Source organism: Peromyscus eremicus, chromosome X (genome assembly GCF_949786415.1).
Source record: "Peromyscus eremicus chromosome X, PerEre_H2_v1, whole genome shotgun sequence".
NCBI classification, from domain to species: Eukaryota; Metazoa; Chordata; class Mammalia; order Rodentia; family Cricetidae; genus Peromyscus; species Peromyscus eremicus.
The window spans coordinates 83,627,963-83,700,051 of record NC_081439.1 but is presented as its reverse complement, the minus strand read 5'-3'; the positions used below and the strand labels follow the sequence as shown (position 1 = coordinate 83,700,051).

Sequence of the window (72,089 nt, the reverse complement as noted above, 5' to 3'; positions counted from 1 at the left end):
TGGAGAGTTCCTATTAATTATGAGAGCTTGGCCTTAGCTTAGGCTTGTTCCCAACTAGCTCTCAAAACTTAAATTAAACTGATTATATTAATCTGCATTCTGCCACATGAACCATCACCTCTCCTCCACACTGTTTGTCTGACTTCTGTGTCTCGCTGGCAAATTCTGACTCTCTTCTTCCCAGAGTTCCTATCTCTGGTGGGAAGTCCTGCCTATCCTCTCCTGCCTAGCTATTGGCTATTCAGTTCTTTATTAAGAGGGTGCCTTGAAAAAGACACATCTTCACAGTGTACAACAAGATTATCCAACAACACTGAAACCATAATATATAAGCAAAAGACCTGTAAGGTTTAAAACAATACCTAGACGATGCATTATTCGACTAAAAAACAAAACAAAACAAAACTCCATAAATACCATTGAGTTCATTTTGTATTAACCATCTACTGTTAGGCATAGAATCTGATCTTAAATCTGGTTTGTATATCCAGTGAGACTCTTGGAGAAAACTATTTTTTTCTTTTTGAGAAATTTAGAAATAGCTTCTGAGTTAGGGATGGGGGCTTGTGTCCACTTCTACAGACCCTGCACATATTGCCACAGTCTCTGTGAGTTCATAAGCGCATCATTCCTATTGTATCTAGAAGGCCTTGTTTCCTTGGAGTCTTCCATCCCCAGTGGCTCATAATCTTTCTGCCTCCTCTTTTGGAAAGTTCCCTATCCCCTGAGGGAAGGGAGTTGAAGGAGATAACCCATTTGGGACTGAGTGTTCCAAGCTAATAGCATTTCTTGAAATGCCTCCCTAACATTTCTTAAGAGATTTTCATTGTTCTTTTTCACACTTGCATCAGACACATTTGTATGGCTATTCCATACCATTTTTAATCTACCTCTGTGTGAGGTTTTTAATTGTTTATACCTTGAAATTATACATAGTGCTTCACTGAATATCCTTGGGGACACACACACACACATATATATTTAGAGAAGTAGATCTTTGTAAGATATTTAAAATTTTATTCCTTATTATTTCACTAATAATAGAACACAATCACTTTATAATTTTGCCTATATGTTACCAGAGACTAAGCTATAACTCTGTGTTATTTTAATATATTGCATACATCTAATTGTCATTAAATTTGGGCATTTATTATTTGTTTGGTCTGTTAGTTCATATCTTTTCTTCATTTTCATACCCTTTTGGGCCTTTGTTCCTCAGTTGGTGAGTTCTTTATATAGGAAGCAGGGTTTCCCCTTGTCTGGGATGTTTTACTGCTACGTCATTTTAGTCTGTAAGTTCTCTTTTGAAATGCTTGCATTTGATATTTTTAAATTCTTTGATTTTCATTTGGTCAGATCACTTATTGCTTCATTTCTTTACCTCTAGAATTTGAGTGACATTTAGAAATCTCTTCCTTATAGTAAGATTAAAGAAACCCTGTTGTGTGTTCTTCAAGAAGTTGTGTGATTCCACTTTTTGCTTAATTCTTTAACTCAATTTTTAGTTACTTTATACGTGGCATGTTTCATGGATCTACTTTAAGGTATTTTTTAATCAAGTCTCAATCTGTACATTGCATGTCTGTCTTTCCTTTAGTGGCTTCTCCATGTCACCTTTGGGGTTTTTATTTATTTTAATTATGTTTCATGTGTATGGTTTTTTTTCGTGCCTATATATCTGTGTAGCATGTTTGTACAGTTCCCTTCGTAGCCAAAAGAGGGCATTAGATCCCCTAGAAGTGGAGTTATGGATGGTTTCCAGGACTGGGAATTGAATCCATGTCCTCTGGGAGATCAGTCAGTGCTCTTAACTGCCACCCCATCTCTTCAGCCCTTCATTAAACACTGATGTCCATCCATGTTGGCTTCTATTTCTAAGCTTTCGGCTATTTGTCTGTTCTTATAGCAGTGATAAGACACTGTAATTACAGAAATTCTCTAGAAAGTTTTCAGTTTCTTGGTCTGGTGTCAGGAGTCCCTTCTCAAGTGTCTTCCTTCTCTCTTCTTAGCTATTCTTGTGTACTCTTTCACTTATGAACTTTACCATCAGACTGTCAAACTCAGTAAAATGTAGATACTTTTGAAATTGAAGTAAATTTATACATAGGGAAAACTTAGGAATAACTTTTTTAATGTTGAGTTTGTCAGGGAATAGTCAAATTTAAATAGCATTGCTCCACAACCCTTATAATAGAGTCTGGAGTCCTTATACAATCATATCAGGCACATCCACAAATAAATTTTGAAACAAAATACTGGAATATTCACAGATATTCCTAGGAACAGAACATGGTGACCTTGTAATAGAGCACAAACAGCAACTTCTTGAATACATTTCACTAACATTTGAAACAATGTGTGAAATCAGCTGCTTTGTTTCATGAGACTGCCCAGTCCCTTTCTTTCAAGACTGTTTGAGTTTTTCTTCACACAAAACAAAGTTCTTGACAGATAGGATGTACTTAAACTCTCTTACACCTTGAGCTACATCAGAAGACAATCATTTGAAGAACCTGGGACAAGTTTTTAGGACTGTGTGAAAGATGTGTTCCTGAGATTGAAATCCTGGAAGCCTCAAGGAAATGTTCCACTTCTTTGTTCTTAAGTGTGATAATTTTATCTTAGTCATCAAGTCATTTATCCAAGGACAATGCCATAATGTGTGTGAGATGCTGTAGCAAAGAACCGTATTAGGTAGGTGATGAGTAACATTAATTTTGTTTTCTTATGGTTTTAATGTTTTTGCTTGAAATTTTTCTTTATACGGCTTATTCATATTGTTTTCAAAGCTATCTAATTTAATCATACTATTTTCTGTTTATCAGTGTTGTGAAGGTCTTTTAGAGGGTTTGTTGTTGTTCCCGAAGTAGAAGAAAAACTTAGGAGCTTTCTGACTCTTTTATGTGTTACAAGATTCTTAACCCCCCTCATTTTGTTTCTTTTCCCACCATTAACAAATTTTCTTGAATGTTTCTCCTAACCACATCAATGTATTCTTCCCACAGTCTGTGTCTTTTAAGATTGCAGTTTTAAACTAACCTCCATATCACTTATTTGATACACCTTTGATATTCATTGTTTATAACACATACTCATAATACATCTTTTTTTTTTTTTTGGTTTTTCAAGACAAGGTTTTTCTGTGTAGCTTTGCACCTATTCCTGGAACTCGCTTTGGAGACCAGGCTGGCCTCGAACTCACAGAGATCCACCTGCCTCTGCCTCCCAAGTGCTGGGATTAAAGGCGTGTGCCACCAACGCCTGGCCCATAATACATCTTGATGAGACTCATTGTGATGTGTCCATACCAACCTCTAGCTTACATGAATCGTATCCAACTGTGCTTTACCACCCCAACCCTGGCACTGATCCCACAACCCAGAAGTCAGCATTCCATTATCACATTGACTGTCTCTTACTTTCCACATGTGAGACAACATACAGCTTTGAAGGGAACAATTCTGAAGTCTTTGCCCTAAACTGTACTGCATTCTTTTGATTTTATGTTTTCTTTTTCATCTTTAGGCTTACTTCATGACTAGATTTTCCGAATATGCTTAAGATCAACTTTAAGTTTTCTTAACCATCTTCCTTCATGTCTGTCTTGTGCAGTTTTGGTTTCTTTGTCTGCCACAAATACAGTGAGAGGAGTGAGACAAATCAAGGGCTGGAATGTCATTCTTTTTCTCTTTAATCACAATTAATTTGGTGTTTTAATATTTTCTATTGTACCACTTTTCTGTAGATTTAGCTTGTTCTTCATCATAGCTCATATACTATTGAAGGAAAAATACTGAGGTCATGTAGCTAAGTAACCAAAATTGTTTTCTGCTTTCTTACTACCTATTTCTTTTTTGGAGACAGGATTTCTTTGTGTACCTTTAGAGCCTATCCTGGATCTCGCTCTGCAGAACATGCTGGCTATGAAATCAGAGATCCACCTGCCCCTGCCTCCCGAATGCTGGGATTAAAGGCATATTTCATCACCACCCAGCCTACTACCCATTTCTAATGGTGTTTTATCACATACATACTTTATATACAAGGGAGGGGGAATAGTAATACACACACACACACACACACACACACACCTTTATACACTCACAAGTCACTTTCTAATCTGTGTCTATAGTAGATGTATCTAGTGTTGGCTATCTGGTTCATTTATTCTTTAAATTTCTACTTTGCTAGCACTGGTTGCAAAGAAGAGACTGGGGGTTTATTTCCCAGAGCTAAAAATATTTCTTCTTCTGATTCAGGTTCACAAAGATGGATACAAAGAACCCAAAGTCACTGTTGGATCTCGCTATACAGAGTCTGCTGAGAAATGAGTTTGTGGCAATCCAAGCTCTGGAGGATATGCCAAGACTCTTTTTTGTTCCACTGTTCATTGCTGCCTTCGAGGGTGGGCATAAGAATTTATTGAGTGAGATGGTGAAAGTGTGGCCCTATTACTGTCTCCACATTGGGTCATTAACTGTACAGGATCCTCAACATGAACTCCTGAAAGCCATGATTGAGAATCTTCCAGTGCGTCCTTCAAGGAACTCTGCTTCTAGGTAAGACTGTATAATAGAAACATGGAAAGACAGAGGCGGTTACACCACAGCCTGCTACTCTCCCAGAAGGAGTAACAAGTAAATGCTGAAGATTTATGGGTGAGGCTGTTGTCTGCAAACTTGGTAACACTTTAAAGATTGATTGTATTCAATGTTAATTATGAAATCGGTTACTGATTGTATTCAATGTTCATTTTGAAATCGGTTACAGAGGGTTCTATTGATGGTTTTACGTAACAGGTGTTACATAAGAGAAAGACAGGAGCTTTAAGACTGGAGGGGATTTAAGGTGTATAAAGGATTGGGGGAGGAGGCTGAATTTTCATGGGAAAGATTTGTTGATAGTACAAGGAGTGTCAGCTGTGGATAAAAGAATTAGTTCCTAGATGTCATCATTGATTCTACTCAGTTTCATTATCGTTGGCTATTTCTCAACTATTCTATCTCCTCTTACCCCAGCAGGAGACCTAAACTGAGGATCCTAGATTTAAGGCAAGACAACGACTGTAGGACCACATGCCATGAAGTCAGCATCAAGGAACCTTTCTGTTTTCATTCTTGTGCTTATTCTGACAGCTCTATCCTGAAAATAGAAGGGCAGCTTGGTTTTGTAAATCCAGAGTCCATGGTTCAGTTCCCCAGGCCTGTAGAGTTACTAGTGGATCTTTCCCTAGATGGCTCCTTAGTGGAAAAGGAATTTTTGGTTTTTCTTACAAGTAAAATTAGGGAGAGTTCAGGGTCTTTGCACATATGCTGTCGAGATTTGCAAGTTGATAAACTGTGTGACAGCAAATGCACACTGAGACTTCTTGATCTCAACTGTGTTGATCAGTTGTCAATTGATAAGGGTTCGCTGAGTGATATCACCAATGTCCTGTCTCAGATGGACCACCTAGAGAGCCTCAGTTTGTCTAAAGTCACTTTTAGATCTCTGAGTGGGAAAGTCTTTAAAAATTTCCTCGGTCACTTGCAACGTATGAACAACCTTAAGAAAGTCAGCTTGTCTTCATTCTGTCTCACGGGTCATCTGGACAGAGTGCTCAGGTAAGAGTTTGGGCCAGGGCCCTGGGTTTCCTGGAGAGCTTGTTGAGACAGGAAAGAAAACATTCTTGGGTATTCCTAATCTCCTGAACAGCTTTTATGCTTTCCACTTTTCACTTTTGGGAATTTGAAACTGGAGAAAGAATTACAAAAATTAAGCAGCCAGCAATGTACAGACAAGTGCAGAAATAAAAGGTGAAGAACACTAGCCTTCTAGATATGAAGAGGAGCAGGGATTGAGATGGGGGAAGATTTTTTACTATAGCATTGATCCACCTAATCTTAGATGCCCATAGTTCACAATGTCAGATCACTTTATTGATGTGTAATCCCCAAGGCATAGGCCATGAAAGTAGAGGTTGGTATTTAGGGACTGGCCAAAGGGAATTTTCAGTTGCCTGTTTTTTCTGATCCCTCCCCACTAAAAAGGTGAACTGAAATATAGAATGGATAATGTTGTAAGTATCAAGTGCTTTAAGGTTTTTTCTCTTAATATTTCTTGAAATTGTCTATTATAATACACTATATAGATTCTTAAGATTAAAAGAATTTGTATCTCATTGTTGAAAACAAAACTTTCAGCCGGATGTGGTGGCACGGGATTTTAATCTCAGCACTCAGTAGGCAAAGACAAGCAGACTCTGATTTTAAGACCAGTATAATCTCCATAGTGAGTTCCAGGACAGCCAGGACTACAGAGTATGATCCTGTCTAAAACAAATTATCAGAGTCACAAAACTATTAAGTGAACTAAAGCACACATTAACACATTAATACCCAATTATAATGCCTGTGAATAATAGTTTATTGTAGATATAAAGATATAGTTTTCCTCATTCAATCTTCATTTTTCAGAAGTTTTTTGTTCTTTTCTCCCTACAGAGTCCTGCCACCTCGTCTGAATTTCTTGTATCTGACATTCTGTGATCTTTCGCACAGAGACTTCAGATTTCTGGCCCAGAGCCCTCAGGTCTCCCGCCTAAAACTATTGAATCTTAGCAACAACCCAATGTATTGGGATGACTTTGAGCCTTTTCAAACTCTTCTGGTAAATCTCTCTGGTACTCTTCGGCATCTAGAGATAAATCATTGCCTTATAAATGATACTGCAATCTCTGTTCTTATCCCTGCTCTGATTCGTTGTACTCATCTCCGTGTTCTGTGCTTTGCTTCTAACCCCATCACAATGCCTATGCTTGTGACTATCATGAATAATTTAACACCCTTGAAGAATCTAAAATATGTGATTTATCCCATCCCTGTACATTGCTATGAACTATGGCATTTTCAGGGCAGTTTAGACCGAAGGAAGCTTGCTATTGTACAACTACAGTTGAAGGTGATGCTAGAGCTTGCAGAGAGAGCTGACATGAACTGGATCACTTACTTAGAATAAATATCACAGTCCAACACAGTTTCAACCCGATATGTACTATTTAAGTACTAAATGTTATTTCCTGGACACACACACACACACACACACACAACATATAAGATTCTTTACATTGTAGAAAATTACACTTAGGGAATATAGGTATGTAACTGATTCCTACACAGAATATTTAGAAAAGATGGAGGATTTTGAGAGTTCCTGCGTATCACTGGTCTACTATTGATACATTTCATTTTACCTACCAGAGTGATGTGTATTGCGTATAATACAGGATGATCAAGTCCTAGTTTGCTCTGTCTGTGCCCATACTGTTTGGTTCGCTTGTTGGTACATCACACACATCAGAACAGTGACAGACTTTCCTGCCTATAATTGTGAAAAGGTCAGTGATTTTTGAAGACAATGTTTTCATCCCCTAAGTTACTTCAGGCTGGTTTTGGTTGCTTTTGGAAATCCATGAGGATTTAATAGTGGGGCCAGGAAAGAAAGACAGCAGAGGCTTTGAGGTTTCAATAGAACCTTCAAGAACATAATTATAATATGTCCTTGATGTAGGCCTGCCCTAAAGTTTCCACTACTTCCCATGAAGTCCTCAGCTGGATATCCAGCCTTTGCCACATGAATTTTTAGGTGGGATTTAGGGTCCTTCCCATAATATTCCCCTTACTTCCTTTAGTTCTCTTACTCTACTCCCAATTCCTTTAATCCTGTCATTTCCTTAGCTGTATAAATCATTCCATGTATATATTGATTCTTTTTCCACTAGCTGTGCCCCATTTGGTATGATACATACTAGCCATGTGTGAGTACTGAGTCCAACTTATTTTATACTCCATAACATAACATAAATTCAGTTTGCATATCCTAGACTTTCTTAGAAATGATGTGTGTAAAGTCTATAGTTAATAATTTACACAGGGCTAAGGATATGCCTCAGTCGTCCAGTTGCTTACCACACAAGCCCGCCTGTGCTCAGTCTGAACCTAGCATTTGTGTAAAAAGCTGAGCATCCAAGTGCACACTTGTCACTCCAGTGTGAAAAGGTGGAGGAAGGAAGAGCCTTGGGGCCATGTGGCCAGACATTCTAGCAAATTAGGGATTCGAGGTTCAGTGAGAAATCCTGCCTCAGAAAATATGTGTAGGAGAAAAAAAAACATACTGACTTTTGGCGTGCATGTGAGCATGTGTGTGAGTGCATACACACACACACACACACACACACAGAGAGAGAGAGAGAGAGAGAGAGAGAGAGAGAGAGAGAGAGATGCAAGTACATGCACCTCCTCCCACACATGAACATGGTCTCTTAAAAATATCTTACTCGTATTGTTAATTTCTTGAAACGGCATACTGCATCAGAAAGACATGGTAAAGATAGAAGATTAGGATTTGTTCCTTCCATATGTTGAAATGCCAAAACTGCATTTCACTGACTGACTAACAAATAGTGTAGACTCTAAGTAATCACTTACACATAATGTTTTCTAACTGAAATAAATTAGTTTAAGCAATGGCTTAGATCTTTATATTGTTTTCTTTTTTAAGTGAGGTCATATTTGGTTTCAGTCTGACCACAGATAAAAGTAATTGAATTTTGTTTTTAGTAGTGATACTGGTATATATATGAAACTATATTTTACAGGCATTATTATAATAAGAATACTGGCAAGATAGTTAACATTTGTTTTTTATTAATTTTTTGGTGGTAACACTGTATTTCCAAGTTAGTAAGAAAAAGCATGTTAAAATATACTGAAATTAACGTGTAATATTTCTTTTGTGATACAACATTTCAAATTTGTTCATGTTTTCCATAATGCTTATATCATATAATGCACAAAATTTCAAAGACCTACTAATATGCCAGTGTAATGAGCGATTTACTTACATTGTTTCCAAGTTAAAAATTGTAGAGTTTTTGGCACTTTGTATTAAATAAAATATTAAAATTTGGTTTACCAGTTTCTTTGACCTTTCCTTTTTGTTTTTTTCCATATGGCTCTTACTATATATACTCTAAATAAGCTGGGATCTCGTGTTCTCAGAAGTATAGTCTGACCAGTGTTTTAACAGTGGCAGAATACTGGGGAAGAGGCAACTGGATCAATATTGGCATATTTTCTCTCTTTCCTCCATCCTTCCTTGGGTGCCATGTTTCTGTCAGAGACACTGCACCCTGAGGTGAAAACTAGACCCTACAATGAAGAGAGAATTTGGAACTCATTATTGTCATATTGACAATGTGAAGGATATTCTTGGAAATTCCTAGTGTAAGAAAGTGCTCTCGATACTTTGTTTTCAATAGATTTGAAAAATAACCAAAGGGAGTGTACTATGTTGCTTCTACATGGCTGTGGTAAAAACACTGTCCAAAAGCAACTGAGGGAGGAAAAGGTATGTTTGACTTACATGTCCCAATCTCAGTCCATCATTGGGGAAGTCGGGGCAGGAACTTGAACAGGAGCAGAGGCAGAAAAGTTGCTTAGTGGCTTTCTGTGACTTGCTGAGCTACCTGTTTTATACAACCCAGGACCAGTTGCCCAGGAGGCACTGTCCACACTGGTCTGGGCCCTACCTCATCAACCATTAATCAAGAAAATGCCCCAGAGACTTGCCTACAGGTCAGTCTGATGGAGACAGTCCTTCATCTATGGTTCCCTCTTCCTCCATGCCTTTAGTTTGTGTCAAGTTGACAAAAAAACTAACCAATGGAGTTGATCCTGTCAACTTGCCACACAAACCTAACTACTAAACTATACCCTTTCCTTGTTTATCCCCAATAGCTCATGTTATTATCATAATATAAAAGAGTATGATCTTAAAAATATCACAGCCTTTAATTTTTTCAGTACATTAACAGTCCAAGATCTCTTTAAAATCACAGTCTCTTAACTTGTGATTTCCTGTAAAATTAAAAATAAGTTTATGAAAATTCCATAATGAAACCTATTTTGTGGGATGATTTTGACCCTGCACCTTGCCTGGGCAGCACAGTAGATCTGACTCTGCTGACAGGGGCATTGGTGAGATGCCCCAAGAACATGAGCATGGGAGATCTAGCCCCACTCCTCATCTGCCATAAGATGGTAGGTGAGAGGCAGAGATGCCTTCCCCTCCACACTGCCCCTCACCACCTATGGCGGGAGGGAGAGCTGGCCCTGAGGTCATAAGAGCAGGAGAGCTGTCCCTGCCCCTCACCAGCTGTAACACTAGGGAGGGTGCCCCTGCACCTGCCTGGGTAATGCAGTAGAGCTGGCCCTGGTGGTGTAGGTGTGGGACAGCTGACCCTGGGGGCATGAAAGGGGAGAACTGGTCCTGCCCCTCACTCCTTCCTGCATAGGGTGAACTAGCTGGGGCAATGCCAGAGAGCTCACCCTGGTGGTGAGGACAGGGGAGAGCTGGCAGGCTGATAAACTCGGCAACCACCAAAGCCCAGAACCAGAGCTGTGACTTGGCCCATGCCAACATCCACCCATCTATAATCTGTTGGAGCACATGAAAGAGTCAGACCCGCAGATCCAAAGCTGCAGGATCTCCATGACACAGGGTGAGGATATCCAAGCAGAGCCCCATGAGGGCTCAGCATTGATAGTGTAGCAGAGGCCTTGAACTAGATCAATGACTCCTTGCAATGAACTCTTGCAAGTAAAGATATATGGACACAAGTATATACTGTGTGACTCACTGAATCACACTACAGGTTCCACCACAAGATTTTTTTTCTCCATTTTTCTTTCTCCTTTTCTTTTCTCTTAAATTTTGTTTTATTTTAGTGGGGATGGTTGCAAGGGCAGAGGGCAGATAAGAAGGCACAGAGATGAATGGGATGGAGATACATGTTGTGAAAGCCACAAAGAATAAACTAAAAGTTTTCTTAAAAATTACATTCTTACTATAAAAATACTGAGTTTTGTCAACACCAGGGAGCAACATTTGCAAGCAAATCCCAGGTGCAGTTTTTCCCTCACTGCAGAGAGGGCTCGGGATTATCGGTTTCAGTTAGATATCCTAGGAATGGATAAACATAAAGTGATCACATCCAGTGATTAAAATATTCATAACTCAGACTGATACCATCCTTTCAAGTTCCTAGTCTTGGTCTCACTTTCCAGACTACAGAGTAAGCTGTTCAGACTCTCAGAGGGAAAATCCTGACTCTGGCCACTAGGCAGCACCACAGCAGTTTCCTTTTGAGTTGTTTCCAGTTAAATATCTTAAATGTTCACTGTAACAGGGGTTCTGTGTGGCAAATCTCCACCCATGCACATTCGGACAGTTCTGTTTGCTGTTGACCCCAAATCTGCATTCCACTCAATGGTTCATCTTTTCCTGCCTCGGTGCAGATTGAGCTCTGTACACTGTAGAGATTTCTCTCCTGGAGTAAAGTGTGGGTTCTCCAACACGCCATCCCTTCACAGGCCTCTCCAAATTTGTCAGTTACTGGAGCCCCTTCCTCTGTCTTCTCTGCACACCGCTGCCATGTCTTAACCAGCATCTCCATCTGCTTCCACTCACTCCTGCCTTCTCTGGCACATGCTGGTGATTCCCACTGAACTCCAGAACTACCTGACGTTTTGTAATATGGACACTTGGAGTATATTAGTGTGTCTCTAGCATGTGCTCTGAACTGAAGCTGGGGTATTCTCCAATGATCTATTTGTTGAATCTTTGTTGTCAAGGCAACACTATTGGGAGAAGGTAAGACTTTTAATAAACAAGACTTTGTGGGAGACCCTATGTCATTGGGGTTGTACCTTCTGAAGAGATGGATAAAGGAAACCCAGGCCTGTCTCTTTGAGCCTGTGCTTCCTAACCATGAGAGGGCTGGTTTTGCTCTACCATACACTCAACCAAATGGTGCTGCCTTACAACAGGTCAAAAGCAAGAAAGTCAAACAGTCCAGGACTGGAGGTTTTAACATTACATGCAAAACTGTTTTTGCTATATAAGCCAATAGTCTAATATATTTGTTACTCTAATAGAAACCTGAAGTACATGGTCCTCCCTTACACCTATCAGGATTTTCAGAATAATTAATTTTTTACTTAGGTACATAAACTGATTTTTTTTTTAGACAGCATCTCCCTGTGCCCTCAATGGCCTGGAACATCTGTAGACACCAGGCTGGCCTTGAAGTCACAGATATCTGCTTGCTAATATATCATGAGTGTTGCAATCAAAAGTGTGCAGCACAATGCCTGGTTAAACCAGGTTTTTAAGGAATTACTTTATGTTCATTTTTGTGGTGCAGAAAATCTAAACCCTGTCTTTGTAAATGCTAGCCAGGCATAGTCTCTGCTAATGAGTTACACTGCCATCCCAGAATATTTCTGTTGTTGTTTGCTGTATCCATGCCAGACAAGAATTCTGCCAGTGAGTACATCCCCAGCTCCAAGATTTTTCTTTAGATCTTTGTGGACACTTGTTATTTTATCATAGTGCCACCTTGTGCATTAGTCGTGAAGTATGAACAGAAGACAGAAATACTGGAAGGAATTCTAAGGTTCAAATCTTTGAGGGACACTGGTGGCCTCTAGGGGAAAATTAGATAATGTTCTGTATCAAACAGAAAGTTCTGTGCTAACAGAAGTAGGTTTTCTGTCATTTTCCTGTTCTGAGGTCTCTGGATAGAGATCTGCACAAACAAAAGTGAATTTGTGTCTTGTTTGACTTGTTGATGTAAAAATCTCAGCTCTCATATTAAAGGGAATAAAGGGTAGTTTATTCTGGAGCCATTATGAGTGACCATGACACAGGGACACAGAAGTAGGTTACCCCAAATTCCATGTTCCAATGAAGAAGTGGATTCATGTTTTTTTTAAAATGTTTACAGCACAAAAAAAATGTTGTAAATCAAGGCAAGTTTAAACTACATTATTAGGTATTCCAGAGAAGGGGATACATTGAGAGTGGAGAAGCTCTTTTATAGGCCTGAAACATTGTCTGATGTCATTTTTAGCTCTTGGATTGTTGGAAGATAGTGCTCTACTAAGTTGATAGCTTCTAAGTGACTTTTATTTATGATCAAGATGGAGTTCTAAGTTAACATCTTCTGACAGGATTTTCTTCTAAGAGGTGGAAGTTCAGATACAGAGTGGGGCAGGGAACGGCTGTTCCTAACACTAGCCCAAGATAAAGTAAATAGTCTCTGAACCTAGGAAATTCCTATGTCTCCAGACTACTGAAATTCCCATCGTCCTTCAGTGTCTGCGGTCAAGGAGGCTCCTTCCAGGAGCCATGGGTTCTTTGCCAGACAAAGCTTCTTAGTAGGGAGTTTATTTCTCAGATGTGATGATAAGCTATGTTCGTTCTTTCCATGGCCATATTTGCATGAGACTTTGTTTCTCTGATACCATTTTAAATTTTACTGAAATTTCATGTTTGAGTTTATGTCCACAGTGATCTATGACTGGGATATGTTAAAATCTATCTCACCAGCCCTCAAGTGACAGGAATTTTCCATTGCCATACTTTCTATTGCCTACAACGGTACATCTTATAAACACTTGTCTATAATGGAATCTTGAAGGTGTTCTTTCAGAATCATAGATCTATATTTATAATAGTACTTTACATTGGGGAACCTTTTGACAAATTATATTCCTGACAACACAATGTGGAAGTGCCTGCTTTCCCACACACTGGAAATCACGTAAAGAAGTACTACTGTGACCAGCTACAAATCATCTTCCATTGATTTTTATAAAACATACTTTCCAACCTTGCATAAAATTCTGTCTTATGAATATGACAATCAGTTTTCATAATACCACATTATTTAGAATATTCTAACAGTCCCAAATACCTAGAGCTTGAGGCTAGCTCACTTTCCACGTCTGTGCACTCCTGAAGAGCTGAGTTCACCCTGTTACTGGAACCTGTGGGGACCCTCATGATACTGGGGAAGCTGGAATGGCCTACTGTGAGTTCTTAGTCTTCTTAATAAATGGAGAAATGGAGTTAGAAGGAAGCTCAAGGACAATTTTTACTCAGTTTTGAGAGAAAAACTCCAGGGTAGGCAAGCTGTGGGTCTTGGCAGCTGCCCAGAGGAGGAAGCTAGAGAAGAAGGAGAGAGAGAACCATGTTGTTGTAAGCAGACATGTGGTAAAGGAGATGGGACAGCTACAGAGAAACAGTGAGAAAGCCCAGAGCACCAGGGAAAGCATGCACAGGTTTAGAGAGGGACAGAAAGCAGAAAACTGAAAAGCTTCACTCGTCTGATCAGGTTCACAGTGCTGTGGGAGGAAAGAGCAGGAGTTGGCTCTGTCTTTATAACATATGGGTCCAGGGGATTGTCAGGCTGGGTGGCAGGTGACTTCACACACTGAGCCACCAACTCTGGACACTTTCTGAAAGGTTTTAAGAAGTTAAGAGTGCCTTCATTAGTAAGACAGTATAGACCTATCTGGTTTGTGAACGCATAGTAAAATCCAAATTCTGTGTGGTCAATTAGATAATCAATTTCTATTCTCATTTGTTATAGATCATGTACTCACCTGCTTTGTAAACCTGAAGTAACTCTGGATTTTCTCAGCCTAAGCTTCCAGAATTAACCTTTGAAAGTGCTGAGTCCTGAGTGTACCACCAGGGGGCTCAAAGTGGTCTTTTCAGTAATCACATTTCAGTTGGGCCTGACTGAGAGAAGGATCTTGGAAACCGGGGGAAAAACAGACTGGCAATAATCCTAGAATCCCACATATCATTTATTTTGACTAGGCATGTCAGGAATACTTTGAACAGGGCACTCAGAGTAATTTCATAGTGTCATGAGCTTTGGAAATGTGAGCTTTCAAAAAATTGTATTTTTATTTATTTTTTTATTATTTCTTTTTAAGTTTCCACTTGCAAGGGAGGTATGCTACAAGGGTGAAGAGCAGATACAAAGGGACTGGGAAATGAGTGGGATTGGGGTGCATGTTGTGAAATTCTCAAAAATCAATAAAAAATGTTTTAAAATACAATATAGTGGGGGCTGGAGACATGGCCTGCTAGCAAGAAGCCTGCCAAAGACCACACAGATTGTAAATAATATAACCCTCTGTGTGTCTTTGAGTCCGGTGAGAGAGATTTGTCTGGATCACAGGGGGCCTGACAGGACCAGAGGAAACTTCCAACTACACTTAGTGGTGAAGAGAGCACCAACTGTTCTCCCAGAGGACTGGGGTTTGGTGCTCAGCACCCACATGGGAGCTCACACCCATCTGCAACTCTACTTGTAAGGATCTGACACCCTCTCCTGGCCTCTGAGGGCACTTGGGTCACATGGGGCATAAACATACATGAGAGCAAACATCTATACACATATAAATAAATATATCTAGAAAATGCACTAAAACGATGAGGCTGTATATGCAGTAGTCATTTATTTCTAGGAATTCTAGAGACAAATTGTGTTTGTGGCTCATCTTGATGGCTTAAGCAAGAGTTGATACTAAGTGACATTTCCAGATAATCACTATGTGATGACTGATGTGGATTCCCTCCCAGAAAGCCAACAATGGGCAAGACCATCCTTCTTGAGTGTCTTAGGAAGTCCTCAAAGCAAGAGGTGTGGTAGATCTCATTGACTGGACTGACTAAACTTTATGTGCATCTCCCAGATGAGCTGTTGAAGACCATATCAAGCATCATGTTTGCGTAGTCTTCTGAGGTGATTCTCTGTGACATCCTGAGGCTAGACACTCCCCGGCACAGTTGTTAAACCTCTGCTCACTAGAGTCACCCAGAATGGGCTGGAAAGAGCATTTATCTCTCTCTTTGGTATCCAGGGAATGAGCATATGGATAAATCTCTAATGTGCTTATTACTTCAGCTATTAGCTTTGCAGCCTGCATCAAGCCAGTTAACAGACACAGATTGATACACAAAAGCCATGATAAGTCTATGAGCCTATGGGGGCCATTCTAATTCAAACTACCACACCATTCCTCTCAGATCTATCCATTCTTCCCTAAACCCCCAACTTTGAGGGTTTTTTTCACCAATCCAGTCCAATTTGTGCTGCCCATATATTCTTGGATATGTGGCCTTCCACTGGAACATTAACATGGTTGACTTACCAGGGCCGACAGTCTTTTTGTTAATACAATATATTTTGATCATATTATTTCCCCTCCCCCAACTTCTCACAGATCCTCCCCACCTCCCTACCCAGGCAACTTCATGTCTTCTCTCAACAAAATAAATTAGGTAAACAAAAATTGAAAAACAAAACATGAACAAATAATGGAACTTTAAGTTTACCTCACCATTTCCATTTTTTCTGGATTGTGCTTGCATGGGAGTTGTGCATGCTATCACAGTAACTGTCTGTTCATATGTATAGCTGCTCTGATGTGTCTGGAAGAAATGATTTCCTTGTATTGATCAAAGGCCTCTCACTCTTATAGTCTGTTTGCTCCCTCTCCTGCAATTATCTGTGAGCTTTGAGAGGACAAAGTGTGACATATATGTCCCATTTAGGTCAGAGCAGCAATAGTCTCTTATTTTCTACAACTGGGCCAGTTTTGGGTCTCAGTGTTAATCACAATCTGCTGCAATTATAAGCTTAATTGAAAGTTGAGAGTTGCATTAATCTATGGGATAACAATAAGTCATTAGGAATTGGTATAATACTGTGTCCATTAGTAGAATGATAGTAGTAGGTTCCTCTCCAAGGGCCTATGATCTGGCTAGCTACAAGTTTTTGGCCCAACAATGGTTCCAGGTATGAGTTTCATTTTGTGGAGTTGGACTGAAATCCAATCAGAAAGTGGTTGGTTCCTTCCATGATGTTCATGCTACTATTATACCAGTGGACACATCTTGCCAGGCCAATCATTATCATAAGCTCACAGCACTCCCAGTTGTGTAAAAATTAAAATGACTCCCTTTGGTATTATATATAGCACCATTCAGTACTATTAAAGCTAGCATGTAGAAATAAAGCTTCCACATCAGTACCAGCTTGCTGTCTCCATATTTTTCTATTTAAGTGTATGGTGTCTTCAGCAATAGTGTAACACAGCTTTACTGAGTTAAACAAATGCAACATAAAAGAATGCAACTCATCCTTGCATCAGTAAACAAATATTCCACAGCATAAATGAATGTGACATTGGTAATATTCTACCACACTGAGATGCATGCATCTGAACATTCACTGGCCAACTAGCCTAGCCCAAACAGCAAGATCCACATGCAGTGTGAGACTCTGCCTCAAAGCATATTATAGAAAGTGATATAGAATGATACCAAAATTTGACCTCTGGACTCTGCATGCACATGAATATGAGCACACCGATGCATATGAACACATGCCCTGCACACCAACACAAAAAGTAAATTGATTTTTTTAAAAGACCCTAGAAAATGAAGCTGGTCCTCATTAGGACCTTTCATAAACCTGACACTTGAGAGCTGCAGCCCTATAGTCTGTGACCCAGGCCTTAGACATGAGCTGACATTTGATCAACCTAGACTGTCTTTATTTGCATGATCATGACTTTCATGAACCTCTATTTACAAATGAAAGATCATGCAAATGTAAATTCTATGCATCATGGCTCATGCTAACCTCCCAGAACTGTATACCAGACAATCTGGAATATCCCCCTTTTTGGGTGGTGGGGGAAGCATTCCCTGCTGCACATAGATATGCCCTTGGAGATCTCTAGTCACCAGTCTCCACCCCCAGACTACTCTAGTGGCAGGCCTGACCCCTCAAAGCATGTGAGTGGCCATTCTGCCACCCCCACCCCACCCCACCCCTGCCTTGAGGAGCCCCAACAGCCAGGCCATGCTCCCCCAGACCCTAAGGAATGTAATGGCCCCCTCAAGGTAGGAGAGTGACCAGGCCATGCCCTTGCCCTGAACTTGCCCCAAGAACAGGCCACATAATCCCTCCAATACCATGTGACCCTGGAAATCAAAATGTATATAAACCCTTTCTTCTGCTCAGTTCTCTGATGCTTCTTTTCTGAGCAGAGCTGAGGCAGCCATCCTTCTGGGTTTTTCCCTCCCAGTGAATCTTTTGTGTGAGGTCTGTTGTGTGATATGACTTTGTGGTATTCTTTGGCCCCCAACTGCCAGAATACCTTTCACATCTGAGTTGTAACACGATCAAGGAGTACCATTATTTAAGAAAGATTAGAAGATGTGTCCCTGTTGGAAGTAGCATGTTACTTGGGGTGGGAGTTGAGGTTTCAAAAAGCCAATGATAGGCCCAGGCTCTCGGCCTCTCTACCTGCAGACCAGGATGTAGCTCTCAGCTACTTCTCCAGCACCATGCCTGCTTTGCTTGCTGCCATGCTCTCCATCATGACTGTAATGGATGAAACTTCTGAAACTGTGAGCAAGCCTCCAGGTAAATAATTTCCTCTTTAGTTGCCTTGGTCATGGTTTCACTTCAGAGCAATAGAACAGTGACTAAAACATGCATATGCATATAAAACACCAAATTATGAGGATGGGAAAATAGTTCAGTCAATAATTCACTTGCCACAAAAGCATGAAGACACGAGTCCTGGCACACACACACACACACACACACACACAAACACACACCAAAAAACAAACAATGCCCACTAGGCATGGTAGCCCATCTGTAATCCCAGTGCTTGGGAGGCAGAGATAGGGAACCTCCAGGTCTAACTGGCTAGGTAAGCTCTGGGTTAAAGTGAGGGAACATGTTTTGATGAAATAATGAGGAGACCAATCTAGGAATACATTTGGCATCAGTCTCTTGCATGCACACACACACACACACACACACACACACACACACACACATACACACAAATTCAAACATGATACACAGCATATACATACACATCAAAAGTCATCGCATTGTGTGACAAATACACATATTAAAATTTCTTAGAAATGAAAGTAACATTTTATTACAGAATGAGTAAACAATACATTATAGTGAGAAAACACTAAAAACAACATAAATAATTTGAAAATTAGACAAAACATAGCAATTTTTTGAAAGATACAAACATACCCAGGAAAGAACAGAAATTTTGATTAACCTTCAAGTAAATAAAATATTAAATTAATAGTGGAAAATTTTTTCAAATGCAATAATGATAATCTCCGGGTCCATAGTAATGAACTTGTAAATTCCAACAAAATTTAAAGATAAAATAAATCTAGTCTACAGAACACTTTCAAGGATATAAATATAATGAGTTTTCTATTTTATTTTATGATACTAAACTCTCTGTGACAACCTAACCAAAACTGTCAGAAGAAAAAATAGACCAGTATTCTTGTACATAGTTGTAAAAATACTCAGGAAAACATTAGTAAGTTGAATCTATCAACACATAAATTATAATATAGCATCATAAAGAGGTTGTTATCCAGTAACTTAACTTCTGAAAATGAGATCACTATATTAATGATTTTACTATATTAAGAAATTTAAGAAGAAAAATAAAATGACTGTATCGCTAGCCAGAAAAAAGCAATTGATGAAAATAAGAACCATTTGTCGAAATTTTAGAATTAAAAGTAACTTTTATTTTTTGTGTTTTAAAATTTTTTAGATTTATGTTATGTATATGAGCTTTTGCCTGGTGATCATGGAGGTCAGAAGAAGGCATTGGATTCCCTGGAAGTGGAGTTATGTATGATTTTGAGACACTATACGACCACTCCAAAATGAACCGGGGTTCCTTCGCAAGAGCAGGAAGTGGTCTTAACCAGTAAGCCATCTCTCCAGCCCATTTTCTGTTTTTATTTATTTATTTGTTTGTTTCTTTATTTATGGGTTTTCAAGACAGGGTTTCTCTGTAGCTTTGGCTGTCCTGGTACTCACTCTATAGACCAGGCTGGCCTCGAACTCAGTGAGATCTGCCTGCCTCTGCCTTCCAAGTGGTGGGATCAGAGGCCTGAGCCACCACCGCCTGGCTGTTTTGTGTTTTTAAAGTCTGGGTTTTGCTACTCTGTTCAGGCTCATCTCCGGCAGTCTTCTGCCTCCCAAATGCCACAAATAGCTATGTATCAGGGATAGTCCCACTACTATATACATCAGAGAACTAGGGACATTAATATACGGGAGTGTTTTCTAACAGATGTATTTTTTATGTACAGTATGGAATTGTGCATTAATGTATTTTTTTTCACCATGTGCATGCAGTGCCCACAAAAGCCAGAAGAGGGCATCAGTTCTTGATGGACACCTAAAGATTGTGATGGATTCGAGGGAACTCAAGGTACCTAATGTAGTAACCCGATTTGTGCATCCTTCCGACCTGGGGCCTTTGGACGAACAACCAGGGCTGTGGACCACTGAACCATGTCTCCAGCAAGGGCCTGATTTTTAAGTGAAAAGCTTCTGATCTTTTGTCCACTCTATCTGACTTTTGGTCCCTGAGCTTGAGACCTGGCTTGGGAGAATCCTCCAGTCAGGCAGTGCTGAGGTCACACTCATATAGTCCACATATAACTTTTAACCAAAAAAGACGCAGGCAAGTGCATAGACACCTATGACTTGAGGCCCAGAGCCTCGTGAACGGAAGAGCGCAGAGGGAGTTGGGAGAAGTCAGCTGACTCCAGCTAAGCCAATCAGAGTCCAGCTGACCCCAGCTAAGCCAATCGGAGTCCAGCTGACCCCAGCTAAGCCAATCGGAGTCCAGCTGACCCAGCTAAGCCAATCGGAGTCCAGCTGACCCAGCTAAGCCAATCGGAGACCAGCTGACCCCAGCTAAGCCAATCGGAGTCCAGCTGACCTCAGCTAAGCCAATCGGAGTCCAGCTGACCCAGCTAAGCCATTTGGAGTCCACCTGACCCAGCTAAGCCAATCGGAGTCCAGCTGACTGCAGCTAAGCCAATCGGAGTCCAGCTGACCCAGCTAAGCCAATCGGAGTCCCCCAGTTACGGCACTAAATTTGGAAAGGAGCTGTTGGGGACCTCACACGGCTTTTGGAAGACCTCGCGCTCTCGTCTGGAGGTGAGCAGCTGCCGTGCCTGAGGTGGTGAAAAAGTTGGAAGATTCATCCCACTCTCCCACTCAGGTAAATAAATGGCAGAAGTTTCTTTTTTAAAATTGAACCTGTTATGGGATTAACCTCCAATTTCACTGGATTTCTTAACACTGTGGCATTGTTCTCTCGAGACTTGGGTTCCACTACTTTTGCTCGAGGAATCCGCCTTGCTCACTCCTTGCATTAGTTTCTGAAGTGTGAGTGGCTTGAATTGTGTGACCAATTGCCTCATATTCTGTATTAAAATCCTTTGCACAACCTTTAACCTCTTATTTAATTATTTGTATTTCTGAGCTGGGTGTGGTAGCATATCAGAGGCTGAAGCAAGCAGATTTCAAGTTCTTCCTCAGCCTGAATACATGATGGGGTCTTGTCTCAGAAAAAAAAAAAGACAATAATAATTACAAATGCTCAACCAAAAGCTCAGGCTTATTACTAAGTAGCTATTACATTTTAAATTAACCCATACCACTTATTTAATGTTCTGCCACTTTACGATACTTTTATTAGCCTGGCACATTCATCTCTTGCTTTTTCTGTGTCTAGCTGCTGACTCTAGACTCTGCCCTTCTTTCTTTCAGCATTCTCAGTTTGGCTCTCTCAACTAACCCCACCCTGTTCAGTTACTGGCCAGTCAGCTTCTTTATTAACCAATGAGAGTAATCCATATTCACAGTGTAAAGAAGGATTATTCCACAGCACTTCCCTTAAAAAAAACAGATTATCATACAAAATGTGAATTATGACATTTTCAGTATGTATTTCATGGTCCTTTGCTCCTGTTCCCTCTCAGTGCCCTCTCTTGTCCCTTGAGCCTCTTAAGATAGTTCTCCTTCCTTCATTCAAACAGACCCTTTTCTACTATCATTGCATGTCTTTGTGTATATATGAATATATATTTACATATTTAAATCTAGGTTCTTCCTGTGGGAGCAAGTATGTAATATGTCTTCCTTATACTGTATGATTTTGAATAAACTGATGATTTTCAGTGCCATTTATTTATCTACAGATGGCATCATATTGTTTCACTTTATCACTTGTTTAGAACTTACTTTCATATGTACACCTAATTTCTTGGATCCATTCATCTGTTGATGGAACTCTAGGCTGATTCCATTCCAAGGTTATTGTGAAAAGTAACATAAGAAACTTGAAAGTGCAGGTATCTCTATGGTGTGTTCATTTAGATTGCTTTGGGTGATATGTGTGAAAAAGTAAGATAGTTCTAGTTTTCATTTTTTCAGGATCTTCCATAAAGATTTTCACATTATCACCATTGTTTTATAAGAGTTCCTTCCCTCACATCCTCACCAGCATTTGTTTTCATTTAGCATATCAAAGTACTTTTGATTAATTTTTTTCTTATGGCTAAGGAAGTTAAACATTTATATTTTTTAGCCATTTATATTTCTTCTTTTGAGATCTGTCCAGTTGATTAGTCATTTAATAGTATGTTGGCTTCTGTACTTGGTATTTAATGTTTTAAGTTCTTTAAAGATTCTAAATATTGATTCTCTGTAAAATGTATACCTAGAAAATATTACCATTTTGTCAATCATCAATATATTGCTGTTTCTACTGCTCTGCAGAAGCTTTTTAATTTCATGCAATTTAATTTGTCAGTATTTGCTATTGTTTCCTGAATGTGTTTTAAAGAGGATTTTCTGTGCCTGTATCTTTTTTTCTTTTTTCTTTCTTTTCTTTCTTTTTTTTTTCCAGACAGGTTTTCTCTGTGTAGTTTTGCCCCTTTCCTGGAACTCACTTTGTAGACGAGGCTGGCCTTGAACTCACAGAGATCTGCCTGGCTCTGCCTCCCAAGTGCTGGGATTAAAGGCGCAAGCCACCACCTCCCGGCCTGTGCCTGTATCTTAAAGTGTGTTTCTCATGTCTTCTTACAGAGGTTTTAGTATGTCTCATCTTACATTAGGAACATTGATCCATTTTGAATTGATTTTTGTAAAGAGAGACAGGGGTACAGTTTAATCTTTCTACATTTAGATGGCTAGTTTTGCTTAACTAGCAAAAGCTACAAAAGGTTGTTAAAAACAGTTTCTTTTCGCAAGTAGATGTTTTGGGCATTTTTTTTCCCTCCAATATTCAGGTTGTTTGTAAATATATGGTCTGATTTCAGGGTTGTTTATTTCATTCCAGTGACTTACAAATCTCTTTTTGTTGCAATAACATGCTGTTTTTGTTTCTATTGCTCTATGATATAATTTGAAAGCAGCTAATATTTACTTGCTGGTTCCTGTATGTAGGAGGTCTTTTCCTCTTCTACTGTCTTCTTCAATTTCTTTCTTCACTGTTATTAAATCAGATTGTTCCAGTCTTTCACTTCCTCATTTAGGTCTATTCCTTGGTATTTAATTTTTGAGCTCTTGTGCATGGATATGTTTCTCTGATTTACTTGTCAATGTCATGGTTATTGGCATATGGAAAAGCCACCAATGTTTGCACTTATTTTGTAATACTGATTTTTTTTTTGCTGCTTTTATCAAATCTAAGTATTTTCTATTGGAGTGTTTGGAGTCTTTTAATTATAGGATTATAGCAAATGTTCTTAGGAATAATTAGACATCTCCCTTTACTGTTTGTGTATCATTTACCATTTTCTCTTTTCCTACTACAGTGGGCTAAGACTTCAGTCAGTATATTGAATAAGACTGGAGAGGGTGGTCCATGTTTTCTTGTTCCTGACTTGAGAAAAAATGCTCTCAAAGTTTCCAAGTTTAATATGATTTTGACTATAGGTTTATTATGTAGAGATTTTTTTATGGTGAGATATGTTCGTGATAGTCTTAGATTCTTCAGGGCTTTTTTGATAAAGGCCGGTTTTGCACTTGTAAAATCATCACATGTTCTCTGACTCCAAACCTATATACATGTGAAACATCCTTGCATACCTAATATAAACCAAATTGATCATGATGTTAAAATATATTATTAAATTCACTTTATAAAGACTTTATTGGAATCTATTAATCTATTATTAGATTATAATCTATTAATAATGTTCATCACAGAAACTTCATTTTCAAAAACTTCCATCTGAACTAGGTTATAGATCAAAATATATTGTCCACACAGAAGTTTGGCATTTCCTTTATGTTTTATCAAGTAGTCTGGGGAGCATTTTTCAGGTCTGATAAAATTTCATCCATGTGTTTCTAGGATTTTCTTTGTTGGGAGGCGCTTTAATCTTATAGAACTTTAAAGTTGTTTATGTCTTCTGTACCCAGGAAATTATCCATTTCTTCTAGATATTCTGTGAATATAAATTTTCAAATGTTCATTAACCATTTTCAGAATTTCATTGGTGTTTCTTTGTAATGTCCCCTTTTAACCCTATTTTTACTAATTTATATTCATTCTCTCATTTAGTTCAACTAAGGTTTTTGTCACTCTTATCTTTGGAAAGAAACCATCATTTTTCATTGATTATTTATATTGTTGTTCCTCTTACTTACTGTTTTATTGCTATGAATAGATATGACCAAGACACTTAATTGGGGCTTGCTTATAGTTTTAAAGTGTGAGTCCATGGCCATCATGATGGGGAGTGTGGCAGGCATGGTGCTGGAGTGTTAGTTTACAGCTCTCACCTTATCTGAAAGTTGCAGGCAGAGAGAGACTGGGCCTGGCATGGGTTTTTGTCACATCAAAACTCCATTGATAGACGTCCTCCAACAAGGACACACGTTCTATCAGTTCAGTTAACTGGGAGCCAGCATTAAAACACAGCAGTTTATTGAGCCATTCTCCTTTTTCTGAGACAGGGCTTATCTGTAGCCCTGGCTGCCCTCAAACTTGAGATACACCTGTGTCAGCCTGGGATTAAAGGTGTACTGCTCACAAAGACAGAAGCCACAAAGACCAGTGGGTCTCAGATTGCAACTAGTGTCTGTTTAGCCTATATAGTGAGTTCAGATGGTATTTGGTTCCCCAAGTCCCAAGGCCCAAGAGTAGTCAAAGTTGGTAAGAAAGTCAAGAAGGTCCTAAGAGAAGAGTTGGAGCCACCAGAGGGCAGGAATCCTAGAAGCCCTCCTGGTTTTCCACACCAAAATGTTAGGACAATAAAGGAACAAAAAGCATGGAAGAGACCCAAGTCTGCTCTCAGCGGATGAAACTGTGTTTATTAGCACAGCAGCAGGGGGCAGCAACTTTCCCATGGGAATGGAACTTGTGTGAAGAGGAAGGAGCTGGTCAGGGCTCTTATAGGAGTGGGCAAGGTGCCTGAATATAAGAAAGTTGATAGAGCTGCACAGGATATATATGACCTCCTTCTTTTGAAACTTCTTGTTCAGGCAAAGCAGGTTGTAGATGGAGTTTTCATATCCCACAGTCACTCTCAAACCCATTGTGGCTTATATTAGTTATAAATGCCCGGTCAATAGCCGAGGCTTATTACTAACTATCTCTTACAACTTAAATTAACCCATTTCTATTATTCTACATTCTGCTACGTGCCTTTTACCTTTATCCCATTTTGTGTGTCCAAATTATTGTGCATCTGATTGGCAAATCCTCCTAGTCTGGTTTTCCTTCCTTACCTCCTCATGCCCAGCTATGGGCTACTGAGCTCTTTATTAGCCAATGAGATTAAAACGTATTCATAGTATACAAAAAGATTGTTCTGTAACAGCAGGCTATCTAGAGAACTGTCTCAAAAGACAATACTCCCTGAGATATGAATTTGGCTGACTGATAACCGTTAAGCAATGACATCAAGATAGTCTCCGCAGACCTTTTGGTTTTCTGCTACTATTGCCAAGTCAAAACTTATATTAATTATATTAATGAAAGTCATGGATGGGGCCAGGTTTTAGTCCAGGTAAGCAGAAGAACTTGGTACCATAAGCCACATGGTTCTGGGTTTTTTTTTTCAAGGAAGATACCAGTATAAAGGGATTGTGGAATCATGCTGCATTGTTAAGCAAAGCCAATGATGTAGTCAACAAAAATAGGAGGAGTGGGAGATATGAAGATCCATCTAATAAGCCCTTATCATCAGTCATAGATATACAGAATTTGCCCTGCTGGGTTTTAGTCTTGCTTTGGTCCAGTATTTCCTCACCATGGCCCCTTTCCTCCTCTCTTTTGGAGTAGTAATGTATATTTTGTGCCATTAAATGCTAGAAGTATATCATTTGATTTTTTATTTTGATTTTATAGGACGTACAGTTAAGAGATTACCTTGAGTCTCAGAAGAAACTTTGTGCTCTGGACTTATAAACAGTCTTGAGACTGAAAGACTGTGGGGACATTTGAAGTTGGACTGAGTGCATTTTGCATTATGATATGGCTACAGACCTATGTGGGCCAGGGTGTAGACTGTAGTAGTTTGAATGAGAATGGCCCCCATAGGCTCAAGTGTTTGAGTGTTTCACTCTTAGTTGGTGAATGATTTAGGAAGGATTAGGAGTTGTGGCCTTGTTGGAGAAAGTGTGTCACTGGGATGTGGGTATTGTGGTTCCAAAGCCATTTCCAGGCCCATTCTCACTGTCTCTCTTCCTCCTGCCTGCAGATCAGGAAGTAAGCTCTCAGATACTGCTCCAGCACTATGCCTGCCTGCCTGTCACCATACTCCTCACCTTGATGGTCATGGACTAAGCCTCTGAAACTGTAAGCAAACCTCTAATTAAATGTTTTCTCTTCTGTTTTTCCTTGGTCACAGTTTCTCTTCACAGCAGTAGAAAAATAACTTAAGACAGTGGGCTTAAACTATGTATGACTGTTGACTGCTTTTCTCTGTTGGCAGCTTGCATAGCAGCATTGAATACCGTAAGAACTAGACCTTAGGGATGAGACTTGGAGGCTCTTTCCAGCTCAGTTCTTCCAAGTCCTGGGCCTGAAGTGTGTGGTGTCTTCCACAGTAGGGTCATACCTTCAGGTCCTGGTAGGCAACTGAGGGCAATGGCAGTGGCCTATATTCCTTGGGAGAGTGTCTTAGACTCCCCTAAACTGATTTCTGGAATTTTTAACATCCTCACAGATTGCTTCAATTAGCTACTGATCATTAGGATGTAATGTTTAATTTTATTTGGATTGTTTTATTTCTGTTATTTCCCATTGATAGTGATTTGTCATTTTACTCCCTTATGATCTGATAAGATAGAAAATATTGTTTATATTTTTAAATAATTTTTACTTGCTCGGTGACCTAAATTGATATCTATATCACAGAATATTCCATAGGCTGCTGAGATCTGTATCCTATAGCTATTGAATGTAATATTCTATAGATACTTGCCGTAGTTTCTTTCTTGTTGCTGTGAGAAACACCATTACCAAAAGCAACTTGGGGAGGAAAGGTTTTATTTCACATTCCAGCTTGTAAGTCCATCATCAAGGGAAGTCAGGGCAAGAACTCAAGGTAGGAACCTGGAGGCAAAAGCCATGAAGAAATGATGTTACTGGCTTGCTTCCTCTGGTTTGCTCAACTGACTTTTTATACAATCCAGGACTACCTGCCCAGGAGTGGCATCTCCATCAGAGAGCTGGGCCCTCCCACATTAATTAAAAATATGCCCAACAAACTTGCCTGTAGACTAATATGATGGAGGCAATTTCTGAATTGAAGTTCCTTCTTCCCATATGAATCTAGCTTCTGTTAATTTGACAAAAATTAACGAGCACAATGTTTTAAGTCTATTTGATCTATAGTGCATTATGTCTGTGTTAACTGTCAGTTTTTATGTTTGGATTAATTATCTACTGAAAAGGGTTGAATATTGTCATTACTGAGTAACTACAGTATTGTTTTATGATATTGGGTATACCAATATTCAGTGCTTACTTATTTATAGTACTGATAGCATATTGATGGGTTATTCCAAATATTTATTGGTTGTCTATGTATTCTGAATAATTTTTTTGCTTGAAATCCACTTTGTCAGATCTGAGCATATAACTAGACCTGTTTTTTTTCTGCTTCCAAGATCTTGGTATATTGACTTCAGCCCTTTCGTTTTCAGAGTTTACTTACATTTGACAAATAGATTCTTTCCCCTCAGGCACCAAATATCTAGGCTTCTCTGTAATGCAGTCAGCTAGTTTATATCTTTAGATTCAACAGTTAGGACCATTATAATTAAGATTAATATTAAGAGAATTTTTTCATACAAGGAATTTTTGATTATTTCATGGTTTCTTCAAATATTAGTTGGCCTTGTTATTCTCCCTTCATTGTACTAGGCACATGATTGTTTACTGAATTGTAGTGTTTTCTATAATCTTCTTCATCTTTTACTGTCACGAAATCAATTATTTTCTGTGTTCTCACAGTTAACACTCTATTTATTCCTCCTCTCTTTGTAGGATTTCTTTAAATATATTTCTGATATGCTGACTTGGTAGCAACTGATTGCTGTAGTTTGTGGAAAATCTTTATTCACTGACTTCAGGGGATAACTGCTGGATATAATAATCTCACTTGACATTTATTTACTGTGATGCTTAAAACACATCATTTGCTATTTTTGTGGCTTTTCAGGTTTCTGCCAAGAAGGCTGATGTTATTCTGATTGGTTTTCACTTGTAAGTGACATGGATGTTTCTTTGCAGCTTTTAATGTTATGTCTTCATTCTTTAGTCTTAGCATACTATCCATGGTTCTAGAGCAGTACATTTTACTTCTGATACATCTTAGAGATGTTATATCTGTTTGGAGTCTAAATGCCTCTTGTGCTTAAATTTTATTTATTTTTCTGAAGAATCAGGAAATAGTCTGCTTTAATTTCTATGACTGTTTTCTGTGTCTTAAGTTTTATCTCCCCTCATTTTTCTGCCTATAGATATATTTTATCTTGTGGTCATACTCCAGAAATTTGTGCTCAAGATGGCTTATTTTTTCCTTTACTCATATATAAATAGGATAGTTCCTTCAACCAAAAAATTTAATTAAATAAAATAATTTTTTTAAAAAAGAAAATGGCCCCCAAATTGAGTGACACTATTAGGAATTATGGCTTTGTTGGAGGAAGTGTGTCACTGTGGGGGTGGGCTTTGTACTCTCCTATGCTCAAGCTACTGTTCCAGTGAGACTGTCTACTTCTTGTTTCCTGCATATTAACGTGTATTAGCTCCTTCTCCAGCACCATGTCTGAGCACTGCTATGCTTCCCACCATGATGCTAATGGACTAAACCTCTGAAACTGTAAGCCACCTTCTCAATGAAATGTTTTCCTTTTTAAGAGTTGCTGTGGTCATGGTGTCTGTTCACAGCAATAGAAACCCTGACTAAGACATATACAAAGAAAGGAAAACATTTAATTGGGGCTGGCTTTCAGTTTCAGAGGTTTAGTCCATTATCATTATGACGGTAAGCATCTTGATCCACAGGCAGCAGAAGGAGAGTGTGTCACTAGGCCTAGCTTGATGCATATAAGATCTCAAAGCCTGCCTCCATAATGACACACTTCCTCCAACGAGCCCACATCTACTCCAACAAGGCCACACCTCCTAATAGTGCCACTCCCTGTGGCCAAGCATTCACACACATGAGTCTTTGGGGACAATTCATATTCAAACCACCACAGGGACAATCATTTCTACTGACAATGATATTCTAAGATGAGTGGATAGTCTACCCTTCTTGAATTATCAAGATAAATAATATAATGGTTTCTCTGCAGAGATATCAGAACACCTTTTTTTTTTTAACTCCTTGTCCAGGATTCATTTACCTGCTGTCTGTTGCTGTTCTTGGTAGTTTTATTTTTGGAAGTAATATGTCCCTTTGCTCCTCAGTTTTGTCTTAAACAAGAAGAGATCCTGTCCAGCTTCCAAGAAGAGATCCTGTCCAGCTTCCCCAAATTTTTTTGACTGAAGGCACCTTGGTAAGTTTCTTTGTCAAAAGAAAATAAAGTGTAAATTAGAACTGTTTTCCAATAAGTTTGTTTTAAATGAAAAACTTTTGCTACTGTGCCTGCCCACTAATTCTGACTGCTCATTATCTGAGCTTGAGACCTGGCCTTGCAGAAACTGTAGCCAGGATGTGGTTATGTCTCACTCATAGATTAATTTTTTAATAGGTAAAGTTCTTATCTAAGAATATCTAGGGGGGCAGATGGGCACATACTCTGAACTTGCTGGCAATGCGGTCCATGGTATAGCATAGAGGAAGGATCTAGAGACAAGGCCCCTGACCTCTGAGGAGCCAATCAGAATGCTCCAGCAGCTGCTTTAAATTGAGAATGCCCAACAGTTGCGAGGAAAATCGCCATCAAGACTGTGGCATCCCTGCCACCGGGAACGTCTCTTGGAAAATGAGTGGCTGCTACTCTTGAGGACATGGAAAGTCAGGGGACTTAACGGACCCTCACATTTAGGTAAACTACAATAGTCTTTGTTTGAGGTTAAATGGCCAGGGTAGAGGGATTAATCTGTGATCTTGATGGGTGATCACTCAGGGGTTTTGAATCGGCTCGCGTGTGGCATAGGTTTCTTTTGTGTGGCAGTTTCTCGGGAGGTAGTGGTTTCTCCTGAGATGGTGGTAGCTTCAATTATGTGACTGACCATTTCCTACCCCCTCTTTACAGTTCTCCATACATCCTTCCTCCTCCTCTTCAAAGATTTATATTCCTGAGAAGGACTTGGTGGCGTTTCCACAGTTGTGGTATAACGATTTGGAGTTCTTCATCAACCTGGGATAACGTGGTGAGATGTCTTTTATATGCAAGTCCTTTAAAACAGTAAGGACTGAACTGTGTAGATATGTATTTCTCTTTCTACAGTATTTGATTATTTTAACTTGGTTTTCACATCTGAAGAGCAAGTACATACTCATGTACCTATGTTTCATAACCGATGTAGATGAGTGTGATTTCATTTAGTATAATGAGCTCTGGAACTTTGGAAATGCATTGGAACTCTGTCAGACACTTGCTATGTAACCACTCACTGGCCTTTATGATGCACCTGCTTCTGTCTCTTTAATGGCGGTGTTACAGTTGTGTATCTCAGAACATGACCTATTTATTATTTTCCTTTAACTTATAAATTGATTTTAGGTGCATAAGAAAATGTTCACCCAGATTTCCCTAGTATACATAACTTATACATCTAAAAAATTACCAAAAACAAAGAGATTGCTGGAAAATAAGTTAACTACATATTTCATTTGAATTTGATGATTTATTCAAATAATACTGTCATTGAATTCCAGGACTCCATTCAAGATACTTAAGTGAATTTAGTCATCATTCCTCCATAGTCAGTTTTAGTAGTACAGTTCCTCAGTCTTCACTGGACTTTACAAACTCAACATATGTGAAGATTCCTGGTCAGGCACACTTTCCAAACTTCTGTCGATTTGGAGGTGTCTCACTTACAATTTTTGCACAGTGTGCACAATGCTGCATGTTGTTATGACACTTACATACATATATGTATAGTTCATTACATGTAATGTACATATGTAATAAAAAGTAAAATGAGGACTGCTTGGGTAGAATAAGGGATTGTAGAAAAAGCAAGATGGATGGAGGACAAAATAAGGTCAACATAAGTAAGGAACTATTATGTGCATATCTACATATATATTACATGTATGTGTGAACAGTTATTTAAGTCTAAATACTGAATATGAGAAAACACATGTTACATTTGTCTTCTTGAAATTCCCACCACCAAGTGTGACTGTTCCTTTTCCTTACATTCACCTCAGCATTTGTTCTTACTTGTTTTCTTGATTTTCCCCTTTCTGACTGGGGAAGGTATGGTTCAGTATGCCTTTGATGAACATTTATCTAATGGCTATGATTAACATTTTTAATTAATCTATTGGCCATTTGTATTCCCGTGAGAACTGTCGAGTGCATTTGCCATTTGTTGATTTGGTGATTAAGTTTTGACTTCTTTATAGGTTGTAAATATTAATCATGTCAGATGTATAGTGGAAAAGCATGGTTGCCATTCTGATGTCTTCCTCTTCATAGTTACTTACGTCCTTGCTTTGCAGAAGCGTGTTTATTTCATGCAATCTCATTCATCAATTTTTGTTATTTTCTGAGCTGTTTCCAGGGTCCCTTTTTAGAAAGACTGTGCTACACCTATATCTTAAAATGTTTCCCTTGTGTTTTGATACAGAGATTTCAGTATGTCCCGTCATACATTAGGATCTTTGATCTATTTTGAGTTAATTTTGAGGAGTGAGGGACAGGGATGAATGATCATCGATTTAGATTTAGTTAGCCAGTTTTACGCACTCCATTTGTGGAAGCAGATTTCCTCGGTGTTAGTTTTTTGGCATCTTTAAAAATACATAAGTGGCTGTGGCTGTATGGTTTTATTTCTGAGTCTTCTATTCTATTCCAGGGGTCTACATCTCTCTTTGCAGGAGCGTTCATTTTTGTTGCTAGCTCCATAGTGTAATCTGAGAGCAGATGTTGTCCCACCTCCAGCATTGCTGTGGCTACTTATGGTCTGTTGTTCTTGCCCCTGCATTTTAGGTCTTTGGTTTCCTTTGAGCTAAATATAATTGGGATTTTGCAAGGCATTGCACTGCATCTGTGTGTAACTTTCAGCAACAAATTCATTTTGCTAATCTGTGTGAGTGGGAAGCTTTTGGATCTTTTAGTGTCTCTTTCCATTTCTTCAGTGATTTAATGTTTTCATTTTTCAGTACTTCACTCCATCAGTTAGGTTTGTTCCTAGGTATTGTAAATTTTTGAAAACATTGTGCATGGGATTGTGTTGCTGGAGAGGTTCTCTCCAGGTCCCACCAAGCCCCGCAGTCCCACAACCCACGTATAAAATAATCACTCAGACACTTATATTACTTATAAACTGTATGGCCGTGGCAGGCTTCTTGCTAACTGTTCTTATATCTTAAATTAACCCATTTCTATAAATCTATACCTTGCCACGTGGCTCGTGGCTTACCGGCATCTTTACATGCTGCTTGTACTGGTGGTGGCTGGCAGTGTCTCCCCCTCCTTCTTCCTGTTCCCTCAATTCTCCTCTCTCCTTGTCCCACCTATACTTCCTGCCTGGTCACTGTCCAATCAGTGTTTTATTTATATAGAGCGATATCCACAGCAGGATTGTGTTTCTGATTTATTCCTCAGTATCAGGGTTTGGGGTCACTATGGACTGCACAGTATTTTATGCTGCTGTGCACCCTCCTTCCTTGGTGGAAGTGTTAAGTACATATTAGTGCTTGTATTTTATTGTTTGCATTCTTGTAACCATATGAACACATCATTTGCCCAAAGAGATTATTTAAGTTCTTCTTTTACATTATCCTACTTATTTCCTTCTTTTGTATTGTTGCTGTGGGCAAATCCTTCAAGCAGCGTATTGAAAAGGGTTTCAGAGAGCAGATCCCATTGTCTTATTCCTTGACTTTAGATAAAATGGTTTCTGGTCTTCACAGTTTAGTATAATGTTAGCTATAGGTTTGTTATGGAGAACCATTTTACGTTGAGGTGTGCTCTTAGAATCTTGAGGGCTTTTGTCATTAACCGGTCTTTAGCTTTTTCAAGGTCTTTTCTGCATGTTTTTCCAGTTTTAGGATGTGCCCTGCTTAAGCAAGCACACTTTTCTGCATATTTTAGATCATCCTCTGATATCTGCTCTGAATGTATTTATGTGCTGTATAGTCTTTATTGATTTGTGTAACATGAACTGCCCCATGTCCCTGATAGGAACCCAACTTGATCATGATGTTTTTAATGTGGGCTGGTGAGCAGGCTGCATGACCTGAGTTAGGTCTTCTCTGAGTTTTACCTTCATTATTTATTTATTTTTATGTTGGTGATGTTTAAATATAGAATTTGTTTGAATCTTTCTTCCAGTTCTAATGTTCTTTAGGTTAACTGATATTGATACACTTTGCTGGTGAACCTTTCTACACTACTTTTTGTTTGTATTTTTTATTTTTAGTTCTAATAATTCTATTTTTTGTCTGTTTTCAAACTCAGTTTCTTTCTGTGTTCTCATGTATGTTTTTGGTTTGCATCTCCATGTCCTTAGTTGGATTCCTTCACCTGCTACTTTGTATCTTCTTTGATATTACATAGTATCTTTTCATGTGGAGTTTGAATTCTTAGCCCAGCCTTTCAACCAGTTCATCGCCTTCAGTTTCATCATTTGAGGGGTTATGGTCATTTTTCCTGCTTTTCATATTACTTGTGCTTCTGTGTTATATTTTCTTCATCATTTACTATTGGTTTCTCTTCAAGTTTTATTTGGAGAAACTAGTGAGCAGCCTCCTCTTGCAAGCCAAATCTGCAGTACTATTCACAGAAGACAAAAGTCACCATGTAGCAGTTGTGACACCAGTGTAGACTATGTCCATAAAAAGACATAAAATTATTAACTCCAACTGCCCAGCCCAAATGAGAATAGAGCAGGAATCAAAAACAGTGTGCAGTGAACTATGAGGTTAAAACTGAATGGGGGTCCATGTGCTTATAGTAAATGAACTAAATGAACTGTGTAGGGTGGGAGGAACCTAAGAAGAAGCAATGCTGAATAAAAGAAAGTGGAGGAGGAAAAGGGGGAAGCATGTGAGGAAGAGGAGGGGAAAGAGGAAGAGACAATGATAGGAGTGCATAATTACAAATGTGTGAACCCAACTAGGTAAATGTAAGGAAAGGATAAAACCTAGAAGGTTTGAAAATGCTGTAAAGTATCAATGATACAGAAGCATAGTGGAAAGAAAAGGAGGGAACATAATTGACAAAAACAAATGTTTTAAATGTCCAAGTCTTAACGGGGCTTATTTCTAGGTCCACTACTGGAGTATGCCAACTGAGAACTGACTTTGGATTTTTTCACCTTTATTGACTTTTAGGTTGGTGCTGAGCCCTGACCAGTCAAAGGTCAGTTATCTGACACAATTCTCTTCCTTTTAGGGGCTCTCATTTTTTCCTGTGTCCCAGGAACCTCTGCTATGTATTAATAGCTTTTATAGGGGACAGGTGCTCCCTCTCTCCAGGGACTCCTCAGTTTGTAAATTATGAGGTTGCTGATGTCCATGCAATTATCTCATATGGGTTTTAAGAGTTGAGAAGGAAAGGACCCTGATATTTTTGTTGGGGATTTGATCTCAGGGCATTCTTATCCCACCCAGCAGAAGACAGCCTGTGCGAGAGAGGAGGCTGCTGAAACTTTAAGGTCTTACCTTTTCTTAACCTGACACTTCCGTTTTGTTTGTTCTCTGATTTTGGATTAGTTTTAAATTATTGTTTGTGTGTTTGTATGATGTGTTTAAGTGCAGGTGAGTACATGTCAGAGAGCTCTATGGAGGTCTGAGGACAACTCTTTACAGTGAGTTCTTTGTTTGGGGTATTAAAGGGGTAAGTTATGAATATTCTGATTCTGTGTTTCTTTTTGCTTTGTCAGATTCTTAATTTCCCCCTTTTGTTTCCTTCCCCATAATTACCAGATTTCTTTGGATGATTCTCACACCCTCTTTGACTTTACACTTTCTCAGAAACTGTTTCAAAGACTGTAGTTTCAAGTTTTCATTATATGACATGACTCAATTATTTTTTAAATAATTTTATTAATTCTTTGAGAATTTCATACAGTATATTTTGAACATATTCACCTTGTCAACTCCCCTTCACTACACTTTTCAGCTCTCCCATAACTTCCCAACCAACCTTGAGATTAGTTCTTTTTTTGTTCTTTCCCCATTGAGTCCATTCATTTTTAAGATATATTAATTACACATCTTAATAGAATTCACTCTGTATTTCCATACCTTCCTCTAGTCTACACTAACCATGTCATATAGTTCTTTTTCCAACTCAACACCTAATGTGGCACCTTTACTAGATGCTTAGAATTTCTATTCTGTTTTCAGGCAGACTGTTACCACATAAGGGGGAGAACTTAAGGATTTAACTGCACATCTTTGGGAGAGTTGCTTCATTACACTGGTTCTCCCTTTATCTTTAGGATACATTTTTGTATTTTAGGATTATGTTGGGACTGGTGTTTCTGGCCATAGGCTCAGGTCATTTTGAAGCCCCTAACCATCTTCTTTCGTGCATATCTCTTGCAATTTTAGTGTGTCTTCATATGCCACAAAGATGATCCAAGTATGACAAATCATGGGCTGGAATGTCATTCTTTTTTCTTTAATCACAGTTAATTGGATGTCTTAGTATTTTATATTTCCAAGCTAATGATGATGGCATCACTTTTGTATAGATTTACCCTTTCTTTTTGATGGCTTATATACTATTGAGATGAAATATCAGAAGTCAGGTAGCTAAGCGACCAAAATTTTCTTCTGCTAAGCTAACCTAGTGCTCATTTCTATTGGTATTTGATCATTTACAAATATTTATTTATACACATATTTAAAGGAGTTGGTTTTATGTCTATTCATACAGAAATAGACCTTAATACACTCACAAACCAATTTCTTTTGCCTACAAATAGAGGCAGGTATCCAGAAATGGCTGTTTTATTTATTCTACAAATAGTTATCTATATTGCTAACAGTGGTTGCAAAGAAGATTCTGTGGCCATCTGTCAAGTTTTCTAATGTTTCTCACCCTCCTGCAGGTTCATTAAGATGGACAACAAGGAACTGCCCACACTGTTGAATCTTGCTATACAGCATCTACTGAATAATGAGCCTGCAGCAATTCACGCTCTCGAGGAGATCCCAAGGGAGCTGTTTGTTCCATTGTTCTCTGCTGCCTTCAAGGGTGGGCATAAGAATATAGTGAAAGCGATGGTGAAGGTTTGGCCCTTTGTATGTCTCCACATTGGGTCATTAAGGACACGGGAGTCCCAGCGGGAACTCCTGAAAGCCATGGTCGAGAGTCTTCAGTTCCTACCTGTCCAGAACTCGGCTTCTAGGTAAGACCCTGTATTATAACAGAGAAGTGCTAAGACACAGGAGGTTATGCCACAGCCTGCTACTCTTCCAAAGGTAGTATGCAAAAAGTGAAACAGTGAAAAAGACTATGGGACTGATGGTCCAGTGCTTGAGGTCACTTTGAGAACAAGTGTCTTACAAGGTTGGGTATGGAATGTAAGCGATTGAGGGCACTGTTGATGGATTCGCATTGTGGTGTTACTATTACATAGAAGAAGGACATGAGTGTTAAGACTGCTGAGGATTGGTGGAGAATAGAAGAGAAAATAGTGTGTGCTGTTTACTGAAATTTTGTTCCGTTGTCCACTGCTGCTTCCTCAGTGGATGGGCATGAGAAGACACTGACAGCAATGGTAAGGGCTTGGCCCTTTTTTATCTCCACGCTAGAAAATTAAGCATACAAGAAACATGGTGAACTGAAAGACATGCTTGATGGTCTTCATGTGTTACTGCCCAAAACTCAGCTTTTCAGTAAGAATGTGTATAATGGGTATATGACAAGATAGCAAAACATTATCCTGTAGCCTGTTGCAAGAGAGGACTGGATAATCTTTCACAGTTAGTTAATGGTGAATGCTGAAGATCATTGTGAGGTGGTTGGTACATCAGTTGAAGTTATCTTAAAAACTCTAATGTCTTACAGAGGGTTTTAATTTTGTAATAGATGTGAGTGAGGCTACTGTTGATAGAGATATGTAATGGAGATGTTTCATAGAAGACAGGAATAGCAAGATTTGTGAGCATTAGTTGATCATAGAAAATAGTAAAGGATACAGTATTTGAATAAGAAAGTCTTGCTGGTATGTGGAATAACAAAAAGAAAAAAAAGATGATTTTGTCAGTACGTGTTATCAGTGATCCTGCTCGGTTATATTAATGTTTGCTACCTCTTAGTGTTCTGTGTTCTCTTTTCCCTGCAGGAGCCCTAAACTGAGGATCCTAGATTTAAGGCAGGATGTTGGCTGCAAGATCATCTGCCCGGAGAGCAGTGCTAAGTCACCTGCCTGTTTTCACTCCTGTGCTTACTCTGAGCACTCTATCTCGAAAATCGAAGGACAGTGTAGTATGGCAAGTTCAGAACCCAAGGCTCAGTCCTCCAAGCAGGCTATGGAATTATTAGTGAACCTTTCCCTTGGTAGAACCTTAAGGGAAACTGAATTTTTGGTTCTGCTTCTGAATAAAGTAGAGCAGAGCTCAGGCTCTTTGCACCTGTGCTGCCGTGATTTGCAAATAGACAAATTGTGTGACTGTAGAAACACCCTACATCATCTGGATCTGAAATGTATTGATCACCTGGCAGTTGATCAGGCTTCTCTGAGTGAGGTCACCACCCTTCTGGCTCAGGTGGTGCACCTGGACAGACTTTGTCTGTGTAAAATCACTTGTAGATCTTTGAATGGGGAAGCCTTTCGAAATTTTATCTCTGAGCTTGGGCGTATGGACCATCTCAATGAGCTCAACTTGTCCTCTTTCTGCCTCACAGATCATCTTGAAAATGTCCTGAGGTAAGGGTATGGGATGGATACTGAATTTCCAATAATAGCCTGTTTTTAAGATGAGAGAAATAATTCTTCAATATTCTTAAGCTCCCCATAGCCCTTTCTCTTTCCACCTCAGCATGGGCTATGCTGGGAGTTTAAAAACAGCTAGGGAAGGGTATCTTTCTGTAATTGAAGAGAAAATGGGGTTACAAAACCTTAGTCAGCTGAGCATGTGCGGGCAGTGTGCTCATTCCAGAAGTATACAGGTGAAAAGAACAATGCAGTCCTCCTCTGGCCATCGAGAGAGGAAGAGGAGGAATTGAGAGAAAGACTTCAGGTTGGGCACAGGTGCACATAGCCATCTACCCATAGACAGTAATGTCAGAGCATTAGGAAAATCTCCAAGGTTCAGGCCATGACTGTACAGGCTGTCACTTGTGGACGGGCCACAAGGAGCTAACAGTTGGTTGCTCCTCTGCCTTTGATTATATTGTAATTAATAAGTAGATAATATTTTCCACTAAGTTTTTCACACAACTCTATAATATTGTACACAGTGTCAAGGTTAAAATAGTATATGTCAGGGTGGTAAAGTATTTTTCATAGACCCACAAGTCTATTAAGTACATGAAAGCTTGTATCATTTTCTGATGCAATCCATGTACAAAGTCGTTTGTTTAAATTCATAGATATAGTTTCCCTCTTCTAGTCCTCATTTTTCAGAAATACTTTTCTGTTTCCTCCCTACAGAGTCCTACCAGCTAGTTTGGAATTCTTACATCTACCATTCTGTGCACTTTCTTACAACGACTTCAAGTTTCTGTCTGAGTGCCCTCAAGCCAACCACTTAAAGCTCCTGAATATCAGCAACAACCCAATGAACTGGGAAGATAGTGAGCCCCTTTATAACCTTTTGCAGAATAACTCTAGCACCTTGCAACATCTGGCAATCAGTCATTGTCTTTTAACAGACTCTACAATCTCTGTTCTAATCTCTGCACTAAGTCGCTGTTCTCAACTCCGAATCCTCAACTTTTCCTCTAATCCAGTTACCATGACTATGCTAATGAGAATTCTTGAGCACTTAACATCCTTGGTGCAGCTTAAATATGTGTTTTATCCTATCCCCGTGCATTGCTATGGGAGATGGCACTTTCAGGACAGTTTAGATCGACAGAAGCTTGCTGATGTGCAGGCACAATTGAAAAGAATGCTACAAGAGGCGGAAAGGAATGACATGCATTGGATCACTTTCTCTGATTAAATTTACAGTCCAACACATTTTCACTTGATATGTTCCCTTTAAGTATTAAATGTTTTTTCTTGATCCCATTGACTGACTATATAAGGTTATTATGTTGTAGCAAAATACAGTTAAATATAGGTATGTAACTGATTTCTATAGAGAATAACTTAGAAGAAGATGGAGGACTCTGAGAGTGTCTGTGAGTCTCTTGACTATTGTTCTTGATAGTACTTCATCCTATCTACTAAAGTTTTAGGTAGAAGAGTTGGAAAGACTACATCATAAATTACCACAGCCTTGTCCTCACTGAGATTTACTTCTGGGCACTTGACACCAGACATGACACTCTAACTTTTCCTGGGTATGCTTTTGGAGGGCAGGTGGTTATTGAAACCGATGCTTTTATCCACTGAGTTGTATTAAGCTTCTTTATTAAGATGTTTTCAGTTGCTTATAGGAAACCATCTGGATTTAACAGTGAGAAAAAGAATCTGTGCCCATTACCCATTGAATGGCTCAGTTTTTCTTTATTTCATACTCATTTACCAAGGATCGGTTTGCGATATTATTGTAGGCAGCAAGAATGAACTGACAAACAAGACAGGGTCCCTGTCTCAAGCCACTCAGAGTCTGAATGTTTCTGTGGTTTATCTATTCCTCCACTGTTCATTAGTGCATAGAAGAAAGTTGTTTTACACTCTTGGACCCCGATTTATCTTCCTTGTTCTTGTTACATGGTCTGTTCAATGCAAAGTGAACTCTATGATGTTGACTCTTCTCAACAGAATTCATGGATTCAATGTTACCATCTTGGAGGCTTTCTCAAACATCTGCTTGATGTCTGTCATTGTGCAAAATGCCTGACATAATAGACTAGTAAGGAAGAGAACTTTGTTTCCCTGCTTTAGACATTTCACCATGATTGTTTAGTTGCACTGGTTTGGAACTTCAGCAAGGCAGAACATGGTAAAGAGCTTGTGGCCGAGGGAGATCCTTTTAATTCATGAGGCCAGGAAGCAGAGAGAGCAGGAGCCTGAGTCCCTGTACAGCCTTCAGGAGTGGGACTACACTGATACGCCTCCTTGAGCTAGCCTGCTCTAAAGTTTCTACCACCTGCCCTGGAAACTGTTCTTGAACTAACCTATTCAAAATTTTCACCCACCTGCCATGGAGCCATCAACTTGAGACCACCTTTTATCATATTAGCTTGGGAGACATTTAGGATCCATGGCATAACTCTTCCTTCATGGTATACATGATTCTGTTTGAATATTCTGCTGTTTCTTTTCTGTTAAAGTTGCCACAATTGCTATAATATTGTGTAGCAAATATGTATATGGAGTCCTTTATATTTGATACTCCAAAATGTGATTACCATACATAGAAAAGCATGTTTGTTCAAGATATAATACAAAAAAGCATGTCAAACCAATTAATTAGCAGCGTATTTATGTTATGAATGTATTGAAATGGGAATACACTGCATTGCAAGGACATAGCAAAAGTGTATAAAATTTAGTTTGTTCCTGTCACATGCTGAAATGTTAACACCACTACTTTTAATTACTTAATAAGGAAATGAAACAAAAATAACCATTTATGCAGTTTTAAAGATCTAGCAAGAAAAAGCAAAAACAATAATATGTCTATATTGTTTCAATTTTTATATGCTAACATACCGGATTTCAGATTAGCCAAGCAAAAATACAGTTAGAAGTTACAGAATTTTGTTCATAGTTCTCACGTTTTGAGATGATATTGGACTATATCTTAGAGATATAAAACATGAAAATTTATCTACAAAACTAAAGTTTGCTTGTATGATTACACTTATATTTTGCTAAGTGTCACGACATGGGTGTGTGGGTTCACATAGAAAGAAAACTCAGAGGCACCTTAATAATCAATTTAGCCTTTCACAGCTGCAGGGGATCCAGTCTCTTAAGAACTGAAAAGTTTTCCCTTCACCCAGGGCATTTTTATTTTTCTCTATATTACAGTTTAGCCAGTTGATTTCCATATGTTCAAAACAACTTGAAAGAAGCTCCCAAAAATATAATGGCAAGTGCAAATTCCTCAAATCATCAGGTACCACAGTTTTCCAGTTCCCCGATGTGGTGGTATTGTATTCCCCAAAATATTGTGTACCCTAATAAATTTATCTGGGGTCAGAGAACAGACAACCACTAAATACAAAGGCTAGAAAATGGTGGTACTCACACCTTTAATCCTAGCACTCCAGAGGTAGAAATCCCTCTGGATCTCTGTGAGTTCAAGGCCACATTGGAAACAACGGCCAGGCATGGTGACACATGCCTTTAATCCCAGTAACAACTTTTAAGACTCCTGCTACACCCTGAACCAAGTTTTGCTTAGGCCTTTGTATCCTTGGGAGACTCTGAGACAAGATTCACATAGGGCAACAAAAGAAACAAAAGGTATCAGTTAAACAAAAGATGGATTAGGGCTAGGTGCTACTCTCTGGAGCCCAGACCAGGTGTAGCCCAGTGGGAGTGCAGCCACAGATCCCCCATTCTTTTATACAAAAATCAATTATCTTGAAGGTTATGCAGCCTCACAGTAAATATAGTCTTTTTTTTTCTGTCTTACAATCTTACGTAAGTAGACCAAAACACATTTTAAAGCAAATAAAGTCACTATTGCTAGAACAAGAGCAACACTGGCTAGGATGAGAAATCTATTAAAGTGATTCGTGAGATTGAATGAAGCTGTGGTATCTGCAAGACTTTCCATAATGTCCATTCCTGTCGTATCAGGTAACTTTTTTGCAAAAGTTTCTTTAATTTCTTTCTATAAGTTACAAACTGAGAAGAATTAGGGTGACCCAACAAATGCATCTTAACCTTACCCCAATCATACTTGCTTTCATGAAATCTCAAGGGTGTGATACAATAAGAAGAAACACTCTAATCACATTTTAATTTTATCTGCTTCACATTTTCTAACTGATCCTCTAACAATACAACAGCTTGCCTTAACTCAGCTAATTCATTTACTATTTCATCAATTTTATTCTGTTTAGTCCACAGTTCTTCTGAATGAATCCAGCGGTTTGGATTTCTTTATGAAGCGCCACTCTAGCTGTTGCTGCTGTGGCTGTCAATGCAATGATTCCTGTAATAACTGCGACCACCAGTTCACCCATTCAATGTGTTCTTTTTAATATTCTTTCAGTGAGCTTCTGTACTAGGATCCTCACGGGAGAGTCTTGCCATGGCCATGACAACTTCACTGGTATCCAGATAGCTGGCCTTCCTCTAAGATTATATAAACTTTCAAAGGTCAAATTTAAAAACATACTAGAATTAGCACAGGTATGAAGGGTACAGCATTCACAAGTAATGCTGTATTTATTCGGGTGCCATTGTACAGTCCCTTTAAGTAGCAAAGTAATGGTGCACATGCCATAGAAGGATGACTTTGATTTAGTCTAAAAGACAGAGTGTACTTATCATCATTAATGTTTAATTTTCCTTGCCATTTTCCACAAGTTAGTCTGAACTGAATTGCCAAATTGCAGGAGGGGGCTTGCCATTACAACTCCATGCCACTAAATAGGTTCATTAACTGGAGCACTGATTTCCACAGTTCTATTCCAGTTATACCATTTCCATGTTAATTCTGAGGGAGAATACTTTCCCAGAGGGAGCAATAAGGTGTGGTTATAGATTATTTGTATGTTAATAAGTGAAGTTTGCCTGGAGATCAGAGGACATAGATAGCCATCCACAAACTAAAGTCAAGCAGTGGTAGCACACGCCCTTAATCTGATAACATGGCAGGCAGAGTCTCTGTGCATTCAAGGACACAACCAAGAGTGGTGACACATGTCTTTAATCCCAGTACTAACCATAGAGACCTGGAGGTCTGTACAGACAGGTAGTGACAAGGAAGTGTATAGCTAGAGTTTTCCTGCCTGGCCCACAGTCAGGACAAATCTCTCTCACCTGCCAGTCCCACAGCCGCTCAGACCCGACCAAGTAAACACAGAGACTTATATTGCTTATAAACTGTATGGCCGTGGCAGGCTTCTTGCTAACTGTTCTTACAGCTTAAATTAATCCATTTCTATAAATCTATACCTTGCCACGTGGCTCATGGCTTACCGGCATCTTCATATGCTGTTTGTCATCGTGGCGGCTGGCAATGTCTCTCTCTCAGCCTTCCACTTCCCAGCTTTATTCTCCTCCTTGTCCCGCCTATATTTCCTGCCTGGCCACTGGCCAATCAGTGATTTATTTATTGACCAATCAGCAACACACTTGACATACAGACCATCCCACAGCAGAAGTGAGGTAGCTGGGCTAAGAGCCAATGAGAAGGCAGAACAGCAAGGCAATAAAGATGCAGGTTAGACAGGAAGAAGCTCTCGATGGGGGAGCTACAGCGGCATGGTGAGCTAAGGTTAGCTGGTGGCTCTCACTATTTCCCTGATCTCTTCGGTTATTACCCCTGTATTTGGCTTTGTGTTTCTTAATTAATAAAACTGTATAGAAATCTGTCTACAGTAAGGACTCCAATCAATGATGTCTCCTTTGGAGATATTAGCACTCAAGTTTTCTCACTCTTACACTGTTGGCAATGTACCCAGTCAGATTCCTTGTTGATAACCCTCATCTCTCAGAAAGGTAGATTTATGGAACTAGTAGCATTAATCTCCTATCCTTTAAAACCAGATGCATGAAGCATATAAAGCTTATTCCAATAATCTTGGGTAGTATTGACTATGGATAGCCATATATTATAAGTTGTATTTAGGCACTGAATTCCATTTCCCATGCAAATAGGAATTCCTTGTACTCCAACTGTAGTTGTCAATCACTTTACCCCCCTCCATTGGCTGAGCAGGACCTCAGTTGTCATAAGGACCAGGTAGCCAAGAAGATTAACCATTATAGGAATATTCATATCTGCCCAACTTACTGCTAAGTTAATTGGAGGATTGGGGATAAAGGCCCAATAATTACGATACATCCCTTTTATCTGCATTGTTGCCATGGAAAGCATGGCAAGAAATGTTTGTAGCATTCAGAGGCTTGTGAGTCATGTGAAGTATCATCTCTCATTTGTCGCACAAAATCTTAAGCTGTCCCCAGATGAGAGGATTAGTTATTTGTTGCAAAAGTCTCCTGTGTCTTGACTTTGGCAGAGGCATCCCTGAATCTGCAGCATCTTGGAGATGTCTCTTGCTCATGGCAGATTTTTATCAATTTCGATGGAATCTACAATTTATTATCTCCTGTGGAAGCATAAGCATAACCTCGGCCTTATTTAACACTTCCCCTGGGCTATTTTGATGTTAAAACATTTATAATACATGGGCTGACTCAATTCAGCAATTCTTTCCATAACTCAATGTTTTTTGTGTTTCATTAGCATTTAAAAAAAATTAAAATTAGTAAGGCATTATGCAGTCTATCTCTGGGGGTCCTCATATCCCCCTTCTGTTTAGCAAGCATCTCTTTTAGAATGTGATTAAATATTTCAAAAATTGCTTGTCCTGTAGGTTTGTATGGTATCCTGGTAACACGTTTTATCTTGTAACGTGCAAAAAACTGTTTCATTTTACTGGAAGCATAAGCTGGGGCATTATCAGTCTTAAGTTGTGCTGATATGCCCATTACAGCCATTATTTTTAATAAATACATAATTATAGAATCTGCCTTTTCAGAACTTAAGTCAGATGCCCATTGGAACCCAGAATAAATGTCAATGGTATGATGAACATATTTTAGTTTTCCAAACTCTTCTAAATGAAATACATCCATTTGCTAAATTTCATTCCTTTGTGTGCCTTTAGGATTAGTTACTGCAGGTAAAGGAACTTGATTATAAAAAGAACAAGCAAGACAGTTTTTTTTTTATGATTTCCTTAGCTTGTTGTGAACTAATAGAAACTTTTTTCTTTAGCCCTCTACTATTAACATGGTATTTCTTAGTGTAAGAGCCCCAGAAATAGGTGCTCTTTTATTATGCAGGGAAGAATCCATTCAAGGTTTTTTTAAACTGAATTTGCTTACTTTTTAGATATTTGTTAATTTCTCCTAAGGAATTACTACAAGGTCTTTACCAACCATCATTAATCTTCCACAATTGCCTAATTTCAGTATTGGTATAGGGTACCACAATCTCAGCTGGATCCATACCTGACAATTGATGAAATCTTAATCTTCCCTTTATGATTAGTTCAGAAACTTTTTCTATACAGGTTTTTTATTTTTCACTCTGCAAGCTAAGAAAATCCATTCCAAGATATAATCCTCTCTCTGCATGATGAGTCTGTTATGCCCATATTGCAAATACCCACAAAAGACCACCACAGAGACTGAATCCTGTATGTAAAAGCAAAGGGCCTTTATTTTCAAACTCAGAACTTGGATTCTCTGTCTGACACAGAGGTGAGACCAGAGAGCCCAGAGCCCAGGCAGGGTGGGGTATTTTATCATAGCAGGGGTTGGGGTGAGGGGCTTTCTAGGGTTCAGGACCCTGATTGGCTGGCATTTGTCTGGGGGTATAGGAAATGTTTGGAATGTCAGGTATTTTCCTCTCAGATGCAGACCCCACTGGGTGGGGTCAGCTTATGGCTTTTCCTGGGTCCAGGTGTTGCCTGCCAGAAGCTGTGTCTGGGCCTCCAAGCCTGTCATGGCAGCTGTGTGTTCAAGCTGTTTTGCCCCCCCCCAAGTCCAGTGAGGGAATGATTTGAAGGTCAAATTAGTAAAATATACCTCTTTGTGAGGTCTAATCTATCCACACAGGCATTTTGTAATTTTTGTTATACCTGGGTTAATTCCCTTTCAGCCTCAGTTGTTAACTTGCTTGGACTGTTTAAATCTGACTCACCTTGCAAAATTTGAAACAAAGTATTCAATTCTGGGGTAGACAATCCAATTGTAGGCTGCAACCAGTTAATATTATCCAATAATTTTTGAAATCATTAGGAGTCTGTAGTTGATTGTACCTAAGTCTTCCCCTGTCCCACCTGGTCCATAGCCGCTCAGATCCAAGTAAACATACAGAGGCTTATATTAATTAAAACTGTTTGGTCATTAGCTCAGACGTACTACTGACTAGCTCTTACACTTAAACTCAACCCATTTCTGTTAATCTATATGTTGCCACATGTTTCGTGGCTTTACCTGTGTGTCATTACATGCTGCTCCCTGGTCGGGGGGGCTGGCATCTCCTGACTCCTCCTTCCTATTCCCAGAATTCTCCTCTCTCCTTATCCTGCCTATACTTCCTGCCTGGCTACTGGCCAATCAGCATTTTATTTATCAACCAATCAAAACAACACATATTCATAACTCACAACACAGAGCACCATCACCCAACAGTTGATCTCTTCTAATCTGTACCTTTTGCAGCTGGATTTTCTGTTTACTTAATTTATAGCCTAAATAGCTAAGAGAATCTCCTGCATAGTGGCCCCTACTCTAAATTTGGATAGCCTGTCCCATCTTGCCTTTGTACAACTTGTATAACCTATGACATTCCCTTATAATTCTTTCCAATGCTCTTTCCAGGAATATATCCCAATTTAAACATCAATTTATGAGCTGTTTCTGAAATTGTAGAAATATTAATTTGAGCTCCCCATTGTTGTAACAAATATCTCCCCAATAAATTTATGGCTATATCAGTCACATAAGACTTTAATATTCCTTCCTGTCCTACTGGTCCTATATATTTAATTCATTCTACACTCTTGTTTTACTTGAGATAAGATTCCAGTGCCTACAAATTGAGTGGAGATTTCTTGTAAAGGACAGTTGGGATCCCAAGATTCTTGTGAAGTTATAGATACATCAGTATCAGAATCCAATAATCCATCAATTTCAATCACATTTAATTTTATTCTTAATTTAGGCCATTTATCATTGATAACTGTTTGCCAAAACTCCTTTTTTCCTGTACTTCCAAAGCCTCCCGTTCTACATATAGGGGCCACTTTGCCTTTAAGATATGGAAGCAACAATAATTAAGCAGTTCTATCACCAGTTTCTACTTCCATGGTTCTTTTTACATATGCCATCTATAAAAAGCATTAAAGACAATCAATATAGGATTTTAAGAGGTAACTTTAGGCAATACTCTGGAGTATTTTTATAAAATATTAAAAAGAGGATCCCTTTTTATAGATCCCAAGTAACATGTTAATGCAACTTGCCAACCATCAATAGCATGTACCAAACAATCCACCTGCATTCCATTCAGTGGAAAAACAACTTCCATAAGCTCTCCATCGACAAAATCTCACATTCCATGAGCTTTCACCTTAGTAATCATATTATCTACTAGTCTAACAACCCATTCTGTTTCAGGTGTTACATTTCTATAGAATTTAACCAAGAATTTCTAAAAAGCAACTTAAAGAGCAAAGCCAAATTATCAGTAATGATCAACAGTCAAGAGCATACCCAATATATAGTTTAAAATTATGAATCCTGTTCCTTTAGTTTATCTACCATAAAATTCAAACATTCATCCAAACATTTTTAGACAATTAATGAAGAGAACGCCCTCTATACAATGAATGATTAATATCTCTGGGAATTCAAACAGCATTGACTTAGCTTTCCATGTCCTGACTGCAACCATTCTTCACCAGAATTTGGGCCTGTTTAAACTTCCTCTTTCTCCCATTAAGGGACTACAAATAATGAGTTATTCCCACCATTACGGAAAAACAAAAAACATTTCCCATGAAGGGATTTTAATATTGAGTTATTCCCACTCCGAGGGAAAAATAAAAAACATTTAAACCAACATTAAGTAAACAGACAACAAAAGTCTAAGCTCTGGGCTTGCTGTGCTTGTTCAAGCTGCAGCAGTGAGGCCCACTTATTGATTCTTTATAATTCAGATGCCACTGCTCTGTGCTGGCAGACAGAAAGAGCTCAGAATTTTAGCTATCCTGAAATTTTTATATTAGAGCCTTTTTTTTCTTTAATTTTTCTGGGAAGAGGCTTTTTTCTTTATTTTCTGTTTATGGGGCCTTTTAATCTTTAGGCCTAGTTTCAATATTTTTCCCCTTTTTGCCAGAAAAATTCTTTTTTCTTGATTAAAAATTTCTCCCTTTTTCATTGAGAAATTTCCTTTTCTTCTCTTTTTTATTGGGAAGATTTCCTTTTTTTATTTTCTTTCTTTCCTTTTTCTCTATTGAGAAAGTTCTTTTTTCTTGATTTATTTCCTGTCTCAGGAGCCATTCTATTTCTATCTTTAAATACACACAAACACACACACACACACACACACACACACACACACACACACACACACGCAGAGAGACACACACAGAGATCACCATAAGTCTATTCCTCAATCACGCTCCACCTTATTGTTTGAAACGGGTTACTTACTGAATCTGGAACATACCAGTTGGCTAGACTGGTTGGACCACAAGGCTCCTTGATCCTCTTGTCTCTGCCTTCAAGTTCTGCTATTGCAAGCATGCACTGTGAGGCTAGCTTTTTACATGAAAACAAGGTATCCCAACTCAGATCTTCATGTTTATGCAGTGAGCATTTAACCCACTGAAACATTTCCCCAGCCTTCTCTACCAGGTTATTTTTTTATTGTTTTTGAGCCAGAGTTGGAGTTTATTAAAAATAGAAAGGCACCTGAGAAATAAGTAAAGCATACCCAAGGACACAAATGCTTCCAAGTAGTAATTTACTTTAATTTTTTATTATTATGTGCATGTGTTCTTGTGTGTATATGTAGGTGCATATGTGCGTGCATATGTGCGTGTGTGTGTGTGTGTGTGTGTGTGTGTGTGTGTGTGTGTGTGTGTATACTTGAGACCTGAGGCTGACATGGGCTGTCTTCATCTATTGCTATATACCTTTAAAATCTCTCATGATTTAAATGTTTTAGCAATTTCACACATGTACACAATGCATAGGTGACCACTTTAATGCCCTGTCCTTACTACTCCTCTATCCTCCCTCTGCACTGATCTCTTTCTCACATTCATGGCTATTTGTTTCATTTTTGTGACCTGAAATTCATCAGAGCTATCTGTGTGGCCTTCGGTTTAAAGGTTTCCATAGGAGTCGTATGGGTTCAGCAGTGTGTATACAACTGAAGACAATAATTCCCCTTCTCTCAGAGTCTATCAATGGCCTGTGGTTCAGTAATAGAGGGTAGGGCTCCTTGAACTTAACCACTTTTCTTGACTGATTGATGACAGGGCTGGGTTTGTGTGGACCCAGTGCAGGAAACTATGGTTGCAATGAGGTAATGACTGCAATGGCACTTCCTAGCTTTTTGTTTTACAGATAACTTTTATTTAATTTTTTTCCCTTTCACTGAAAATATATTTTTTCTCACATAATATATCCTGATCATGGTTTTCCCTCCATCTACTCCTCCCAGTTCCTCCCCAACTCTCCTCCCATCCAAATCCACTCCCTTTCTGTCTCTCATTAGAAAACAAACATGTAGATGAATTTCTAAACAGTCTTATTAAATAAGAAACACAGAACCAAATACAGGGGTAATAGCTGAAGAGATCAGAGAAATAGCAAAGAGCCACTGACTAGCTTTAACTTACCACCATGCCACAGCTTCCCAAGAGAGAGCTTCTTCCTGTCTAACCTGCACTTTTATTGCCTTCCTATTCTGTGTTCTCATTGGATCTAAGCCCAGCCACATCACTTCCTCATCACTGCCTGTCTATACAGACCTCCAGGTCTCTATGGTTGGTACTGGGATTAAAGGCATGTGTCACCATGCTTGACTGTGTCCTTGACCACACAGAGACTCTGTGTGCCATGTGATTGGATTAAGGGCATGTGCTACCACCGCCTGACTTCTGTTTATGGCTTGCCATGTGACCTCTGATCTCCAGGCAAACTTTATTTATTAATATACAAATAAAATATCACATTTCAGCACAAATAAAATATCACCACACAAACAGGCTTATAAGGGATAATAATAAAACAAAATAAGATATAGCAAAAGCTAACATTGGAATTGGACAAAGCAAGCAAACACAAGGAAAATAGACCAAGAAAAGGCATAGGAATCAGAGACCCACTCGTTCACACACTCAGGAATCTCATAAAAACACTAAACTGGAAGCCATAGTGTATATATATGCAGAAGACCAGGTGCAGATCTGTGCTAGCTTGTGTATACTACCTCAGTGTCTCTGAGTTCATATGTGCATAAATACTGTTGATTTTGAGGGCCTTGTTTTCTTATATCGTCCATCCCCCTCTGGTGCTTACACTCTTTCTGCCCCCTCTTTTACAGGGTTGCCTGAGCCCTGGTGGGAAGAATTTGATGGAGACATCCTATTTAGGACCAAGTGTTCTAAGGTCTTTCACTCTGTGTAATGTCTGGCTGTGGGTCCCTGAATCTGTTCCTGTCTGCTACAAGAAGAAACTTCTCTGATGACGGCTGAGCAAGGCACTAACCTATATGTATAGCAGAATGTCCTTAGGAGTCATTATAGTGCTATGTTTTGTCTTTTGTTTTTTAGACCAATAGTACTTGGTTTTACCCTAGGTCCCTGAGCTATCTAGTCTTTGCTTCTTGGTCACCCAAGCAGTGTCTGGTATGGGTTCCATCTTGTGGATATTGGTTGGTTACTCCCACAAGTTTTGTGCCACTGTTGCCTTAGCATATTTTGCTGACAGAACACTATTGTAGACCAGAGTGTTTGTGGCTGGCATGGTGCTTCCACTTCTCTTTTGATAGCCTACAGAGTACCTTCCTGTGCCAAAGATGGTAGAATGTAGGGGTTCTATGAAGGTACCAACTCAACTTCTCCATGTTCAGTGATTTGTGTAGGTGTTGTCTTTAGCAATGGAGCCTTGCTGTTAGGTTGTGGAGTGCAACCCATAGTCTTGGCAACAGCCTGGGTTGTTTGGGGATTCCCATGGAACCCTTTTTGTCTACAACTCAATTAGAAGTAACTCAGTCCCAGTCCTAAAAACTTTATTTGGTGACAAGAGATGGCCAGATGGGACTCTGCCTCCCTCATTATTTGGCGATCTCATGTAGATTGCCTTCATAATATGTGTATGTTTTAGGAAGCTGTTACTGTATTAGGTTTCAAATGGCCCTTAATTTTAGCAGTTTCTCCACATTTTACCTCCATTGTTCCCCTCTCCAATACCCATTTGATTCTTCCACCTCCATCTATCCATTACTATCTATTCTATTTTCCTTTCCTATCTGTCCCCCGACCCACCAGTCCCTTGGTCTGTACCCTCTATGGTTCTATGGATTGTAGCTTGGTTATCATTTACTCAACAGACAGTATTCTTATATAAGTGAATGCATACCATATCTGTCTTTCTAGGTCTTAGATACCTCACTCAGGATGATTTTTTTCTAGTTCCATTCATTTACCTGTAAATTTCATGATGCCATTTTTTATAATTCAGCTGAGTAAATACTCCATTCTGTAAATGTACCTTCTGTTGAAGGACATCTAGGTTATTTCCAATTTTTGGCTGTATGAATGGAGTAGCAATTAACATTCCTAACTCTTAACTGTTAGGTCAGGATTGATCGAGATAGCATCAAAATGAAAGAGGAGACCGCCCTTTACAGAAGCAGATTGTTCTTTAATCAGAATGATGAAGGGCGGTGATTGCTGTGGTACTGGAGGCTATGCGCCAGCATACTGCAGCCTTTATAGGCAGAAAAGGGATCTTTGGGGTGGGAAGATTTTGCCTGAAGACATAGTTTCTGCTTTCCCAGGCTTATAAATATTGATGCAGGTCCTTATCACATTGGCATCCTTTCTAGTTTTCCTGATAGGTCCCAATGACATTAAAGGCATGTTAACTCTTCCTACTGGGAATTTCTCAGGCCACCTGAAACTTTTAGTTTATTGTGGTGGTATTGTGTTCCCCAAATTATTGTGCACCCTAATAAATTTATCTGGGGTCAGAGACAGAACAGCCACTAGATACAAAGGCTAGAAAATGGTGGCACTCACACCTTTAATCCTAGCACTCCAGAGGTAGAAATCCCTCTGGATCTCTGTGAGTTCAAGGCCACATTGGAAACGGCCAGGCATGGTGACACACGCCTTTAATCCCAGAAAGCGTGCCTTTAATCCCAGGGAGTGGTGGTAAAGAAAGCAGAAAGGTATATAAGCCTTTAATCCCAGGGAGTGGTGGTAAAGAAAGCAGAAAGCAGAAAGGTATATAAGGCATGAGGACCAGAAACTAGAAGCATTTGGCTGGTTAAGCTTCAGGCTTTCGAGCAGCACAGTTCAGCTGAGAGCCATTGGGATGAGGACACAGAGGCTTCCAGTCTGAGGAAACAAGATCAGCTGAGAAGTTGGCCAGGTGAGGTTAACTGTGGCTTGTTCTGTCTCTCTGATCTTCCAGTGTTCACCCCAATAATTGGCTCCAGGTTTGATTTTATTAATAAGAAATTTTAAGATTCCTGCTACAGTTTATCCACCCTGTCATTCCAGACCCTGAGGACAGGTAAAAGGAAGGCAGGTGATGTATTCTCTCACTGGCTGCTTCCTGCAGGATAAAGGTTGGGCCAGATTCTGTTCCCAGGGTCTAAAGGGACATCAGTTGGTTTGACTTCATGTAGCAGGAGGAGAGTTTTAAGTTGATCAGCTGTAGTGGATCATGTGATTGCCTTCATGCACCCGCAGAGAAACCTTTAAAAATAGTTAATTAGACAGAGGGCCGTCATGAGTAAGATGAGACCAAAGATTAGGGAACTGACCTAGTAGGGGACCTAACAAGGGCAGCCATCATCCATATTTGGACTTAGTGATGACAGTTATTTGATCCAGGAGTAACTTCTGTAAAACATGTAAAAGGCAGGATAAAAAACTAAGTATGATGATAGCAAGGAGAAAAGGAGTGGGAGGGGACAAAAGCCTATTCAGGAGGAGACATCACTGCCTTTTTTTTTTTCCTTTGGTCTGGTCCCTGAGTCTTTGGACCCAATCTCAAACCAGTTTGGATTTCTTGGTGAATAAGCAGCATTGTTCCTGGAGGAGGGCACAAATCATACATTTAGCAGTAGTCAGGAACATTTAGTCCTCTTTTATTTGGGAGTTGGTCCTGAAGGATGTTAAAATGTTCTGGAACTTCTTTAAGTTTTTCTGAGAGCTGTTGAGACAAAGGAGGTTAATTGATGCCAAGAATTCCTCAGTCCAGCTGTTTTAGCTCTGATTCCTGAAAAGATGCCCAGAGGAGTAAGAAGAGGGATGAGTTTGATGGGCCATTAGTCCCTTTTCAGAGGTCACCTGAATTGCTTTTAGAAATTTTGGGGCACAGACCTCTATAACTGTTTTGTAGTTGGAGAAATAGGCAATGTAGAAAAAAGGGCAACACATAGGGCAACTCAGAGGAGGGTCAATCTAAGGGACCACAATAAAAATTAATAGATGGTAAAGAGTCAGAAAATAAGACATCCATTTGATGACAGTGTGCATCCTTGGAGTGTGTTGTGTGAGTGTGTTAGCATCTGTAACATACAGAAAGTGAGATTGTTAGGAATACTATAATTGTTACTGTGATGGCTATTCTTAGTTGTCAACTTGACTACATCTGGAATGAACTACAATCCAGAAATGGAGGACACACCTGTGAGATTCTTAGCTTGGTTTGAAGTGGGTGGATCCACTTCTAGTTCAGACTTTTGAGGTAGGAAAACATGTGCCTTTGATATAGATCTTGAGGTGGGAAGACACTAGTGTGGGCCACACCTTCTGCTGGAAGCCTATATACGGACATGGAGAAAGGAAGCTTTTGCTCTTTGTATGCTTGTCCTAGCCTTGCTAGCACATCCATTCCTTCACTGGCATTAGAGTCTACTTTTTCAGGATCCCAGCATATACTGAAGATCAGCTTGGATGTCCAGCCTTGTGGAGTGAGCAACTACTGGATTCTTGGACTTTTCATTCACAGTTAGCCATTGTTGGATTAGCTGGATTGCAGCCTGTAAGTCATTCCAATAAATGCCTATATGTATAGGCAGGCAGGCAGGCACACACACACACACACACACACACACACACACACACACACACATTTAGAAAGGGAGATTCAATCTGTAAGTTATGTTACTCTAGAGAACCCTGACTAATACAATTACTGAGAGTATAGTTAAGAAAATACTTTGGGCAATTTTGTCTTTATTAGAGAAAGAGAACGTATAAGAAACCCATCTAAAGAACCTTTGGCAGGCTTTTTCAGGGGTGTTAGCAAGACTACTTACTTTTGTCAATGTTGCCCATTACAAAATGTACCTCCTTTTCTTTATTCATTCCTCGGTTGAGGGACATCTAGATTGTTTCCAGATAGGCTATTATGAGTAAAGCAGCAGTAAACATGGTTGAGTAAATGTCCTTGTAAGACAATTGGTTTGGTAGAAGAGCTTCAAGCATTTTTTCTTTTCTTTCTTTCTTTTTTTTTTTTTCAGGCATGAGTTCAAAATCAGCCATTGGGTCTCCTCTATTACAACCTTGTGAAGAACATTAAGAGACAAAGTTAATATGAAAAATTGGTTAACATCAGTTTTGTTTAATAAGATGAAATGCAATTGTACAACTGGCTGGACCATGTATCAGAGCTCTGTAGATGGATAACGTAACCATGTAGTCAGCTGTTTGTTACATCAGACTCCTGCGTAATGAACAAGCACCAGGAAGATTTGTAAGAGAAATGAGTTAAAGTCAGCGTCTAAATGACAATTTAAAAGAGACAGAATCCTGTTAAACCATTTTTATAGGAATGTCAAGCAACATTCCAAAGATACCACTTGAACTAGCCTGCTCTAAAGTTTCTACCACCTGCCCTGGGAACTGTTCTTGAGCTAACCTATTCAAAAATTTCACCCACCTGCCATGAAGCCATCAACTTGATTCCACCTTCTATCATATTAGCTTGGGAGACATTTAGGATCCATGGCACAACATAGCTGTTCTTCCTTTAGATACTTTCCTCCACACCTGGTTGTTCTGTCTTACTGCACCATCTCCATCTCCGTCCTGGTATACATGATTCTGGTTGAGTTTCTTGCTGCTGCTTTTCCACTATAGTTGCTTCATTTGTTGTGCTTTATTTTAACCAAATCTGTATACTGAGTCCTAAATATTTGGTCATTCCAAAATGTGATGTACCACAAACAGAAATGCCGTACTGTATATCCAAAAGACAGGAAGAAACAAAGGGCATAAAGTCAGTAATTAATAATTGTAATGTTGATATATTGAAATGGTAACTAACATACTGAATTTCTTTGAAATTAGCACTTAGTTGCAATCACATGTTGAAATGGTAACATTACTGTCATTCAATAACTTAGTAACTAAAGAATTGTAAATAACTATTTGTGTTAGCTGTGGCGATATATTGTGTCCCCCAATATATTGTGTACCCTAATAAAACTTACTGGGGTCAGAGAACAGAACAGCCACTAGACATAGAGGCCAGACAATGATGGCACACACCTTTAATCTCAGCACTTGAGATTTCATGTCTTGCTTGGGAAAGATACACGCCTTTAATCCCAGAAGTTATGGTCAGAAGTAGAAAGGTATGTAAGGCATGAGGACCAGGAACTGGAGGCTTTTAAGCTTTTAGGCTTTTAGCAGCAGTTTAGCTGAGATCCATTTGGGCGAGGATTCAGAAGCTTTCAGTCTGAGGATTCCTGGAAACAGGATCGGATGAGGAGTTGTGGAAGTGAGGTTGGCTGTGGCTTGTTCTGTTTCTCTGATCTTTCAGCTTTCACCCCAATATCTGGCTCCAGGTTTTTTCTATTAATAAGATTGTTTAGAAATTCGTGTTATAGTAGCATTTTCTTGTTGCAATAAAATGGGCAATAAAATTTTAAAGATGTAGTAAGAAAAAGTGAACATAATGAGTTTATACTGTTTCTGTTTTTGAAAGTTAACATACTGGATTTCAGAGCTACTCAGTAAAGATGGTTACGATTAATTGGATTTCAGGTCATTGGGATGGTACAGTAAGTACAATCATTGGGTTTGACCACGTGAATGTCATGGTGGAAAGAGAGAATGGATTTCCAAGGATTGGCCTCTGTCTTCCACAAGCATTCCATGGGATTGATGCCTCTGTACTCACACACATCACACACATCACGCAAACACACACGCACACATACACATACACAAATACACAATGCACACAGATAATACAAGTAATAGTAATAAATTAAAATTAAACTGAATTTGTTTCATGATACCTATTGAAATAACAAACAAGGACAACAATAAAAAGTTAACTTAGCAAGTAGTTAAAACCATTTATATTAATTCTGGTTTTGGTGATAAGAAGTGACATTTGATTGTCAGGAAGAAAAAATTATAAGAATATAGTTCACGTATGGTTTCCCTTTTAACATAGTATTTCATACTTTGAAGAAAAATGAAAGTTTAGTGACTTATTTATATCTTTCATATTATTTATACAGACTGTAAAAACCATTAAAATGTCAGTGTAATAAGCAATTGCTTTATATCATTTTCTTGTTAGCATTACATTATTTTTAGCATTTTATATTAAATAAAATGTTATTAAAACTTAAGTTCACTTCTTTTTTCTAACTTTATCTTTTGATTTTTTTTTCATCCTAATGTTGCATTTAGTATATTCTCTGCATATGAAAAGTTTTGTCACACAGCATTCACCCATGTTTAAAGTAGTGACAGAGGTTGGGGTATTAGTGACAGACATCCTCAAGCCAAAAGTGAGGACTAGAAAGGGACAAGTGTTACAAGCTTCTATTAATCTTGAGTCCAACCAGACAGTCTGATGCAGTTAAATTTGAAGGTGTGCGATGATTATTCATATTGAAGGTTTTCTTCTATTTTTAAGGTGCTGCTCTTTAAGTACAAGGCTGTCTTCAGATCCCTTCTTCCATTTTCTTAAATGGAAGTAGACATTAAAGGTTATGGTGATATTTTATTTGTGCTAAAATGTGATTTTATTTGTATGTTAATAAATAAAAGTGCCTGGGGGTCAGAGCTAATAGCAAGCCATTTAGCAGAAGTCTGGCAGTGGTAGCACAGGTCCTTAATCCTGATCACATGACAGGCAGATCTTTGTGTATTCAAGGACACCACCAGCATGGAGACACATGCCTTTAATCTCAATACCAACCATAGAGACCTGAAGGTCTGTATAGACAGGCAGAGATGAGGAGGTCATGTGGTTGGGTTTACAACCAATGAGAAGGCAGAACAGAAAGTCAATAAAAAGACAAACACATGGGAAGTAGGTCTCTTTCTCAGGGGAAGGACGGTGGCAGCGGGTGGTAATAAGGAGGTCTTGGTCTCAGCTCTTAGCTACTGCTCTCTGTCCTCTGAGGCTTTTAACTCTGCATTTGGCTCTGTGTTTCTTATTTAATAAGACCATACAGAATTACATCTACAAAAAGTGGAATTTTTTTTCTACCAAATCATCTTGTATCAGTTGATTGTTGTAGATGATTTAAGAAATTAGAATCCTCATAAAAATTATATGCTCTTAGGAAATGGGACTGATTATTTTAAAAAAAATAACTGATGAATTTGAAAGAGTAAGAAAGGATATTTGGGAGGGTTTGGAGGAAGAAAATGGTAGGGGGGAAATGTTGTAATTATAATTGTTGTGGAGTATCTATCAGAAAAGGATGCTCAAACACAGATTTAAGCCAATAGAAAGTCTTTATTAGCTGGCCTGTGACTACACTGGGTGTTTGGGATCTCAGTGTATCCCTAAGCCTTTCTCAGGATGAACTTTTAATCAGAAAAACCATATCTTGGGTTGACATACTTCAGTTAACAAGAAGAGTTAGCCAAAACCAGAACTATAGAAGCCAAAAAGCAAGGTTAATACACTTAGAGACTTTCCCAGAACTATGGACTTCAATGGATTAGGTCTTTGTTTTAGTTTTGTCACATGGTGCTGTCTACATGCCTAGTTTCACAGCCTGAATGGTACTTCCACCATGGAGTCAGTTGTGCTGAGGTCTGTGGGCCTACTAAGGTCCGGGTGATAAAGATGATAAGCGACGCTGGTTACTGCGCAGAAAGGTCACGAGTATCAGAGCTTTATTAGGAGGAGGAGGGGGCATAGAAAAGAACCAGGCCTGGAAGAGATGCATGTGCAGAGAGCAGAGACAGAGAAAGAGAGACAGTGGGGGGAAGAGATAACAGAACAGAGAGAGGAGGAGGGGTCTGTGTCTGGCTTTTTAAGGGGTCCCACAGGTGGGCTTATGGAGCTACACCATGCATGCTCTGATTGTGTGACCATGCCGAGCGCACATAATCACCAGTGAGCACTGATGATGTAAGATGCAAGACCTCTTGCCTAGCTCCTGAACTGCGCATGTGCAGTCATGCGGCTGGAATGGCGGCAGAATCCCAACACTAGGGCTCTGTTACATTCCCCACAGGTCTTAGTGAATGAGTCAAATTGTGGACTGATCCTGCTATAAAAAGGGTAGTTAGTCCTAAGGACCATTAATTTTACTGAATTCTACAAAATTGGCCATCTAGTTTAAGATGCAGGGCCTGCCATTAATCCAGTCAGAATGATAATTAAAGGCCTATCCAGTGCTGATAGCAGAGTAGTTACCAGGGGGGCTAAGAAGACAGACACTGGTATGAATTATCTGATTTATGTCTTTGTCTCTTTTTTTTTTAGTTTTTTTTGTTGTTGTTTTGATTTGTTTTGTTTTAACCATGGCAAGACTTTTATAAAAATTACTCTTGATCAATTATCATAGAAACAACAGTTTTCCCCCAAGCCGTACATAGTTCCCCTTGTCTCATGAGAAGTAAGTGCTCTCTAATTTTGTAGGACCATTTCAGTAAGGGAATCTGTTGTTTTAACTCAGAAATGGAAACTTTTAATATCTCTAGGTCCTGATCAACCTGTCTACTTAGTTTGGAAAGGAACAGCAGAAGAAAATTTAGTTAAACCAATGGTACATGCCCATCCAGTAGTCTCAGGGGCTTGGGAATATCATCGTTATCCAGATGAATTAACTTCCAAGGCAGAATAGCAGGTACCAAGATAAGGGGAAATGCCTAGGTTAAGTCCTCTAACTTAATTTGGGCTGCCCCCAGTCACAGTGAGTTCTGTCAGTCAATGGGCTGACAGTCTCGTTAGTTCCTATCCCTGTGTAGTACAAGGGCCAGGTGTCTTAAGCATAACTAGCAATCATGGCCTATTTCTCACTGAGAATGATTAACTCTATCCCCAGGGTCCCTTTCTGTGGCATAGAGTCTGATTACCCAGGTTTTTCCCGTTTTCCAAAGGCCAGAATCTTTTGAAGGACTTTTTCAGGAAGCCTCAGTTTCACAAACCCAATTTTTGTAATGGAAACTCACTTGTGTCTGGCAACTAGAGGGCCAAGCTGGAGGACATGCATAGAATTGTTACAAGACATTGAAAATGGGTATTATTATGTAAAGGTCAAGATAGGTACGGGTTTCTGGTCTGTAGTCACACTAGCAATCACCTTCCCTATATCTCTCTTTCTTAGTTCCCAGGTCCAGGCCTGAGGGCTGTGGGGGTTGGAGTATAACCTTGTATTCATACCAAACACAAGTCTCAGGAGGAGGTAGAGGGCCAGGGAGTGCAAGGGCCCAGACTCAATGAAACCTTAATTTCAATGGGTCCATAGTCTTCAGGCAGTCCATTTGGCAACACTGTGTGTGCCTTCCACTTTTTTGTCCTGGGTGTGGTGGATCCATGGTGTAATGCCGGCTACCTTCTCAGCTGTAGGAGTTTAGAGAATCACCATGTAGGGTGATTTCCAAGTTGGTTCCAGAGCCCCATTGGCTACTCACTTGACCCAGACAGTATCACTGGACTTGAACAGAGGGAAACAGGTGGTGGATTCAGAGTTTGGCTGGGTCTCTTGGAAAGTCCAATGAATAGCCTTTATGGGAGGAATGGAGCGTCTATAGTGACTTGAGAAAGGAATGGTTAGAGAGGTTTCCAACTGCTGGTCTTTGAGCCTGGGAAGCAGTGGGGGAGGTCTTCCAAACGTAATCCCATAGCGGGGTAAATCCCTCCCTATATGGTGTTCAGCATGCTGAAGCCAAGCAAAGAAGGAGGCCTATCCATTCTGTTGTAGACTCTAATGAGTTTTGTTAGTTTCTTTTAATGTCCTGTTTATTGTTTTTAACCTTCCCAGAACTCTGATGTCTATGTGCACAATGAAGTGTTCAATCTATCCCTAAAGCTTTAGCTATTAATTGCGAGATTTTGGCTATAAAAGCCAGGCCATTGTCAGACCCCATTGCAATGGGGACCAATTCCTGGAGGAGCTTTTAAGCCACTATTGGAGCAGTGTCAATCCTTGTGGCAAATGCTTCTTCCCACCTGGAAAAGATATCTATAAAAACTAGCAAGTACTTTTATCCTTCCCCAACAGGTCAAATCTTGGTGAATTTAGTTTTCCCAGAATTCTTGGGGGTGTTGGTCTCTCATTTGGACCCCTTCCTGGGTAAGAGCTCTCTGTTTTGGATTTACTTGAACACAAACCTGGTATCTGGCTGTGACATCCCACACTGTGTTGTCCGGTCTAGGTATAACATACCTTGATATGAGAAACTCAGAAAATTTTGTGGACCCCAGATGAGTGGCCTGGTGAAGGTCAGCTCCCAGAGTCCTGCCAGGTGTTTCTTGGAGAGTGATTGTACTGGCTGTTTTTGTGTGTCAAGATAACACAAGCTAGAGTCATCAAAGAGGAAGGAGCCTCGGTTAAGGAAATGCCCCCATGAAATCCAGCAGAAAGCCAGCTTGTGTACCAGGGATAGATCCTGATCCAGTGCCAGGGGTCCCTCAAACAGACCAAGCTATACTGTCTCCCATATGCAGAGAGCCTACTCCTTTCTGGAGCCAATTACCTATGGTATGGACACGCTTACCCTTGATGCAGGGGGTGGGGCTTGGATCTACCTTAACTGAATGTGCCAGGTTCTGCTGACTCCTCATGGGAGGCCTTACCCTTTTGGAGGAGGTGATGGAAGGTGGATTGTAGGGGAGACTGTTGAGCGGGAGGAAGGATGAAAGGGGGATCTGTGGTTGGTATGTAAAATATAAAAATATTATAAATATAAAGAATAATTCAGATAAAAAGATACAATTAATTTTGCCTGCTAGTATTTCTAAGTAATACTGTTAATAATGCTTCTCCATGAATAATACAATTTAAGGAATATTTAACAGTTTTATTTCTTTCATGTAGTTTTCACTTTTGTCTACAACAAGAGTATCCCTGGTTTGGGAAATGAAAAAAAAAATAAGACTAAATATCCTCAGACCTTCACTTAGGAAAGCAAGACAATGGTAATAGCAGGGGAACTTCTTTAAGTGTAGGGAACTAGGAAACAGGTGGTCTGGAACTAGTTTATTGTCCTATCTACATGACAGCCCACGATGTATACCTTCAGCCAGGGACATTTAAAGATCTGTAGGGGATGAACAGTTACATCTCTCAGATAACCCTCATTTTTAGTAGTCAGAATATATCTCCACTTCCCTGAGTTTCATTGAAGTGTATAAAGTGAAGTGAGTTTCCAAGCATGTTTCTCTCTGAAGTCTCCCAAAACAAAGGCTATTTAATTGGCATCAGGCTCTGTAGCTAGAGTTTTCCTGACTGGCCCACAGTCAGGGCAAATCTCTCTCACCTGCCAGTCCCACAGCCACTCAGACCCGACCAAGTAAACACAGAGACTTATGTTGCTTTCAAACTGTATGGCCGTGGCAGGCTTCTTGCTAACTGTTCTTACAGTTTAAATTAATCCATTTCCATTAATCTATGCCTTGCCACATGGCTCTTGGCTTACCGGCATCTTCACATGCTGGTTGTCATGGTGGCGGCTGGCAATGTCTCTCTGACTCAGCCTTCCACTTCCCAGCTTTATTCTCCTCCTTGCCCCGCCTATACTTCCTGCCTAGCCAACAGCCAATCAGTGTTTTATTTATCGACTAATTAGCAACACATTTGCCATACATCCCACAGCACTTCCCCCCCCCTTTTTTTTTTTCAAAAAGGAAGGTTTTAACCTTAACAAAGTAAAATTACATATAATTTGGGAATTTGGGCGTAGCTTCTCTTGCTACTTCCTGCTGGAAGGGGGCGCTGTATCTTATGGGGAAACAAAGAAAATTTTAGAATTATGGAATAGTCCATGAGGCTGTATCGTCTGAGCCAGATGCCTTCAAACCATTCTGGATGTTGGATCATCTGGGCCATGGTGTCATCGGAGATCTTTCAGGGGGTCTTGGCTGGTCAAACCTGATGTATCTTAATCTTGAACAAATCCATAGCCTCTGGCTTTCTGTGGGAACAAAAGAGACTCTTTTCCAAAGCAACATATCCTTATATCCAAATTTTGAAGTCAAGGTATCTTTAAAATATACATTTTGGCATAACTCAACAGCTTTTACAATCAAATGTTTTTCTGCAGTTAAAAATCCCAAAGACAACACAATCCAGATTCACTGTGTAATATCCATTTTTACGTGGCTTTTTTTTATACTACCTTTACTGTCTCTTTAAAGACTTTATTTTTTAAAAACTGTTTATTTCTTTATATAACTGTATATATTCCTTTTTTCTCTTTTTCAAGCCTACGTACATTTTTACATACATTGTAAACTATTACATCTGAATCTGTCTTATTGTGAATCTCTTGCTTTAAACTGCAGCAGCTGTGGCTGCTGGCTCCGCTCACCTCAGCTTCCCAACATGGCTACATTTACCACCAGCTCTGGGAGCTATAGTGGGTCTCTATGCTTTTATCCAAGCAGCGTGTAGCCCAGAAACCTCTTTTTTTTTGTTGTTTTGTACCAACAAATTTTGTACCAAATCCACCATGCAGCTTAATGTGCTATTTGCAGAGGCCTCATTCCCGCCATACTGCAGATCGAGCACACACGCTAGGAACACACAAGTAGCTCAAACCAGTAGCTGCCGCTTATTTGAGAGAGACAATTAGGAGGCTGTTTTTAGCTCCGTTTTAGAATCTTTTTTCTCAGTTTTTAGGTGGAAACTCTTGCCTCCATGTTGGACGCCATTTGTAGCTAGAGTTTTCCTGACTGGCCCACAGTCAGGGCAAATCTCTCTCACCTGCCAGTCCCACAGCCACTCAGACCCGACCAAGTAAACACAGAGACTTATATTGGTTACAAACTGTATGGCTGTGGCAGGCTTCTTGCTAACTGTTCTTACAGTTTAAATTAATCCATTTCCATTAATCTATGCCTTGCCACATGGCTCTTGGCTTACCGGCATCTTCACATGCTGGTTGTCATGGTGGCGGCTGGCAGTGTCTCTCTGACTCAGCCTTCCACTTCCCAGCTTTATTCTCCTCCTTGCCCCGCCTATACTTCCTGCCTAGCCAACGGCCAATCAGTGTTTTATTTATTGACTAATTAGCAACACATTTGCCATACATCCCACAGCAAGGCCCTTCTGTTTATGCACCTAGTTTAGCCAGCAATGACTTCAGAGAGGAGGGAAGGTGAGAGACAGTGTGAAATTGCCCAGCACTCAAGCTCTATAGTGTCCAGTGGGATTCAGTATAAAGCCAGAGTCACAGGCACATTTGGCCCAGGGTCCGGGGAGCATCTGCAGAATTTGCTGTTGCTCATTAAAGCATAGAAAATAAGAAAATGAGTGTGTGCATTTTAATAGCTCTAATAGAATATATGTGTGCAAAAGAGTTCATTTTAGTAGTTCTAATAGAAAACACCCACAGGGAAGGTGTGTTTCAGTAGCTCTAATAGAAAATATACATAGAAGGAAGCATATTTAATTAGTTCTAATGGAAAATATGTAAGGAGGCACATGCCCAAGTCACATGTTGTAATGTTAATGTCTATTTGTTCTTCTTTATCATTCCCAATAGATCAAACATACAACAACAACAACAAAATCCACATTTCATATGGTGATTTGTACTTATGAAATAAAGCAGCGATGACATTTATTAAGAACAAGCCCCAAAATCCTTGTTAATGATTATTACCAGGCAGGAAGGAGGTTATTATAATCACAAAGGACTTTGAGTAAGTTTCAGCTGTGATGTGTGAATAAGTTTCAATATGTAAAGATTTATATTTTAATGTGACAATTTAAAGTTGTTACAATTTTTACGAGTCTTTATATCTGAAATATTTCATACAGAGCAATGTTCCCATGAGTTTTAATTCTCATTTACAAAGGTACATATTACTTTAGAAATTAGGAAAATGCAGTTAATTTCAGGCACACATAATCAGCAACCATACTAATCATTAATTTGAGAGTATTGTGTTTTATACTCTTGATACTATGTTCTCTATCTATGCAGACATAATGGACATTCAATGTATGTGGCTCCCATTTGTCTTGGCACTCAATATTTGCCAGGTGGCATGAAATAAATTATTGAATCATCTCAAGTTTACATTTATTTAACTTTTAGTCTCTGTCCTTCATTATTGAGACAAGGGAGGAAACGGAAAAACTTTGGTGAGATTAGTGAACTCACCCTGGATAAATATGACTCACAGAGGAGAATGAAGAAGATGCAACCAGGAAATGAATTATTTTAAAAATACTAATTTTAGAGGGCTGATTCAGGAGATGCTGCCAGCCAGCTGCTGTGATGAGAAGCAATATGTAAAGATACCAGTAAACCACGCGCCATGTGGCAAGGTACAGATTTATAGAAATGGGTTAATTTAAGATGTAAGATCTAGCTAGCAAGAAGCCTGAGCCATTAGGCCAAACAGTTTAAATAATAAAAAAAATACTAATTTTATAGCTCTCTGTGCCTTTATCTGAAATACTAACAAGCAGATAAATCAGTTTAAAAGATGAGGTAAAAGATACTACTTTGGATTGTTAGGTTTTATTTTTTATCTTAGCTTTGATTTGTGACTTTTACTTGTGACTGATTAGCCAACAATTAATGAAAAACTAAGGATTTGAATTTTTCTCTTATTTAAATTTTTTAGATAATTTTGTGTGTATAAGAGCTTTGCCTGCATATATATAAGTGCACCATGTGCTTGCCAGGTGTCTGCAAAGGTCAGAAGAGGGTATAGAAGCCTTTGGTACTGGAGTTCTGATGGCTATGCATCACCTCATGGGTGCTGGGAACCTAACCTGGTACTCTTAACTGCTGAGCCATCTCTAGCTCTAGTCTCTTACTATGTTTGACTTTTCACAGTTTCTTACTTATAAACAATTTATTGCAATCATATCTCCCATCTGACCTTCTTTTATCATTCCTATTCCTACTGACCTGGTTCTTCTTCCCAGCTAGCCCTCCTCCTACTTTGGTGTCTTTTTTGTTTATGTGTCAGGGTCTTAGGGTTGTATTCACAGCAGCTTTGTGTTCATAACACCAACTGCCATATGCATATGACAGCTTTTTATAGTACTACTCCCCATCCTTCAGCTCTTACAATCGTTTGATCCCTTCTTTTGCAATGTTTCCTGGGTCTTGGAGTAGGCAATATAGACCTCCCATTTGGGGCTCAGTGCTCCCTTAATCTTAGCACTTTGGCAAATTATGAATCTCTGCTTTCACTGTCACCCACCAATAAAGGCTGGGAGCTTTGTAATCCTGGAGGTATAAATATAAGTATGTAGAAAGCAGTTTAATTACATGTCCATCTAGCAAAGCATCAGCACTAGATTCCTTGTGGACCCAGTTCCAGTTCTGGAATAGTACATGTAACTAGAAAAATATCATATAAAGCAGTGCTATGTGCCAAGATCTGCTCAAGAGTTTTCTGTAGTCACCTCTTAATCTGCATATTCAGCATTCAATAGTAAAGGTAAAATTTCATGATACATAATTTTTATATGGCAGCATAATACTAACTTCAACAGTTTACTCTTTGGATGGATGGTGGAATAATAATAATAGAGAAAAATAAAGTCATGAACAGTTACAGAACATATGGCAGATAAATTCCTTGTTCTAGAACTTGTAACCAGCTGGTAACAGTTTTCAGAGTAAAATCTAAATCTTACTCATCCCATGCCCACACTCCTAACCACTATTTCTATACTGAGTATTGTTCTGTGTAAGTATAGAAGAGTAATGAATAATAATGTTTCAGCTAGGTTGAAAATGGGTGTCAACGAAACTGTATCCTATCGATCACCACAGGTTCTGGGTTGAGTCTTTTTCTATTTGTTGGCCTCCACAATGTTTCCTGTACGCAGGACTCAATTACAGATTCCTTCACCTTGTCATGATAGGAAGAAATCAAGAGTCAAAAAATTTGGTGGAATAAAAGGCATACTACATGAACAAACTTTACTTCTTGCTTATTTCCAAATGTCATCAGTTTCAAATTTTCTGTCTTATGAGATATAGGAATTGTGTCTTAGAAAAATAATTTCTTCTATAAGAGTCTATCTCAATGAAACAATGCAGAAACAGGGGAGGGGTGGCATAAGAACGTTGTCTTTTCTGGCAGAACAATTCCTAACAATGAAAGACTATTAGGATGGTATATGTTTTCCAATGGGATAGGGATTGAATATAGTGCATCTATATCCTGACATATTATGCCCATGTAATAAGCAACAAAAACTTCCTCTCTCAACTACAATGTAGTAATGTCCAGGAAGTATTGAGATATGAAAAAGTAAGGTATCCATGATAGATGAGGACATCATGGGAATAGGAAGAGGCAGGGTGCTGGGAAGGCTCTCAGGAATCCACAAGGATGACCCCACCTTGGTCTGCTGGCAGTGGTCCAGAGGGTGCCTGGACCGGTCTACTCTAGTGACCACCTAGCAAATAACCTAGTTGTCATCATAGAGCCTTTGTCCAGTGACAGATGGTGGCAGATACAGAGATCCACGGCCAGGCACCAGGCTGAGCTCTAGGAATCTGATGAGCAAGAGGAGGGATTCTGCAGGTGAGGGACATTGAGATCATGATGGGAGGACGTGCAGAGACGACCGGCCACACTAGTGGAAGCCCATGAACTGTGGACTGGTGGCTGTGGAGCCCCCATGGGACTGGACTAGGCCCTCTGGATATGGAAGACGGTTGTTTGGCTTGAACTGTTTGGGAGGCACCCAGGCAGGGGGATCGGGATCTGTCCCTGGTGCACGGGCAGGCTTCTGGGAAGCCGGTGCCTGTGGTGTGACGCCTTGCACAGCCTTGGTGGGAAGGGGCTTGGACCTGCCTAGGCTCAGTGAGCTGGGCTTTTCTGACTCCCCATGGGAGACCTTGATTTGAGGGATGTAGAGATGCAGGGTGGCTTGGGAGAGAGGGCTGGGGGTGGGAGGAGGGGAGATCTGTGGGTGGTATGTAGAGTGAGTAGAAAATTTCTTAATAAAGAAAAATGAAAAAAAAAGAAAAAGTAAGGTATGGAAAAACATGTTGAGCTATTGTTGTTCAACAGAATAGATAGGCACTAACCATACATGGATTAGATTTAAATGTGACTGAAACTTTAGTACTTCAGTTGTACTCAACATATTTTAGATATTCAACATTAACAGGCAGCTAGTAACTACTTTCTGGACAAGATAGATACAGAAGTCCTTCATCTCTGTGGAAATATTATTAGTATTCACTTACATATAACATGGCAGTTTTCACCCATGGAATGGGAGAAAAGTGGCATTATAATTGTGCATATTTTAAAGTTCGAAGGTTAAAGCAATAGCCAATCCATGATACCAGTAATAAGATGGAGGACCCTCTCTGTATGGAAGCTAATCATGTATAACTCTGTCTTAGTTTATTTTCCTACTGCTGTGATGAAAATATCCTGACAAAGGGGATTTAAGGGATAAAGTGTTTATTTGGCTCACAATTCCAGGTTACAGTTCATCATTGTGAGCGAAGTTAAGGCAGCAGGAACTCAAAGCAGCTAATCACGTTACATCCGAAGCCAAGAGCAGAGAACAATAAATTCATACATCTATTCAAGGACTCATCGCCATTTCTCCACTGTTATCTAATCCAGGATTCCCAGCCTGGAGAATGAGGCCATCAACAATGGGTGGGGTTTCCAAATAATCAAGATAACCCCCCCACAGATATGCCTGCAGGCTAACCTAATTTAGACAATCCCTCATTGAGACTCCTGGGTGATTTCAGATTGTGTCAAGTTGGCAACTAAAACTAACCACCACACTCTCTTAAAAACATAATGCACATATTCTAGATCCATGTAGTAAAAGGATAGGGGTGAACTACCAATGCAATCATAGTAAGCAACTCTAATATCTAGATTGAGCAGTCTAGAAACATTTCCCACTAAAAGGAAATCCACTTTTGAGAAATGAATGATCATACTACTGGGATAAAGAATATGTCAGTTAAGTCTACTACAATAAGGCCTCAAAAAGACCAGAAGTTAAGGTAAAGGAATTCACACGTCACAAAGATGGAACAATTCGAATATCAAATAAAATGACTGAAATAGGCAGTGGCGGTGATGGGTGATGGACCAGTCAGGGGAGCAGTTCAGAGGCAGCAAGCCCACTATCTCTAGCAGGTCATGAAGGCAGGGGGCTTTTTGCTACAGGGTTTCATCCAGGATCAAGCTGGGAGGATGGCAGGGGAGACACCTGAGCTGACCTTGCAGCAGCCACCCCAGGATGCATCCACCAAGAAGCTGAATGAGTGTCTTAGTCTAATTGGAGATGATCTGGACAGCATCATGGAGTTGTAGAAGATGATTGCTGACATGAATATGGACCACACCCAGGGTCATCTTCTATGTGGCAACTGAGAGGTTTGCTGATCGCAACTTCAGCTGGGACTGGGTTTCTGCCTTTTTCTACTTTGATAGTGAACTGATTGCTCAAGGTCCTGTGTACCAAAGTGTCCAAGCTAATCAGAACCACCGTGGGCTGACACTGAACTTCCTCCAAGAGCAGCTGCTTGTCTGGATCCAAGACCAGGGTGGCTGGAATGGCCTCCTCTCACACTTCAGGACCCCCACATGGTAGACAGTGGCCATTTTTGTGTCTGGAGTTCTCACTGCCTATCTCACCATCTGGAACAAGATGAGGTGAGGCCACCACCAGCTTTGAACTGTGTCTTTTCTTCATAATTTATGGAATTTTTTTCCAGGATGAATGGGGACAGGGGACAGGCATTTTTCTTACTTTTGTAATTATTGGGTGGGATGTGAATGGTGGCCTCGGGAGGGAACAATAATCCTCAGGTCCACTTTGAAAAAAAAAAGACTGAAATACATTTAAAAACTTCCAATGTAGAAATAGCAACAACTAATAAAGATAATAAAAAATAAATAGACTAATTTAACTTCCTTTCAAGGGCTTGGGTAAGGAAATTCATTGTTTTAAAAACTGAAATATCATCCTGAGTGAAATAACCCAGACTCAGAAAGATAAACATGATATGTACTCATTCATAAATGGGTACTAGATGTAAAGCAAAGAATAACCAGACTACAACCCACAGCTCCAGAGAAGCTAGGAAACAAGGAGGACCCTAAGAGGGGCACATGGATCATTCTGGGAAGGGGAAACAGATGAGATCTCCATGAGTAAACAGGGGATTGGGGGGCAATCGAGGGTAGGGGATGGGGGATAAGAACATGAGGGAATGGGATGGTCAAGCTGGGGGAGGGACGGAGTTGGAGAGCAATGAAAGAGATATCTTTTGTTTGTTTGTTTGTTTGCTTGTTTGGTTTTTCGAGGCAGGGTTTCTCTGTGTAGCTTTGCGCCTTTCCTGGATCTCACTCTGTAGACCAGGCTGGCCTCAAACTCATAAAGATCCGCCTGGCTCTGCCTCCCTAGTGCTAGGATTAAAGGTGTGCAGCACCACTGCCTGGCGAAAGAGATATCTTGATAGAGGGAGACATCATGGGATAGAGAGAAACCTGGTGCTAGGGAAGTTCCCAGGAATCCACAAGGATGACCCCAGCTTAGACTACTAGCAATAGTGAAGAGGGTGCCTGAACTGGCCTACTCCAGTAATCAGATTGGTGAATACCCTGTCATCATAGAGCCTTCATCCAGAAACTGATGAAAGCAGATGTAGAGATCCACAATCAAGCACCAGGTTGAGCTCTGGGAGTTCAGTCGAAGAGAGGGAAGAGGAATCATGAACAAGGGGAGGGGGGGTCAAGATCATGATGGGTAAATCTAAAGAGATAACTGAACCAAGTTCATAGGAACTCATGAACTTTAGACTGACAGCTGTGGAACCTGCATGAGAATGGAGTAGGCCCTCTGCATACAGGAGACAGTAGTGTAGCTTAGTCTGTTTGAGGGGCCCCTGGCAGTGGGATCAGGATCTACCCCTGGTGCATGAGCTGGCTTTCTGGAGCCCATTAACTATGGTGGGACGCCTTGATCAGCCTTGATGGAGGGGGCCGGGCTTGGTCCTGCCTCAACTGAATGTACCAGGCTTTGTTGATGCCTTACCCTTTTGGAGGAGGGGATGGAAGTGGGTGAGTTGGGGAGAGGGTGGGAGGAAGCAGGAGGAGGGATGACAGGGGGAATCTGTAGTTGGTATGTAAAATGAATAAAAAATTTTTAAATAAAGAATAGAAAAATATCTAGACAAATGTATATCTCACAAAATTGAAAACATTGCAAAAGAATTTAGCATTCATGCTACTCTCTTCCTATGCTAACACAATTCCCTCTTACTAATGAATAGAGTAATTTACAGTAGATGTTCAGCTAATGAGTATAAAATAAATCACAAAATTAAAACATCAAGTACAACAAGTCATAGAGATGGAGTTTTGTTTACATAGATTTCTAGCAATCTAGAAACTTCAAAACAAAAAATATCTTTTGGCTACTTCCACATAGAACTTTCATTTCTGAGTAATATGAGAGTGTACTTTATGTCTAGAGTCTTGACAGTGACCCTTTATTCTGGAACTCTTCCCTTTTCTACCCAGACTTCTAGAAATTTCTGTGGGATGGGTTTGGCTCAAAGTGCCCCCCCATCTCTACCCAATGGTGTTCATGCTGCAATTCAGAATTCTGCCACAAGATGGCACCAATGCACCCCATTATCAGGGGGAAATACTGCTCTGTTTTAACTATACATGACTTGGAAGTAGGAGGACTATTTGCCAGGGAGGAAAAGAACCAGTGAGAGATGGGAAGGAGAAGAAGGGAAGAGTAGTAAACAGTTTAATATAAGCAAGGTACAATGATACATAAGTATATCAACTAAATTCATTATTTTGTGCTTAAGAGAATAATTGAAAAACAAAAATACAGCACATGCATGCATTGTATGTGCTTGTATGTCATATAAGGAGAAAAATACCTCAATTATGATCTCGCTTATAGCTTTACATACAGAATAATTCTAGGACTGTTCAAAAATAACTTTAACGGATGTAAACTTATTTCAGCACATCCATGGCATGGAATATCAGGTAGCTCCATCCTCCCTTGGCAGTAGCATGTAGGAAGGTATTCTTCAGTACAGTGCAGGTAGGTGGTGATGGAGAGAGGACGGGGATGTCAAACTGAGGTCTTGGTAGCTGTGTCCATAATGTCCCAGAGAGGAGCTGAAGGGGAGAGGATAGAAG

At 39.5% G+C, this 72,089-nt stretch overlaps 2 protein-coding genes and 1 pseudogene across 6 annotated transcripts; all 3 read left to right on the top strand.

Annotated features, from left to right (window-relative positions):
• Nucleotides 1-2,266: 2,266 nt before the first annotated feature.
• Nucleotides 2,267-7,077, top strand: LOC131898907 (melanoma antigen preferentially expressed in tumors-like). The gene is made up of 4 exons (XM_059250197.1): nucleotides 2,267-2,697; nucleotides 4,263-4,562; nucleotides 5,025-5,606; nucleotides 6,486-7,077. Exons 2-4 carry the CDS (start codon nucleotides 4,273-4,275, stop codon nucleotides 6,997-6,999), a joined length of 1,386 nt encoding a protein of 461 aa, XP_059106180.1. The 5' UTR covers nucleotides 2,267-2,697; nucleotides 4,263-4,272; the 3' UTR covers nucleotides 7,000-7,077.
• Nucleotides 7,078-20,868: 13,791 nt separating this feature from the next.
• Nucleotides 20,869-40,381, top strand: LOC131898750 (melanoma antigen preferentially expressed in tumors-like). Of its 5 annotated transcripts, XM_059249934.1 has the most exons (8): nucleotides 20,869-20,999; nucleotides 26,497-26,594; nucleotides 29,721-29,809; nucleotides 30,512-30,629; nucleotides 34,771-34,798; nucleotides 36,498-36,797; nucleotides 37,737-38,321; nucleotides 39,048-40,381. In XM_059249934.1, exons 6-8 carry the CDS (start codon nucleotides 36,508-36,510, stop codon nucleotides 39,559-39,561), a joined length of 1,389 nt encoding a protein of 462 aa, XP_059105917.1. In that variant the 5' UTR covers nucleotides 20,869-20,999; nucleotides 26,497-26,594; nucleotides 29,721-29,809; nucleotides 30,512-30,629; nucleotides 34,771-34,798; nucleotides 36,498-36,507; the 3' UTR covers nucleotides 39,562-40,381. The 5 variants fall into 5 exon arrangements, with proteins under 5 accessions (XP_059105917.1, XP_059105915.1, XP_059105919.1 ...); XM_059249932.1 differs by lacking the exon at nucleotides 34,771-34,798; XM_059249936.1 differs by lacking the exons at nucleotides 26,497-26,594; nucleotides 34,771-34,798.
• A 28,619-nt stretch (nucleotides 40,382-69,000) lies between these two features.
• Nucleotides 69,001-69,571, top strand: LOC131900117 (apoptosis regulator BAX-like; annotated as a pseudogene).
• The last annotated feature ends 2,518 nt before the right edge of the window (nucleotides 69,572-72,089 follow it).

What these genes read in the sequence shown, in the direction of transcription:
- LOC131898907 (XM_059250197.1), top strand. Translation starts at nt 4,273, where the DNA reads ATGGATACAAAGAACCCAAAGTCACTGTTGGATCTCGCTATACAGAGT. An exon ending in TCAAGGAACTCTGCTTCTAG is followed by an intron (nt 4,563 to 5,024) that starts GTAAGACTGTAT and finishes TTACCCCAGCAG; the next exon opens with GAGACCTAAACTGAGGATCC. An exon ending in CATCTGGACAGAGTGCTCAG is followed by an intron (nt 5,607 to 6,485) that starts GTAAGAGTTTGG and finishes TTCTCCCTACAG; the next exon opens with AGTCCTGCCACCTCGTCTGA.
- LOC131898750 (XM_059249936.1), top strand. Translation starts at nt 36,508, where the DNA reads ATGGACAACAAGGAACTGCCCACACTGTTGAATCTTGCTATACAGCAT. An exon ending in GTCCAGAACTCGGCTTCTAG is followed by an intron (nt 36,798 to 37,736) that starts GTAAGACCCTGT and finishes TTTTCCCTGCAG; the next exon opens with GAGCCCTAAACTGAGGATCC. An exon ending in CATCTTGAAAATGTCCTGAG is followed by an intron (nt 38,322 to 39,047) that starts GTAAGGGTATGG and finishes TCCTCCCTACAG; the next exon opens with AGTCCTACCAGCTAGTTTGG.